The 72,089-nt window shown below is 32.2% G+C and overlaps 6 protein-coding genes and 1 long non-coding RNA gene across 9 annotated transcripts in view; 3 read left to right on the forward strand and 4 right to left on the reverse strand.

The window, feature by feature from the left end:
- The first annotated feature begins 9,731 nt into the window (after positions 1-9,731).
- Positions 9,732-21,809, forward strand: LOC139484577 (uncharacterized). The gene is made up of 5 exons (XM_071268349.1): positions 9,732-10,191; positions 12,228-12,374; positions 14,247-14,382; positions 14,890-15,087; positions 21,185-21,809. Exons 1-5 carry the CDS (start codon positions 9,752-9,754, stop codon positions 21,392-21,394), a joined length of 1,131 nt encoding a protein of 376 aa, XP_071124450.1. The 5' UTR covers positions 9,732-9,751; the 3' UTR covers positions 21,395-21,809.
- A 2,229-nt stretch (positions 21,810-24,038) lies between these two features.
- On the forward strand, positions 24,039-30,311 carry LOC139484578 (putative gastrointestinal growth factor xP4). 3 transcript variants are annotated; one of them, XM_071268352.1, is made up of 7 exons: positions 24,039-24,173; positions 25,714-25,851; positions 26,894-26,989; positions 27,583-27,729; positions 27,974-28,114; positions 29,068-29,217; positions 30,106-30,311. In XM_071268352.1, the coding sequence occupies exons 3-7, from the start codon at positions 26,941-26,943 to the stop codon at positions 30,246-30,248; spliced, it is 630 nt and encodes a 209-aa protein (XP_071124453.1). In that variant the 5' UTR covers positions 24,039-24,173; positions 25,714-25,851; positions 26,894-26,940; the 3' UTR covers positions 30,249-30,311. The 3 variants fall into 3 exon arrangements, with proteins under 3 accessions (XP_071124453.1, XP_071124451.1, XP_071124452.1); XM_071268350.1 differs by having other exon boundaries at positions 25,762-25,851; XM_071268351.1 differs by lacking the exon at positions 24,039-24,173 and adding an exon at positions 24,776-25,049 and having other exon boundaries at positions 25,249-25,851.
- Positions 30,312-31,752: 1,441 nt separating this feature from the next.
- LOC139486692 (ATP-dependent DNA helicase RecQ-like) lies at positions 31,753-32,666 on the reverse strand. The gene is made up of 2 exons (XM_071271613.1): positions 32,366-32,666; positions 31,753-31,793 (listed from the first exon to the last, which is right to left on the reverse strand). The coding sequence occupies exons 1-2, from the start codon at positions 32,664-32,666 to the stop codon at positions 31,753-31,755; spliced, it is 342 nt and encodes a 113-aa protein (XP_071127714.1).
- Positions 32,667-36,514: 3,848 nt separating this feature from the next.
- On the reverse strand, positions 36,515-41,124 carry LOC139486863 (uncharacterized). The gene is made up of 5 exons (XM_071271930.1): positions 40,991-41,124; positions 40,133-40,304; positions 39,678-39,820; positions 39,165-39,279; positions 36,515-36,831 (listed from the first exon to the last, which is right to left on the reverse strand). Exons 1-5 carry the CDS (start codon positions 41,025-41,027, stop codon positions 36,621-36,623), a joined length of 678 nt encoding a protein of 225 aa, XP_071128031.1. The 5' UTR covers positions 41,028-41,124; the 3' UTR covers positions 36,515-36,620.
- A 12,044-nt stretch (positions 41,125-53,168) lies between these two features.
- LOC139486864 (uncharacterized) lies at positions 53,169-57,120 on the forward strand. The gene is made up of 4 exons (XR_011655658.1): positions 53,169-53,265; positions 54,580-54,655; positions 56,286-56,389; positions 56,873-57,120. It is a non-coding gene; the product is annotated as an uncharacterized lncRNA (long non-coding RNA).
- A 3,044-nt stretch (positions 57,121-60,164) lies between these two features.
- On the reverse strand, positions 60,165-67,731 carry LOC139484579 (uncharacterized). Its single transcript, XM_071268353.1, has 5 exons — positions 67,633-67,731; positions 63,805-63,982; positions 62,769-62,911; positions 61,304-61,418; positions 60,165-60,474 (listed from the first exon to the last, which is right to left on the reverse strand). The coding sequence occupies exons 1-5, from the start codon at positions 67,718-67,720 to the stop codon at positions 60,264-60,266; spliced, it is 735 nt and encodes a 244-aa protein (XP_071124454.1). The 5' UTR covers positions 67,721-67,731; the 3' UTR covers positions 60,165-60,263.
- Positions 67,732-69,038: 1,307 nt separating this feature from the next.
- The window catches only part of LOC139484580 (uncharacterized), a 6,875-nt gene continuing 3,824 nt past the window's right edge, over positions 69,039-72,089 (reverse strand). The window contains exons 3-5 of the mRNA XM_071268354.1: positions 71,343-71,485; positions 70,620-70,734; positions 69,039-69,245 (exon numbers count right to left, since the gene is read on the reverse strand). Of these exons, the coding sequence (XP_071124455.1) occupies positions 69,044-69,245; positions 70,620-70,734; positions 71,343-71,485 (460 nt within the window). The 3' untranslated portion in view covers positions 69,039-69,043. The remainder of the gene's footprint in view (positions 69,246-70,619; positions 70,735-71,342; positions 71,486-72,089) is intronic.

Raw genomic sequence — 72,089 nt, forward strand, 5'->3', positions numbered from 1 at the left:
ATTTCTACATCTTCGGATGATGGAGTTACACCTCCAGATTTACCACTTCGTACCCAACATAGCTTAGATATTGAGGAAATAACGGAGGATGAGATTAAAGACATACTCAAATCTTTGGAAATTGGTAAAGCATCCGGTGAAGATTGTATTAGTCATCAAATGCTGAAATATACTGCTAATAGTGTGTGTGTACCTTTATTATTTATATTTAATTGTTCAATGAGAACCTCCAAATTTCCAAGTTGCTGGAAAGATGCTAATGTTTTAGCTTTTTTCAAAAAAGGGGATAAATCGATGGTTTCAAACTATCGTCCTATTGCATTGTTAAGTTGTGTGGGTAAAGTTTTTGAAAGAATAGTTTATAAACATATTTTTAATTTCATTTTTGAACATAAGCTATTGTATAAATTCCAGTCAGGTTTCGTTCCTGGTCATTCAACATTTCATCAAATGATTGAGATTTATCACAGAATTTGTTTAGCTATGGAAGATAAAGAAATTATGTGTATGATTTTTTGTGATATATCAAAGGCTTTTGACCGACTTTGGCATAAAGGTCTATTAGAAAAAATCAAAACTTATGGCATAAAAGGCAACTTATTGGGTTGGATTGAAAATTATTTGAGTAATAGGAGACAGAAAGTACTTCTAAAAAATTCAGACTCTGCATTTGGAACATTAAAAGCAGGTGTGCCCCAAGGCTCAGTACTTGGGCCTTTATTATTTCTGATGTTTATAAATGACATAGCAGATGAAATTCAGTGTTTAGTTAGACTTTTTGCCGATGATAGTTCACTTATGTATTCTTCAAACAATGCTTTAGATATAGAAAGGAGATTAAATGAGGATCTACAAACATTAAATGATTGGTCAAAACAATGGCTTGTAGATTTTAATCCTCAGAAAACAGAATATATGGTTTTTAATTTCCGTAAGGATGCACAGCCTATTTATTTGAAATTTAATGGAGAATTGATTAAAAAGGTTGATGACCATAAACATTTGGGTGTTACTTTTTCTGATAATTGTAAGTGGTCAGTACATATAGATAACATTTGCTGTAGTGCCACTAAACAAATTTTTGTTCTGAGAAAATTGAAATATATTCTTAACAGAAACAATCTTAATAAGATATATCTTGCATACATACTTCCACTTTTAGAATATGCATGTGAGCTATGGGATGGATGTTGTGTTAGAGATTCTGAAAAAATTGAGCGCTTGCAGTTTGAGGCAGCCAGAATTATTACTGGACTTCCGCAATTTGCAAGTATAGAATCCCTACTTTTTGAAACTGGATGGGAAACTTTGAGTTCTAGAAGAAATAGACGTAAATTATGTTTATTGCATAAAATACACAACAATAATGTTCCAGAATATCTTATGGATTGTATCTCGAATTATACAGATGATAATTATTATAATACTAGAAACCGTTCTCACTATAGAGTACCAAGATGTAGATTGGACATATTTTCTAAATCTTTTTTCCCTTCTTCAATTCGAACATGGAATTTATTACCATTAGATATTAGATCCATACAATCATCTCCAAATTTCAAAAACACTATCCGGAGAAATGATATTTCTTTTTTGGTACCTAAATATTATTTCATTGGAAACAGGATAGAAAATATACTACATACAAAATTACGACACAGATGTAGTCCTTTAAAAGCTGATTTATACAGAGTTAATTTAGTAAATGACCCCAGTTGTGAATGTGGGTGTCCATTAGAAGATTCGATTCATTTTTTCTTAGAATGTCCACTCTACATAAACTTTAGAAATCAGCTCTTTAAAAACATTCAACACTTAGCTGATATATCTATAGAACATATTTTATTTGGAACAGACGAAATTACTGTTGAACAAAACACAATCCTCTTCAGAAATGTACATAGTTATATACGCCATACAAAAAGATTCTTTGATTAATATTGCTGTATCTTAAAATGTACTCGTATCCAACTGTTATACTGTTTAAACATAATATAAAATTGTATATATTTTTCATATTGTATTGAAATATTTGATTGCTGTCATCTTGAAATTTTGTATATTGTACTTATATGGAGAGGATTTTCTTAAGTTGTTATAACTTGTATCCAATCCTATTGTATATTTAGACAATAAAATATGTTTAAACTATTGAAAATTTGAAAGAGTTTTATGATCATTATTACTCCATGTTTGTTGTACTATAAAATGATTCATATACTTGTCAATGGCATTTGTTAGCAAATACTAAACTATCACCACAAAAGTTCCCGTAAATTTCGACGTCGTCATAAAAAAATATCTGACATCACAATGGAAAAGTAAACAACCAATACCGGAAACACCAGAAGTAACTTGCACGAGATACACTTTTACGTAATTTGTACACGAGATGCACCTGATATGGGTTATCAGTCCGGGTTGGAAATTATGGCTTGTGTACTTCCGCTCATTACACATATGCAAAAGCTATCATATCAATGCTAAGTATATGATAAATAGACAATAACTGTTTAGTGTCTTTAAATTTGAAACAAAATGAACAAAAAAGTGATAAAATCACTAACATCTCGTTAACATTTTCTGCAAACGACATCTTTGGTCGAATCAAGGGAGCTAAGAAGGCTTGGTTTGAAAGCTAAACCCAGTCCGAATGCTGACTCAACTATTTCCGGATATTATAAATTCTTTACGCTTCCTAAAATTTTAAAAACCAAAAATTCACTAAATTTTTGTACAAAATTAAATCAATCCGACTCCATTTTGATTTCTTGAGATAGCATGAATAGAATAGGGTATCTAGATCTATGTAGCGGCTAGGCTAGCTATGCGTTCAATAGTTAAAATATACGTAGCGCTACGTAGCTGCTACGATATTGAACGCACCCCAGCTGTATTTGAATTGTACGAGGCTAGTAAACAAGGTGTATGCGAGCTTTTAGCAAGCTTCTACACCTGGGTTGAGTTCAATATCGTAGCAGCTACGTAGCCGCTACGTAGCTGCTATCTATATCTATGTAACAACTAGTATATAGCTACACGTTCAATAGTGAAAATCTACGTAGCGCTACGTAGCCGCTATGATATTGAACGCAGAATAACGTATTATAATGAAACATACGTCTAATGTAATTATATATATTTATACTGCACTCGTTCTATTTGAGCAGTCAAAATGCGTTGACTTTATATTTCTATGTCATATACAGTCACTGACCCGATATCACTTTTCCTCGTGAATGTTTAAATAGAAATTGCCGAAATAATATTGAATTATTCATACGACCTCTTCAACCTGTTCTTGTTTCAAATGCATACAACGATGCGTGGAACGACTCAACATTGTTTCTTTTGCAATTATCGGAAAAACATATTTAATCTGTTAATTTTTTTTGTTTGCAACCTATAAATCATTATGCTTTATGCTTATGGTTGATATTTAAGTCCATACTCAAACAATTTCGTTCACCATCGCGTGTTGGTCTCCGCGAGCATGATGTGAGGCCTTTTTAAAGGGTATTTCCCCTAATATTTAAATCAAATAAATAACCTTAACGCATTAAACAACAATTGAAAATGTTTTTTTTAGATTGCAGTATAAAGATTCGGCCCGAAACGGCGAAATAGCTCGGCACAGCCTCGCATTTCCCCGTTTCTAAGCCTCATCCTTATATCGTTAATATGTTAAGTCAATGCACTATTATTGTCTATATATATATGATTCATAAAAAAACATTTAGTGTTTTAAATCTCATCTTAAAATACATTAAATTTTGTACTTCTGTTTTCTTATTGTATTGATAACAACAGTTTTTATGGTTTTTGTAATTGCTCTTTTCCTTTATGAATTGCCTTAGAGAATTGTACATTGTTAGTGCAGATTTTAAGAGTTCACTTTCATTATTAATCTACATTGAAATTTCTAGATCCGCCAGTGTTCATGGATAATATTTTATAGTGCATGGAAAGTCATGATGTACTATAAAAATTAAAAGGCAAAATGAAGATTTTTCACTGGATGAGTATGTGTTGATCGTTTTTTTCACTTTTGTTTCACTTTCAATGTTGAGATTCTTTTCCTTTAATAACTTAACACGCATATTTTTTTTTATACAGATTAGACCGTTGGATTTCCTGTTTGAATGGTTTTACATTGCTAATTTTGGGGCCCTTTATAGCTTGCTGTTCGGTGTGAGCCAAGGCTCCGTGTTGAAGGTCGTACCTTGACCTATAATGGTTTACTTTTATAAACTGTTATTTGGATTGAGAGTTGTCTCATTGGCACTTATACCACATCTTTCTATATCTATATAATCAATCTCTATCTAAGGGGTTAGATTGAAAGTCACATGAAATACGGTTTCAATGAAGTCGAATTATTCACAAGCAGAAAAACGCACAGTAAAACGCATTTCAAAGAGGTCCGAGTCTGATGTTAGAATAGGCGACAGAAAAAAATAAATTACAGAAATACCGAATTCCAACATGTCAAAGGAAAATTCGAATTAAAAATCCTTTATCATCTGTCAAAATCAGGTCAAAGGTCAAACACATAAAACGAATGGAAAACAATTGTCATATTCCTGACTTGATACAGGCATTTCCTTGTGAATAAACAAAGTGGATTACACCTGACTTAATAACTTAGCTAAATCTCTCACTTGTATGAACATCGCATAAAATTCCATGACAATGTATATCGACAACAATATATGAACAAAACAAACAGACATAATAGGTAAATGTCAAAAATAGGGCTACAGCAGTCAACCTTCGGTTGTTATCTCAATCACTATACAACCGAAATAATTATGTGAACAGAGAAAAACAAAATGGCATATAGAAAAAAGGACATTAGCAAAAATGAAATACAAGAATACTATTAATAGGTAAAAGCAATTGCTGCCATGTAAATGTTTTGTTTTTTTGAATTTTTCATCCATATATATATATATATATAAGAATTTAACCTGACAGGAGTGTTGTCTAGTGAAAAGTAAGAAGGATTTTTAACTTTATATCAATAAAAGACTTTAGCAGAAAGTCATTTTTAATATATTTTATATATATATTTCACAAGGAGACAACACGTTTACCAGGCTAAAGTTGGGGTCAAATATACTTGTGTAGACTTGCTACATGTCCCTTCCTAATTATTATTATTTTTTCAATTTTGCCCCTTTAATAATTTTACTGCTATAACTAGGAGATTACAATTATACTGACATCTGCCGGAGGAAGCCTTTATCCAAGGGCAATCAGTAGGCTGGCACTTATCAGTAAACATATAAATTAGTAAGAGAGAAATATTAGAAAGGGAATTGTAGCAAGTTTAATACTTGTGCTGAAACATATAACTCAAAAGGAAATCATTATGGATTATCCCATGATAGTGTTTGTAACTGGGCAATAATTTCCTCTATTGATTTAATTTTTAAAACAATTTTCATAATTAATTTGAATTTAACCATTCAAAACATTTCAACTTTCCAAACGCAAATGTTGAAAGAAATAAGATATCTTTACAAGACATGTAAAAAATTGATTTATATATTTCAGCTTACTAAAAATATTTTCATAATGTAACTATGTCATCATTTCTTAAAACTAAGTCCCAAACATTATTGCTCAGTTGATATGTGTCATCCACATGCGGTACGAGATAACTATAATGTTCATGCAATCCCGAAAAGGGGGGTCATAACAGAAAACATGACATTAAATCGTCATTATACGAACAAGAACAAACAGCTCTACGTTGCTTTGATATCTATCAATTTATAGGAAACATTGCGAAAAATAATCTTCAATATTTCGCAAACATGATTGTAAAATAAAATTGCAAACACGGTGGCCGGACCGTCGAGTGTCAACAAACGTAGTAGGCTCGTCCACTGGAAAGACGAGGATAATGGTTTCATCATATGTCATGCATACCCAGTTTAGATTATGATATCCAAAAGGTCGTACTTTTTTTTTCAATCTATATATGCATCTAGTAAATTCCAAAACTGGCCTTGGCATCTATCACGTTTGGACGGGTCCATTTTATTTGTAAGGTAATCGATAAATTTTACGGAGTTTATGACAAAACAGGAAACAAACTTATTTGTATGTGTTATTAACAAGGGTTTCGTTCCGCTAAATTTTTTGGGCAAACAAATCAACAAAATATGTCTATTTTTAGATTACCGGTATCATTTGACACTATATATACGTATTTATATAAAATGTGGAGTGATTTTGATTTTACGATAAATTTATGAATGAACCATAATGTTATGAATGAACAACTTCAAGAGCACCTGACCTCTTTTTTAAAGAAACACAAATTTAACATATGAAACCGTATTTGATGAGACATAATTCAGTCAAATTTTTAATACTAAATCAACAACTGAAATGATTCCATATTTTGTTGAAACGTCATAGGTATAAATGCACTTTTTTCACTCGGACTCCAGACCTATGTTTTTTGATAGTCAAACGGTTATCCCCCTAAATACAAAAATACATCTACAAGAATAAGTGCTGAACATTTTTAAATCCACTTACGCTTTTCAAAAGTTTCAAGCTGTGTATTGCATTAGAAAACATACACAGGTGTTTAAGAATGACAGACCAGGATCCTGTTTAACAAAATACTATATGGCTTGATCTTGGCGGAGTCTCTGATCTGCGTCACAAAGATGGCATAAAAGTAATTGCTTTAAACAAATGACCACAGCACAACAACATATTAGCGGGATGCAAAAGTACCGAGCCATATCAAAAGGATATTACCCAAAATGGAATACACAGGATAAATAACAGAACACTACAAGAGGGACGAAAGATACCAAAGGGACAGTCAAAGTCATAAATCTAAAACAAACTGACAACGCCATGGCTAAAAATGAAAAAGACAAACAAACAACAGCACACATGACACAACATAGAAAGCCAAAGAATAAACAACACGAACCCCACCAAAAACCTAGGGGTGATCTCAGGTGCTCCGGAAAGGTTAGCAGATCCTGCTCCACATGTAAACAACAGTTAAGAAGAAACTTAGCAAATTAACGACAATAAGTATAAATTAACAATTAAAGGACTGCAAACAAATACTGACAAGCCAGCACCAGACTTCATTGATTAAGATCTCATGTCTTCATTATATATGAGCTTCATATATTTTATAGATATATATATGCTTATGATTGTTGTTATCCATTATATTAAGGTAATACATTGAAATCAAGATATTAAAAACATAATTTCGTAGAAATTTATTATCATTCGATTTTTTCTGACTAAATGAGATATTTTATTACATTATCAATGGTTTTTAATGTCAAATATCTCTAGTAAACTCTGCAAGACATAAAAATATTAAAAAATATAAATTTATATGTACTATGTTACATTGGTCAAGCATAGTACAACACCCACATATACTGAAAACAAATGGAAGCTGTTATTCAAGAATTAAAAAAATTCATCCGCTGTTTTATGACTATGTCTAAATACTAAACTCCACATGGATTCGCGCGACATTTGATATCATTTAAAATTCTACTGTTTGATGGTACACAGTATATACTGGTGTCTGTGTCTTCTTATTCTATACTAAGAATGACTAATATTTTTTTTATTATCTAAAAACCTACAATAATAAACAAAACACGCAACTACAAAAAAAGCGTAGAATAAAAAAAACAAAAAGAAACGAATGAAAAGAAATGAATAGAGTGCTAGTACATGTTTGCTATCTAGTATGTAAGCTCATTGAAACTTTCAATAAACTTATTCTTTAAGGATAACAATGTTGCATGTAAGTAGTTTTTTGGCCATTGTTTTATCGGTACTAAAATTGATTTTGTTTTTGATAAATTGAAATGTAACGAAATATGTAATGCTTTATATTTAAGATAGATATAGGAAGATGTGGTGTGAGTGCCAATGAGACAACTCTCCATACAAATAACAATTTAAAAAGTAAACCATTATAGGTTAAAGTACGGCCTTCAACACGGAGCCTTAGCTCACACCGAACAACAAGCTATAAAGGGCCCCAAAATTACTAGTGTAAAACCATTCAAACGGGAAAACCAACGGTCTAACACGTATATTGTACTACGTCTAGTCGGTGATGATATGCGCCTCTATATCATGCTTTTCTTTCGGAAACTGCGGGTATTCTTATTGTATTTTGTCTTTTTTATTTGTGATTGTATTGTCCTTGGTGCTTATCTGCCGAGTAAGTCATTTCGAGTTTGGTATTAATATTGAGCTGTTGAACAATTTTCGTTTGGTTCCTGTCATTAATAGTTGTCTTTCTCTTATGTTTTGTTACAAACCATTTCGTTTGGTTTTTCGTTTAAATTGTTTCACACTTGTTATGTTGGGGTCTTTTATATATGACTTTACGGTAAGGATTTTCTTCATGATTGGGAGCGAGAGGGAGAGAGAGAAAGGAGAAAGAGATTTAGTTATAACATATTTTATTAGCTGAATTAAAGCAAAATGGGAGTTAGACACAAATAAATCATACTTATGAAGTCTCCTCCGAAATACAACATAAGATTACAATAATAGTATAATATAGTGGACATGCATATAAAGTAAACAGTTTATAGAATATAATACTAGCTTTCAAAGGTAAAAAGAGGAGAGAGAGAGAAGAAAAAAGAGAAAAAGAAAGTTTGAAATGCCATACTAATTCTGCGAGGATGACCTGTGTGTTGATGATGACGATGATGTTCCGTGCCAGTAACAATAACTCTCTATCAAGGCATAAGAAATCTGTTTGACATTTTTAGGAAATTTCGAACATGTTGGAAAATTTGAAAGAGATAAATCGTTAGTGCTAATATTTTAATATCAGTTGTCTTTCATTACAGGCTTACGGAGAGTTTCACATACACAAACTAGCTCTACATCGAAAGATCATAAATCTAATTGCTCTAACAGTACTTCTGTGTACATTCGAAATATGAAAAAAAAAAAGCTGAAAAGAAGTGAATCGACGCCAGTGGTACTGCACATGGACCCTTAACGGGATTTTTTTATCTCCTAGACATCAACCCAATAAATTTTCCTTAACTCTGCATCTAGGGTAGAGTTCATCCTATGCTTTCGCTCTAGGACTTTTATAAAAGTTATGCCCATCTAGAATATTTCAAAGTTTTATTAGTTATAATAACAAAGGATCACAGATGTTAAGGGAAGTTTATTTCCAATACACATGATACAAAGGGGAGTAACACGAATTATTTTTTTTATCATAAGAACTTGATAAATTCCGACCAGGTACTTGTACAATGCGTTTTTAATTTAATCAGCTGTATATCCAGTGCAAGTATGATTTAATATTTAAATGATATTTAATAATAATACATAAGATATGAAAATCCCCTACCCGATCGACTGTGTGGTTTAAATTCTATCTGATGGTGTTCCTAGAATGGTAGATTTAGCAGATAACTTATAAATTTGCAATTGGAACGTGAATTTATCGTTTCTCTCCCCTCTTCCGAGTATATTCGATATATTTGATTGCATTGTATTTATGTTTTGGGAAGGTTAACTTTCTGGTAATAAGACCCGTCACGGCCTGGCTGGGGAATTGGGTAGGCAAATGCTCACATTAATCTGTACCGATACAGGCTCCAAATGTCCTCCTTTATACGCCATAACTATGGTGGTGCTCCTATTTAAAGGAGGCTCATACGGAGACAAGAAGAAGTATACCATTTTGCAGAAATCAAAAATGGGTGATAATTTGTTGATTGTACCTGAATCAAGTTTGCAGCAGCCTACAACGCCTATAAGACAACAATTGACATCTAAGGCTTCTTTTGACAATTTAGTGTCACACTGGGACCTAACTAATTTAGAGAGATTAGGTATTTTCTATGCAGTGCAGCCTGTTGACATCAACACACTTCTTGATAAATCGCTGTCTTACAATTCACAAATATCGCATTTGTCACCAAATTTGAAGACATTTATAACAATTCTAGAACGATTTCTGAATTTTAATGTCAGTTTACCAGATGATTATTCCGAAGGTGAACGAAGGGAAGATAGACAAGCCCGATGGACAAATGAAATGGAAGCATTAGCCAGGTGCAAAATAGAGGCAGATAAAGTGTATAAATATGAAGAAGTTATTGATAATGAAACGGAAACTGATAATGATTTATTATGGTAAACATTGTAATCTGTAATGTAATTTATGCAATAGTCATTAACAGAACTGACATAAGGCCAGAGACATATATAAAATGTATAATAATTTTGGTATTTACTAATTTAGCTAAATTTTGTCGCTGAATGACCTTAGATGTACTCTGATCTGTTCTGATGTCAAGCAACAACACAAACAATCACATTTTGTTAGGACTGGAAATGTATGAACATCATAAAAAATTGATTAGTCCAATTAAAATTAATTGATAGATTTTCATCCCCGCCTGCCCTCTGAAATCATCCCGCCCCGATTTTTTTTTTATTTTGAAAAATTTACGATTTCTGGATTTTGTTTATTTCCGTTACTGGAAACCATCACTAATTTTGTTTCATTCGAACTTCCTGTTCCAAATTTCGGTTTTCATAGTTCTTGTTTCGAGTACTTTAAAACGATTATGTTGACAAATTCTGCTGCTCAGTGATGACAATATCATCTACAGAGAATAGAGATCGATTACCAGAAGGGCATGAAATTTTCGGGTTAAGAGTAATACACTGTGTCCAAGAATGCAAATAGCGGTATGTCTCAAATTGGAAATTTCTGTCATTAGAAAACCGTGGATTTTATGCCCCACCTACGAAAGTAGAGGGGCATTATGTTTTCTGGTCTGTCCGTCTGTCGGTCTTTTCGTTCATCCGTCTGTGCGTCCGTTAGTCCGTTCATCCCACTTCAGGTTAAAGTTTTTGGTCAAGGTAGATTTTAATGAAGCTGAAGTCCAATCAACTTGAAACTTAGTACACTTGTTGCTTATGATATGACCTTTCTAATTTTAAAGCCAAATAAGACTTTTGATCCCAATTTCATGGTCCACTGAACATAGAAAATGAAAGTGGGAGTTTCAGGTTAAAGTTTTTGGTCAAGGTAGTTTTTGATGAAGTTGAAGTCCAATCATTTTGAAACTTTGTACACATGTTCCCTATGGTATAATCATTCCAATTTTAATGCCAAATTAGATTTTTTACCCAATTTCATGGTCCATTGCACATGGAAAATGATACTGCGAGTGGGGCATCTGTGTACTTAGGACACATTCTTGTTTTTAACATGTTTAATAAAACATTGACTTTGTGTCAGTAAATTTGGGCTCTGAAAGATTTCAAAAGCGCAAGAATCGTGGATCACATTGGTAGAAAAAAAACATAACTAGATTGAAGAAACTGACAAAAGCACGAACTTGTTAGATCTATGACCGTATATTGAGATCAAAAAGTCGACAAACATACATATTGTGTTATAGAAAGCCCTTAGATTTACCCATGTCTATTGTTTCTGTTTAAAAACATCAAATACCCTTAAAATAGTCATTAAACAACTTCATGTTTTACATTGTAATTATAATTGCTTCAGTCTTGCATAACGTGATAATCTTAAAACCACAACCCTATTATTACCAACACTGTTTGAGGTCTCATTTCATTCATAATACATTGCATACCATTGCATTTGCATAACTTTATGGAGACTACAAACCATCGCTTAAAAAGTAGTCCAACTGAATAGAGAATTTCTCCATGATTTTACTGTTTACTGGAGATGGGTTTCTAAAGTAGCAATTGCATGTAGAACAGTCGTTGGCAATCAGAGATATTTACAAAATGTATCTAAGAATTTTAAAAATTATGTACGATTCTTTATACATGTTTACACATGTATATCATGTACATGGTATAAGCAAATTATAACACTTGCATATATATGAAGTTCACGTAGCAAGAAGGTTTCATATTAAATAAAATTTTAAAAATAAAATAAAAAAATAAAATTATCCCACCCACCCCATTTTTTTCAAAACTTTGGATAAAATCTACTAATTAATTTTAGTTGGCCTTATTTTGATATTGTAAAAAAAAAATGTTATTGAAATGACAATTAAATCTTGTATATTATAAGTACTTTTCACATATTTTACAAATTATGGATATATATGAATATGAAATAAGTCATGAAAGTGACGTGGTAAGATTAAACAAAAATATTTTTTTTATATTTACAGTCTGTTTGATAGTATAATGGCATCCGTGAGAGAGTTTTATGTCGACCTGAAACAATTTATGGTAGACAGCAAACTGAATCGCTGTACAGAAGGGTCATACAGAGAACTCTGCAGAGCATTTTTAAAAACATGTGGACTTGGAACCAGGTAAGATATTGAACATGTAGTCTACTGGTATGAACAAAACTCATGTTTAGGCAATTAAAACAGATGTGAAAATTAGAAAAAATAAATGTTAAAACAGTATGAATGTTTAGTGTGATTATATGACAGGTCTAAGAGTGTTTTAAACATAATGTGGAGCACAATCAAATATGTGATATAACATTGTTCATAACCAAAATGAAATATGAAAGTTTGAAATGAAAATTTTTGTTGAGGGGCAAAGGATAGACATGGCCTTTAAATACAGAAACTAAGTCAATTAAATGAAAAATCATTCATATCTTAATTCATATCACGATGGATCAAATTGTATATAAAAAATTTCATCTGATATGAATTTCTTACAAATTGTTTTTTAATATTAAACCTTTTTTTCATGTTAAGCCGTTGATTATTTTGGATTGTCTCACTTTGATGGGGTTTAATTGGTTTATTCTCTAACATTGATTATAACCAAATGGGAAGGTTTGAAATGAACAGTTCTTTGGAGTGACGAAGGACAGGCATGGCCTTTTAATATAGAATTACAAAGACATTGAACAAAATAGATGTGATATAATCATGATAACAGAAATCTAAACAAAGAGCAGAACAGACCTCTCTCACATGCCATCATCATGATCATTTATAGTCTTGCTCATTCAAATTAAATCCCAGAGTTTATAAAGACATTGATTAAGAACTTAAACTCCTTTCCACAGTTTTTTATGTTAATTCCCATGTTTAAGATATCAACAATTTGACCATCTATTAGTTTTGTCCACTCTGTGACCAATATGACCATGGACAGATGGTCATGATTTAATCTCTCTTGACTGACTATTATATACATGATATATATATCTACTTTTATAGTTTAAAAAAATTATACAAACGTCAGAACAATTACGGAATTAATTTATTTCCTGTAAAAAAAATTAAAATTGCATAATTATAAAACAGCTATTAAGACCAATGACATTATTATATTTCATGCATGCATGCTTAATACATTTATTGTATTTTTGCATTATTTGTTTCAGAAAGAAGACACATTTGTATAATTATTTTCGTTACAAATCTATTAAAGGGAGACAATTCAAAGTAATCAATGATTTAACATGGAAAGATGAAAGACAAACTTTTGTACATGCATGGATATACAATACAATACTGAAGATAAATAATTTTAATTTTCATGATGAATGAAAGTCTTGGAAAGTTGGAGTTTGATCACAGGCAGTCTTAGAATTATTTCCCCTTATTTCAAACACGGGAGTTTTTTCTCCTAAACGGGAGGACGGGAGGAGACCCCTGAAAATGGGATTATTGTACTCCCTTCGGGAGGTTCACATGTACGCCCCTATATACATGGTATTCCATAATATAATACATGATGCATAAAAAGAAGAAAAAAATATGAAACAAAAAGTCTGTGAGTTTGATGTTGAAATAGTCCTTCATACAGGTGTGATAAATCAATTTATTACATTGGTTGCAATGAATTACATTGATTTCCCAGTTAAATAAAAAACTATAATTTCACATGTGAAATAAACATGTTTTTTTCACCCTCTGATGTCATACAATTATAGGCATTGTAAACAAAATGTGAATGCGTAGAAAAAAAAAAGCTATAGTTTCTAGCATTTTCTACATTAATTTCATAAAAAAACATTTGCCAATGTAATAAAAAGAATAACTAATCAAAGAATTAAAATATAGAAAAATATTCAACTCATGACCACACAACACTGATAATTAACTCATGCGCTATGCACATTTGTAAATTAATGTGTTGTTAGGTCACTCGTTTGAATGTTTTTTTCTCGATTTGAATTCTTCGATTAGTTATTTTATAATTATCTTTTACAGGGCTGGAAATGTATTGAATCAAACATTGGAGATTGGAGAGCTGACTGTAAAATCATCGCCAGACCTTAGATGTTATTCCCATAGTAACAGTTTAGTAGACAATTATCAAGAAGAAACTGTTCTTGTGATAGGAGAGGTAATTGAAATATTTTATTTTGTCAGTAAAGATATTCACTCACATTCAAATCACAGTGATTTTTCTAACAATTTAAATATGGTTATATTTGAAGATTATATTTGTGTGTTACCTCAAAATTAAAAATGACACTGCTGTCATTTATAGAGCATTTTTTAAATCTTTATTTAAAAGAAAAGGTTACTTATGGAAATGATTTATTCATTAAAACAGGATGCTTACAAAATTTGTAGTTAACATGATTAACTCCAATACTGTACTTTTCAACCATTATCTATTTTATAGACAATATACAAAAATTGTGGTATGCAGTTAATCATAAGGTTTTATATTAATTTTCCAAAAAATGTTGTACAAGCCATGAAGATGAGAAACATAATTCACCTTTTTTCATGTCTCCTTCTATACATTACATGCATCCTAAAAGATAAGGACATTTTTACCTTTTGATAGAAGAAAATGGTTGAAAACTGAAAAATTAAAGTCAGTTTTTATCTGAATTTACAGATAAAACAATGGAAGAGGAATTGGAAATTACTTCATTCCATGGATTTTAGATCACATCATCTCCAACCTTGTAATGTTCTTGGACCACATGGTGGTCAACTATTATTAGAGACTAACAGTACCTGTTTTAGAATAGGAGTAGATTCAGAACAGCAACGTTGTAGACTTGTTTATGGAGCCATTATTATTGGTACACAGGTAATTCTAAATTGAAATCAGAGGATCACTTTGTGCTAGACCAACACCCTCTAATTACCAGGCTTCTCACAAAAGAAATCAAAGTTACTCAATTTTATTACGGCACAATATATACACAAGAAACAAATAAATTTCACAGCACAGGACAAACACTCGACTATACCACTGACAGTCACATATAACATTTAAAGTTAATGTTAAAGAGCAAATATATTGTCTAGCCATTTGAAATGATAAATATATTCATCCAAACAGATCGAATAAACACATGAGCTAGCCACAGTATACACAATAGATATAGGAAGATGTGGTGTGAGTGCCAATGAGACAATTTAAAAAAAGTAAACCATTAAAGGTCAATGTACGGCCTTCAACATGGAGCCTTGGCTCACACCGAACAACAAGCTATAAAGGGCCCCAAAATTGCTAGTGTAAAACCATTCAAACGGGAAAACAAACGGTCTAATCTGTATAAAAAAAAGAGAAACGAGAAACACGTATAAATTACATAAACAAACGACAACTACTGTACATCAGATTCCTGACTTAGGACAGGTGCAAACATTTGCAGCGGGATTAAACGTTTTAATGGATCCAAACCTTCTCCCTTTTTAGCTCACCTGACCTGAAAGGTCAAGTGAGCTTTTCTCATCACTTGGCGTTCGTCGTCCGGCGTCCGGTATCCATAAACTTTTACAAAAATCTTCTCCTCTGAAACTACTGGGCCAAATTTAACCAAACTTAGACACAATCATCCTTGGGGTATCTAGTTTAAAAAATGTGTCCGATGACCTGGCCATCAAACCAAGATGGCCGCCATGGCTAAAAATAGAACACAGTGGTAAAATGTATATTTTGGCTTATATCTTTAAAACCAAAGCATTTAGAGCAAATCTGACATGGTGTAAAATTGTTGATCAGGTCAAGATCTATCTGCCCTGAAATTTTCAGACGAATCGGACAACCTGTTGTTGGGTTGCTGCCCCTGAATTGGTAATTTTAAGGAAATTTTGCAGTTTTGGGTTATTATCTTGAATACTATTATAGATAGAGATAAACTGTAAACAGCAATAATGTTCAGCAAAATAAGTCCTACAAATAAGTCAACATGACCAAAATTGTCAGTCAACCCCTTAAGGAGTTATTGCCCTTTATAGTCAATTTTAACAACTTTTTCGTAATTTTTTGTAACTTGTACAAAAATCTTCTTCTCTGAAACTACTGGGCCAAATTTAAACTAACTTGGCCACAATCATAATTGTGGTATTTAGTTTTAAAAATGTGTCTGATGACCCCACCTACCAAACAAAACTGCCGACATGGCTAAAATTAGAACAGTGGTAAAATGCAGTTTTTGCATTATATCTTTGAAACGAAGACATTTAGGGCTAGTCTTTCAAGATTTAAATGTCCATCAGAATAAGATCTATCCCCTCGCAAATTTTCAGATGAATCCTACAACTCGTTGTTGGGTTGCTGCCTTAAAATTGGTAATTTTAAGGAAATTTTGCAGTTTTGGTTATTATCTTGAATACTATTATAGATAGAGATAAACTGTAAACAGCAATAATGTTCAGCAAAGTAAGATCTACAAATAAGTCAACATGACCAAAATTGTCAGAGAACCTCTTAAGGAGTTATTGTTCTTTATAGTCAATATTAAACAACTTTTCGTCATTTTTGTAACTTGTACAAAAATCTTCTTTTCTAAAACTATGGGCCAAATTTAACCAAACTTGGCCAAAATCATTACTAGGGTATCTATTTCAAAAAAGTGTCTAATGACCCCGCCTTCCAACCAAGATGGCCGACATCAGTAAATACAGTAACAGGTGAGCGACACAGGCTCTTGAGAGCCTCTAGTTCTGAAACAATAGCATAACATCACAACATCGAAAAACACACGATAAAATATCAATTGGCAGGCCTAACTCAATAAAAAAACGTAAATTAATACACTATGAACGAATAAATTTGATCTGCGATATCTGAATGCAAATGTAGTTTATAAAATATTAGGGACAAACATTCAAGGCCAAAAAGCAAACAAACAAGTCCAAACAAAGCCATGGTAACCCACCACAGCGAAATATTTAACCCTTTGAAAATATTCACTTTAGAAAAAAAAACGGTTTTAATAATACAGGTAAATCTTGAAGTTTATACAAACTTAGTAAGAAGTGAAAATTTATATAAAAAAACAAAAAAGCATTATAAACAGTATCAACAAGCACATCTTATAAATAAGTACATAAAATACAATAAAATTCATAACTAACACAGTTGTATGTGGCGGGTGGGAGGGTAAATAATTTCAACGAAAAATTTCAAATGTACCGCGAATCCCGAAACAAAGAAATATATAAGAGCGTCCTGTATCCAGGTAACAAATTAACCAATCAAAATAAGGAATACTCGAAACAATTTCTTCCGAGTAAATGTAAACAGTGATTCACGTGGTAATTATCCATTTTAAATTTATGAAATCAAAAATTACACAATGCCTGCATAAAATATGGTACTTTCTGTGGTAACCTTGGCACTTTGATTTACTTTTGTGTCCATTGATCTTAGATCTCAGACACTCTTAAATGTAGAATGTGTGAAGCTGAAAAATTGAAACATAAACCAATTTTAAAGTATTGCAGTGTTCTCCCAGGCCTTTTTAGCGTCGGGGTACCACAACACTATATTTTTTTCCTGTGATGCTATAATAATTTTTGCGACGCTATAATTATTTTGAGGATGCTATTTTTCTTGTCTCTGTTGCAAAACCATGCCCTAAATTATAACTTTCATCTAATTACCGCTTGTGATCATAAAAAATATATTATGTTATCATTAATTGTAATCCATTCAAGTCCGACAATTGAGGCAAATTAGAGTGATTAAATAGATGTTTATTGCTCTTTGAGTGATAACTGTTTGGATATGAATACCCCGAGCTGACACTTGTAACATGATTAATACCACGTGGTCCAATGGCAAATTTCAACATGGAGAAAATATAATCAGAAAATCATAAAACATTTTAGAAATTTATGTTTGCAAAATGAAAATTCCAATATACAAACGATTTATCTTTTTAGGAAATGTTTGGTCGTATATTTTTACAACTTTCAAAAAAACTACCTTCTTTCACTTCCGGTACTTATGCAGTACTTTGAAAGCGTATATTAAACATGTAACCGGAGAGCATGATACTTCTTGCAAAATCGCATGTCTCCACCAGGACTCGAACCTGGGACCTCTGTGATATAAGGCAGCACGTTAACCAACTGAGCTAAAGAAGTACTTCCTTAGCTCAACTGCTTACGGCTGACGAAGTATCTACTAATATAAAAAAGAAGATGTGGTATGATTGCCAATGAGACAACTATCCACAAAAGACCAAAATGACACAGACATTAACAACTATAGGTCACCGTACGGCCTTTAACAATGAGCAAAGCCCATACCGCATAGTCAGCTATGATAGGCCCCGATAAGACAATGTCAAATAATTCAAACGAGAAAACTAACGGCCTTTTTTATGTAAAAAAATGAACGAAAAACAAACATGTAACATAAAAACAAACGATAACCACTGAATTTAAGTTTATTAAGGGAAGCAATCCCGTCACAAACATTTTAATTTTGAGCTAAATAAGTTTGATACTTCTTTTAAAAGTGATCATAATTGGCTTTAGTAAATGTTTCATCCTTTTAATGCATTAAACATGTTAAAAGCCTCATATTCTTCACAATCTCTTGTCAAACATTGTTTATTTTCGTAAATGATTCTTTGGTCAACAGTGAACTTTTTAGCATTTGGAAACTACAGATCGGACCGAACCAGTTATGACAAAAATCCATATTTTTACGATAATACCTACTAATGCCCAAAGGCACAGTAGACAGAAAAATTATCCCAAAAGAAAAAAATACACATTGCACACGCATTAACAGACTATTTGTTAGATCTCCTTGGTAATTTTTAGCTCACCTGGCCCGAAGGGCCAAGTGAGCTTTTCTCATCACTTGGCGTCCGTCGTCCGTCGTCGTCGTCTGTCGTCCGTCGTCGTCGTCCGTCGTCGTTAACTTTTACAAAAATCTTCTCCTCTGAAACTACTGGGCCAAATCAAACCAAACTTGGCCACAATCATCATTGGGGTATCTAGTTTAAAAAATGTGTGGCGTGACCCGGTCAACCAACCAAGATGGCCGCCACAGCTAAAAATAGAACATAGGGGTAAAATGCAGTTTTTGGCTTATAACTCAAAAACCAAAGCATTTAGAGCAAATCTGACATGGGGTAAAAATGTTTATCAGGTCAAGATCTATCTGCCCTGAAATTTTCAGATGAATCGGTCAATCGGTTGTTGGGTTGCTGCCCCTGAATTGGTAATTTTGAGGAAATTTTGCTGTTTTTGGTTATTATTTTGAATATTATTATAGATAGAGATAAACTGTAAACAGCAATAATATTCAGCAAAGTAAGATCTACAAATAAGTCAACATGACCAAAATGGTCAGTTGACCCGTTTAGGAGTTATTGCCCTTTATAGCCAATTTTTAACCATTTTTCGTAAATTAAAGTAATCTTTTACAAAAATCTTCTCCTCTGAAACTACTGATCCAAATTAATCCAAACTTGGACACAATCATCTTTGGGGTATTTAGTTTAAAAAATGTGTGGCGTGACCTGGTCAACCAACCAAGATGGCCGCCACCGCTAAAAATAGAACATAGGGGTAAAATGCAGTTTTTGGCTTATAACTCAAAAACCAAAGCATTTAGAGCAAATCTGACATGGGATAAAAATGTTTATCAGGTCAAGATCTATCTGCCCTGAAATTTTCAGATGAATCGGTCAATTGGTTGTTGGGTTGCTGCCCCTGAATTGGTAATTTTGAGGAAATTTTGCTGTTTTTGGTTATTATCTTGAATATTATTATAGATAGAGATAAATTGTAAACAGCAATAATGTTCAGCAAAGTAAGATCTACAAATAAGTCAACATGACCAAAATGGTCAGTTGACCCCTTTAGGAGTTATTGCCCTTTATAGTCAATCTTTAACCATTTTTCATAAATCTAAGTAATCTTTTACAAAATCTCCACTGAAACTACTAGGCCACAATCATCTTTGGGGTATCTAGTTTGAAAAATGTGTCCGATGACCTGGCCATTCAACCAAGATGGCCGCCACGGCTAAAAATAGAACATAGGGGTAAAATGCAGTTTTTGGCTTATAACTATGAAACCAAAGCATCTAGAGCAAATCTGACAAGAAGTTAAATTGTTAATCAAGTCAATATCTATCTGCCCTGAATTTTTCAGATGAATTGGACAACTGGTTGTTGGGTTGCTGCCCTCCAATTGGTAATTTTTAAAGAAATTTTGCCGTTTTTGGTTATCTTGAATACTATTATAGATAGCGATAAACTGTAAACAGCAATAATGTTCAGCAAAGTAAGATCTACAAATAAGTCAACATGACCTAAATGGTCAATTGACCCCTTAAGGAGTTATTGCCCTTTATAGTCAATTTTTAACAATTTTCATTAATTTGGTAAATTTATGTAAATTTTTACCAAATATAGTTCTCTGTTACTTATGGGCAAAGTTCATTATAGATATAATTGTAAGAAGCAAAATCGTTCAGTAAAGTAAGAACTTCAAACACATCACCATCACCAAAATACAATTTTGTCATGAATCCATTTGTGTCCTTTGTTTAATATGCACATAGACCAAGGTGAGCGACACAGGCTCTTTAGAGCCTCTAGTTTTTTAAATGCATTGTTTCAATATACGGATTAAAGTAGGTTTCTTTGTGTAAAATATATATCATTTTGATAACAAGAAACAACTAGATATTGAGTATATTTATTTTTTTATGCAAAATGTGATGGTATCCAAATTTTCTGGGGAGATCACTGTATGGTTGTCCAAAATTCAATCATTTTAATTAAATCCTGTATTTAAAGTCAATATACACAATTTTCTTAAGATCAACAAAAGGAACTGGTCATATTTAAAAGAATATGGTTTGATACTATTTTTTGTATTTTATTTCTTTATTCTGATGATTCAATGATTGTTTTGTATTTCAGGTTGTTTTTACTGCTCTAGAAATATCTGAACAGCACTTGACTGAAATTGAAAATGTGAAAACCTATAAAGGAAGAATAGAAAATGAGAATAGAATTGGCAATTCAATTATTTCATACACAAGACCTTATGACTATTTGAAAGCTTCTGAAAGATCCTTTATATATGAATCTCTATTGAGGTTTGCTTGTTACCAGAAAGGACTGACATGACAAATGTCTTAATCGAATGGATGCCATACTAACAATAGTCTTGACAATTACTTTAACATCTTATTTAAATAAAAGAGGATGTTGTCAGCTACATTGTACCTTAGTGAAGCTTGGTAGATTATTTTTATCAAGTTAGAAAATAGAAAATGTTCTGTTCAGCTATGTCCACTTACAGTCAGCAGAGTGATGGAAACAGTGGTCTTGATATCTGTATATAGGAATATTTGAAGTCAATGAATTGTTTGTTAAAATAAATTAAAAAAATATTTATTTTCCCATTGAGACTTTTCAGTGATATCTCTAAAGCACAGGCATATATATTATTTCCTAGAAATAGTTTAATTTTAAATGGATTGAATGAAGTAGTTGATGTCCACAATTTGGTATGTATAAATAGTAAAAATGCTCAAAATAACTAGTTCAACTTTATGTATAAAAGGTAATATGAAGTTTATATCAATGAAACAGCAATGTAGCAACAACCTCAAGAGAAAAAAAAAACTTCTATAGATGACTCTTTGTGAGTAAGTTTGAAATAAACTATCAAAAATATTGTCACAAACATATATTTGTTGAAAGGAAAAATGCATATAGAATCAGTAAAGACTTGCACTGAAAAAGACTGAACACACTTTTATACTAGCTCCAAGCTGACCACTTAGCCCTGTCTCACACAAGACGAAATTGTATGTTTGAGTTATTTTAGATATTGTACGGAAAAATCATGATAGGGTAAAATAAGTGGAAGAAAAAAAATCATCAAAGATACAATTTTGTATGCCAGGAGTGTAATTCTCCAATAAATTAATAAACTTTATTGATAATTTTTTTTAAAGAACTTTACCATTAAATTTTTCAAAATTGTTCTGTTAGTGCACTTAAATCAAACCTGACAAAAATCAGATACAGTGTGTGAAACATGGCTGTTACTATTGCTAAATATTAAAAAAAAATCCTGCTTGTTAGCAGTTCAGGTCCTTGAGATTTACCAAATCATTTTTTTTGCATTTGGTATTTGTAACACATTCTAACTTTGCATGTTTGTAAAAAGGTTGCATTTTATTAATAGTTTGAGTCACCCTGTGTTTGTATAATAATTTAAAAGTACATATTTGGTGTTTCAATTTGAATTCTGAGTATAAAATGAGAAATCCAGCTGGAAACCAACAAGTTGATTGATTGATTGATTGGTGGTTGCATTACGATAAGAAGTTAGCAATATCCTTTAACTCTACTTTCCACTACATAGATGATGTTCTCTCACTAAATAATTCAAAATGTGGTGACTATGTTGAATGCATCTATCCAATCGACAGTTAAGTTGGCCTCATATTTAACTTGCATCTACAAATTGACACTGAGGGTCGGTTGAAAACAAATCTTTTCGACAAAACAGATGATTTGAGCTTTCCAATTGTGAACTTTCCAATTCTAAGTAGCAATATTCCAGCAGCACCTGCATACGGGGTATATATCTCCCAATGGATACGATATTTCCGTGCTTGTATTTCCTATTATGATTTTTTTTTATAGAGAGTTGCTGCTCACAAAGAAGCTATTATTAATAAACCTATAGTTCCAAATGGTGAAGTTGAAATCATCCCTTCGTAAATTTAACGGACGGCATCACGAGTTGGTTGACAGTTTCACAGATGATATCGGATGTTTCTTACTTCGTAACTACAATCCCCTTCCCTTTCATTAATGTGACCTACCGAATTTAGACTATTTACCGGATTTGTTATAACATGAGCAACACGACGGGTGCCACATGTGGAGCAGGATCTGCTTACACTTATGGAGCACCTGAGATCACCCCTATAGTTTTTGGTGGGGTTCCTGTTGCTTATTCTTTAGTTTTCTATGTTGTGTCTTCTCTACTATAGTTTGTCTGTTTGTCTTTTTCATTTTTAGCCATGGCGTTGCCAGGTTATTTTCGATTTATGAGTTTGACTGTCCCTCTGGTACCTTTCGTTCCTCTTTTATGTCTAGTAGCAAATATGTCATGCATGTTCAGAACAATAAAAAAAAGCTTTTAGTACAATAAGTTGACCACATAATAAGGATTTGGGCTTTTAGACTTGCCCTTAAAAGTAATGGGTGCAACAGATAACCTATGAACCCTTAATGGAGTTGTTACAAGGGTTCTTAACATTCAGAGAGCATCAAGGGATTTGATTGATTAACTGATTTTATACATGTAATATTTTGCACGAGTAAGTAGTCTTGAACCAATAACATTTGATTTAAAATGATGCTCTCAGGTGCATATGTTGTCAAAATATAGTACTAGTAGAAAAAATATTCGATAAGATATTATTTAAAACGAAATGCATTAACTACGCCAAGAGAAACGATTTTTTTCAACTGATTTTAAAAGTTCGCTCTTGTGTTGTACTGTTTCACCACTGTCGAAGGTTAGGGGGAAGGTTGGGATTCCGTTAACAAGTTTAACTCCGCCAGATTATGTTTGTATGTGCCTTTTCCTAAAGTCAGGAGCCTATAAGTCAGTGTTTGTCGTTTTTGCTGTGTTGCGTATTTGTTTTTCTTTGATGATCATGTTTTTGCCCACATTCAACATGATGAATATTCTAGCAAGTTGCACATGATTATAAACTGGTAAAAACAAGTTGTTGATCGATTTAGTTTTGGCCACCTGAGACTTGAATACATCAAGCAACTTTGATATAGCGATATTTGGATGCAGTTTGGTCCAATCCTTGACGTTGTTTATGAAGAAGGGCCATTTCCTACAATCTTTTGTGGCTAGCTGTAAAAGGTAAGTATGATGTCTTGTCCGGTTCGAGCTTCTTTTTGGTTTTTGTAGGTAGTTACTCTTGTCTATGGCTACAAGGTCGTTTGCTATATGGTTGCGCATGATGAGTATAGCTTCTTTTCTTCTTGTTTGCAGACTTTTCCATCCTATTAACACATTATAGTCCCAGATTTACGCAACATTTATTTAAATTTGAAATTAGAAAAAAACTTATAAATGTGGTCACTGTTATTACATTGAATATGTACATATTATAAATTTATTTTTTCTAGAGTCACCTTTTATAATTTCCGTTATTCAGAGGAAGGGCGGCTTGTTAACGGATGTTTATCGTTTTAAGAAAGGGAAAATACGCATTTATAAATGTCTGACCTTCAATCAGTTAATCAGTGCATCAAATATAAGTACTTGTTAAATTAATTTATGATAGTTAGAAATATCACCGTCTTTGCCAAACTGAACATTTTTTTTAACATTTGAAAGTGTCTTAACCTGCACAAGTTAAGTCATAGTTGTGAACCTCACTCATTGTTTAATCCAGTGAAAGTTTTAAACAAAATTTGTAGAGTTAAGTTTTAGTATTCGTTAGCATGTTAAACAGTCCGTACTGCAGTCTGCCAATCAGTTTATACGTTTGTTGTCTACATTTTCCTGAACATAAAATTAGTTTATGTATTATGTATAAAGATAATTACAACTGCTGCAGTAGATTAAGTTTCACTTCGGTTCCACAATTGTTGCAGAAGTTATGGCCCTTTATTACAGAAAATTGCTTGAAATTATCGGTTGTAGCCGGTTTCAACACATATATTTGTGTACATATTACACGCGAATCAATGAATGTGTTTGTAGATAGAGGTTTTTGTGTTCTGTTAAATTGTGCCTTTTAAAATTGTTACACGATGATGACTGCTGTACCCATATTTTGACTATTTTATTTATTATGTCTGTTTACTTCACGCATCATTGTAAATATTACGGAATTTGACGAGACTGTCATCAAAGTGAGAGGGTTAGCGCTATAAAACCAGGTTTAATCCACCATTTTCTACATTTGAAAATGCCTGTACCAAGTCAGGAATATGAGTTCTTGTCCATTCGTTTTTGATGCGTTTTGTTATTTGATTTTGCCATGTGATTATGGACTTTCCGATTGGATTTTCCTCTGAGTTCAGTATTTTTGTGATTTTACTTTATATTAAATATCTTAAATATTTTCAAATTATACATAAACTTTGGTAATTTAACAAGAAGCCCAGCAAGTATTTACATTGCGTTTAAACGTTAATTCCTAGCTAATGTTTAGCGTCAACTAACGTACTTATGAATAAATTGAAGGTTTATTTGAAGCACATGTCGTTGACGTGTTTAGGGGTGGGGGCAGCAGAAGGCCCACCGCCGTATGGAGCTACATAAATTATTTTTATGGTTAATGTATTTATTGCATTTCCTACTCCAAAAGTTCCCTTTTATTCCCTTTCCCCTTTGCAAAATCCTGGATACATATCTGATTAACGAATGTTTCTTTACATGACATGCACAGGAAAGATGTATAATATAAAGTAAAGTTGTTTTAATTGGATGATTGCAGAATATATACACCCATTTAAAGATCAACTTAACGACATATACACTAGCCTCTTTGCTTGGATTGTGTATTTCAGAGGAGTTAACTTTGAAGGTATGTAATAACTATAGGAAATTAATATGATTTTAAGTGAAAGATAGGGTTATCATTTTCCTTCTACGTATTTTTTTACTGCTGTGTACTTGTGTAACCAACCATCTACAGTTTCCCACAATTTTTGTTACACCTGCTTTTTTATGTTTTCTACCTGTGTTCTTGTTTACCGTTCTTTTATGAATGGTTGTATTATATGCAACCTTATCCCATCTCATTTTTTTGTTTCATCTCGATGAAAGTGAAACATCGTCGTTCTTATTCTGGCGTCGTTGGCGTGGACGGCGACGTCAACAATTTGTAAAAAGATTGAGTTTATGTAAGTTTAAGGGAAACCTTCATCATGTTCATGGCTTATTTTAAGATAAGTCATTTTGTTGTTTGGAATGCAGTTGTATTAGCATTGCATTTATTATTCTATTTCATGACGCTTATTTAGCCCGCATCTCAGTTTGAATGGTCTAATACTAAAAAGTGTTTGCTGAGTTTAAATGAAAATGTTTGTGATAAGGTCGGTTTAGAATGAACATGACATTCAATGATGATAGATGCAGTTGTATTAGCATTGGAACATTTCATGAGCATCTAAGTCATGGTATATTGCCTTTAAATATTTTGCTCTGTTTAAATGATAACGTCTGTGATTAGTTCGGTTAATAATTAACCATTAATGGCCATGGTAGGTCAATGATATTAGAAATGCAGTTGTATTACTTTGAGTCATCTAATCTATAAGTAAAGTATCTGGCTCTACTCCTTCAGTCATCTTCTATTGACTTTGAAATGTTTGCTTTGTTTAGATGTTAGATTTTGTAAATAGGTCAGTTTTAGACAATCCATCAATGGTAAGGCAATGGAATTTGATATGCCGTTGTATTAGGATTAACATATCTTGTTTTCAAGGCTATCATGTGGCATTAAATCATAGTTCAATTGCACTCAACAATGACCATGACACACAGGCGATACATCTCTGTGTGAATAGAAAATACAATTTTATATATTTAAACATATGATTCACTTTTCTGGTTTATATTTTTAGGGGCATAAAGATATTTGAAGTTTCCTTTGAGCAATACACCATTAGAAATGAATATCTGCGCCATTCTTCTTGCAGTTGTTGCGAGTTTAGAGATTGGTGAGTGTTCTACATTACATTAATTATATAACGATTGGAAAGTATACATTGTGTTGTTTTGTATTAGAATTACGCCTCCACAACTAATAACAAGACCATAATTATCAAGACATGTTGAAATACACTTAGGGGTGTTGAAGTTGTTTTGACTACACAACTATGATTCGGAGATATTGATCCAATAACTCAATTTTCGTCGTCTTTTTACTTTGATTAGTGTTTTCAGGTTTATATTGTTTATTGTTTTTTAATATGAGTTACTAAGTGAAATCATATATCTTGTACATTTGGTATCAAGATTGAAGTGAGAAATTAAAAAAAAAAATAGGGCAAGGCGAATGTTGTTTTTAAAGATGACCTAATACTATTTTGATTGTTCTATGTTGTACAAACTTCTCCACTAAGGATTATACATAAGCCTGACAGCAAATACCATGATCTCTTAAACTGTTTGAAAAATGTTTGTAACTCATTGAGAAAACTTTAACTTTGGCTGCACAACCATTGGTTTTTAACTCTTTTTTTACATGTGAGAAAGAAAAAGCAATTTTAAGAATCAATTTCCTACTGTCAAATAATTTTACATTTTTAAGGATTAGCAGAGGATTGCCATGTAGCCCCTATATTCCGTGAGGACTGTGGATGGATTGGAATTACTCCAGAGAAATGTGAATCACGGGGTTGCTGTTATGATTCAAGTATTACTGGAGGAGCTAAATGGTGCTTTAAAAAAGCAAAAAGTAAGTATGAGTATTTATAGTGTCCTTTTCAAAATATATTCATTTTGATGGTTTACAAGCAACGTGTTTATCCAAAGCGTAAAGAAAACTACAATATTGTTTGTTTGGGTTTTCTTTTGTTATTTGGTGTTGTCATGTCACAAAGGGTAGAAACTTTTTTTTCGGCTGAGATTGATAAATTTATTGATAACCATAAAATGGAATTTCTCTAAATTTTGATCTTATTTATTCTTTTTTTACGCAGGTGAATGTGAGGTTTTGCCTAAATACCGCAACGAATGCGGATATTCCAACATAACAAAAGAAATTTGCGAGAGAAGGAAATGTTGTTTCAACTCGAACGCACGTGGTGAAAATGTGAAATGGTGTTTCAAAAAATCAGAAGGTACTTATTTGCTTGAATTAACATTAAATCATTTCTATATAACGAATCCTTAGTATTACATAAATGCATCGTTCACTAATGTGATCTATACGTTTTTCTCGTTTCTTTTTTTTTTTTATAGAATAGACTGTTTTCATTCTCCTGTTTTAATTGGTTTAAACTAGTACTTGTTTGGGGCCCTTTATATCTTGCTGTTTTGTGTGAGCCAAGTCTCCTTGTTGATGGCAGTTCTTTGATCCATTATGGTTTACCTTTACAAATTGTGACTTGGATGGAGAGTTGTCTCATTGAAACTCATACCACATGTTCTTATATCTTCCAGAAACAACGTTAACCGTTTACATTTAGAATATAAAGCGATCCCATATTCCTTTTTGGCAATGGTATGGTCTGATATCATTTGACATGCCTTATGATTGACTCGTGCTCAGATAGTATCTTCTTTCGTTCGATATATTATGACTAAATTTTATATCAGAACCTATCAAAGGAATAGTGTTTTGCCTTTTAATGTTCATCAGAAGACGACAAATATTGCCATGTTTAAAACAAAAAAAAGGCGACATATTGGAATACTTCTATTTGATAATAATAACCAATCAAATATTATCTTAGAAGTGTTAATAATATGTTTTGTAATTCAAGTACAAATTCAATCTTTTTGTAAGCTAACATATTTCAGTACTGATATTTCCTATGTAGTATCGAATCTGCTGTGAAAAACCGTACAGACATCGATTGTCAAAATAATTTTGTACTTGTTTAATATGTAATGAATACAAATATTTTCTGTTTGTAATTAGGTTTATATTAGGTTTTGTCAACTTCTTTATTTTGACTTAGATAATAAAACACTTACAGAAATCAATTGCTTTGAAAAATTTGCCACTTTCAATAGGAGTTGTTAAATATAATTTAGAACGTGTAATGATCTGATGAAAAATATTTGACAGAGGTATTAAACGAATGCCATGTAGCTCCTATATACAGAGAAGAGTGTGGATGGATTGGAATATCAGAAACGGAGTGTGTAAACAAGAGTTGCTGCTATGATTCAAGTATACAAGAGCCGGATGTCAAATGGTGCTTCAAAACGGCAATACGTAAGAATTTAACATGTAATTTGACATCGTAACAGCATGTATTCCTCAGTATCGAAGCCTTCATGTCACAAGGAATAAGAAAAATAGCATAAAATATCCATGTCATATTATTCAATAGTCTTATTCCATATTAAAAGCTTTTTAAGATTTCTTCGCAAATGAAAATATCACCCTCTTCTTCTCTTCTCTTTCAGTTTCCGCACTCCATCATAATATTGATGACTATGTGCCGTGCATGCTTGGGTAAAATTGACAATTATATTTATTTTATTTACATCAAAAATTAGATAAAGAAATAATAACTTGTTTTTAATTTTCACTGACATCACTTAAACGTAGGAGTAATTGTATTCCCATATTTAAACAAGTTTAACTAGCGTGGTGTATTGCACAGGTTGATTCGCGGAAGTAAACTTAATATCATATAATATTTCCTTTTGATTTGCAACAGTAGGAATACAAACTGTGTGTCCTGGTTTTTTTTTTACTTTTTAAAAAGTATAAGATGTTTTGTCAAAAAAATAATTAGGAAAATTCATATTTTTCACAAAATTTGGTCTTCATGTCTGTGTAAATATGTTCACTCATTTCAGCCATTTTATAATGATGTGAAGCGTGTTTTCTTGGTGTGTTTAAGTATTAACTAACTGGATTGAATAATAAATATCGATTGTAAGTTTAGATACAGTTGTTGCGTGTGTGATTTCAATATTACCTTAATATTAAAGCTAATTTATTCAGTATGTTCCCTAACTTTATTGTAAATGAATGTTGTTTAAATAGTTTGTCCTACTTCTAGGTACATGTAACCATTCTAGACACTCAGGTGATATCCTTAAAATGGAGTACAGTTTGATTACAAATGTAGTATTATTATACATTATTTAGGTGAATGTGAAGTCCTTCCAAACTACAGAATGGAGTGTGGATGGGAAGGTATAACAAAAGAAGCGTGTGAGACCAAAGGATGTTGTTGGAACTCCAATACATCTGGAGGAGCAAAATGGTGCTTCAAAAAGAAAAGCGCATAATCTAGTAGTTCTCAACAAATGAAAAATTCCTCTATGTTTATTAAATTAAAGATATGACAATTTTGTTTTGTTGAATGTCAGACATATGACAGTTGTTATCTATTCGTTTTATGTGTTTGAGCTTTTGATTTTGCTATTTGATTAGGGACTTTCCTTTTTGATTTTTCCTCGGAGTTCAGTGTTTTTGTGATTTTATTTTTTCAAAGAGTTGAAAGACGCATACTTGGTGTCAGGAACATGAATGGATATATTGTTGTGATTACAGGCTTGTGTCTAATTGTAATATATCACATCACTATGCATTTACAAACTGACAGAATATGTGTATGTCCAATGATTTTGTTGACGATAGAGTGAAAACGTAATATGTTTTTGTTTTATCATAACGATACATTGAATTATCTTTTACCAAATGCTCCATGATATCTTCCATCCAAATGATCTATGCAACATCTTTTAAAAATATTAACATCTTATTAGTCAATAGAACAAAGGCAAAAGTAGTTTTCAAGATTAAACTACATAAATACATTTTTGCCGAGCCTGCAACTTTTGTCGCAGAAAACTCCACACAGGAATAGTGATCCGGCAGCTAACATCTTAAAAGCTTTATATTTTAGAAGCTGGAAGACCTGGATGCTTCATACTTTTTATATGAATTTCTCATATTACGAAGTTTCCGTCATTCACGTGTCCAATGTCCTTGACCTCATTTTTATGGTTCAGTGCTACTTCAAAAAAGTTAATATTTTTTGTAATTTTAAATTCTCTCTTATTATTAAACGTCCTTATGCCCGTCAGACAGTTTTCACTTGACCTTGAAGTCGACCTAATTTTATGAATCAGTGAACAAGGTTAAGTTTTGGTGGTCAAGTCCATATCCCAGATACTATATGCAATAGGTCTAGTATATTGGGTGTATGGAAGGACTGTAAGGTGTACTTGTCCAACTGAAAGGTATCATCTGACCTTGACCTCATTTTCATGGTTCGGTGGTTATAGTTTGGTTTTTTTTTTGTTCTGTTTTTCTTATACCGTATGCAATAGGTCTACTATATTTGGTGAATGGAATGATTGTAAGGTGTACGTGTCTGGCTGGCAGGTGTCATCTGATCTTGACCTCATTTTCATGGTTCAGTGGTCAAAGTTAAGTTTTTAAGCTTTGGTCCTATTTTCTAATACTATATGTAATAGGTCAACTATATTTGGTGTATGTAAATATTTAATGATCTATATGTCGGTCGCACAGGTTTTATTTGACCTTATAAAAAAACGAGGAGCAAGTGATGAGAACTTATTTTAATAAGGTTGGTACATGTACAAAATGTACATGCGTATAGTTATAAGTTAACAGTAATATTGAAAAAGGGCATTGCCTGTACTTACCATATTGCTATTGTGTGAAACTCATCAATCACAATTACTTTTATGTTTAACTTCTGCAAACAATTTCTCCATTCTGGATCACCTACTAATGTTTCTGGGGATGCATAAATTATGTCTATCAACCGTCCTTGATATTGTCATCAATCTGGGAAGATGATCCTAAAATTAGAAAAAGATACATTAAATGTGTGTTGACAGTCAATATTCTGTTTTTATTAAACACAAGTAATAAAAATCAATTGCTTACACATAGTTGAAAGCAGATTAAGGGCTTTAACATGTTTAAGATAAATATTACTTTGTTTGCTGTTCAGCTACATGTACCTACCCTGAAATATTGATACTACCCAAGTAGTTTGATCAGAATTTAATATGCCATTTTAACACAAATAATCGTTATGCTTCTGTCTGTTTATTTTGTTTAACAGTCATCATGCTAAGCCACAGGCCCAGCAGCCCAGGCTTCTTAAATGTTTGGTGTGTACGAGATATACAAATCTAAGTCAATGGCTTCTTTTAATGAAAAATGCAATTAAATTCAGATTTTGTTTGCCTTATGATGTAAATGATGTAAATGTGAGACCTGTTAAAAAACACACTGTGTCATATTTCATTCCGAAACAGCTTACTTATTTATATTCAGCTTGTCACAGGAAAAATTATTTACTTTAAACAAAAATCTTGCCCCCAGATTGTTTAGCCTTGAGGCTTTCGTGTTATGAAACACTAACCTTTGTATGCAGCAGAAAGGTTGGCAATATGAGATAGTTTCTCAATTTGGTCCTGCATTAACGCCACAAGGGGACAGCAGACTAACACCTTCCAGTCGGAACTGTTTTCACTAATCTCTCGAACTACTGGGAGGTACAGTTGAAAAGGCAACGACTTGCCAAACCCAGTCGGGAGGACAGCAACACAGTTCTGTTTACTAACTAAACATTCCAATATTAGTTTTTGCTCCGTCTTTAGACGATCTATTCCGAAATTTGGTAACACATGAATCAAAACATCTTCTACACTGGGCGCTGCCATTTTTTTTTGTAATACCGATAACAATATGAGAGCCTGTTTTTGATTGGTTAATTGTGAATGCCTTTCAAGACGCTGATTGGTCGGTCAAAGTTCAGCAAATTTGACCTTAGACATGGTTATCAATCGGGTGTATTAAGATCTCACACGGCGACATATAAAAAATCGAGGAGCAAGTGATGAGAATTTATTTTAATAAGATTGTTTACATGTATAGTGATTAGCTGTTTGTTAAAGTCTTATAAAATTTAATTATTTTTTAATAGTTTTTGAGGACTTTAACTTGTCAATGATAAAGCTATGAAAAGTCAAAAGAGAACATTTTCCCGCTAAAACTTCAATGGCTAATATCTCGAAAACAAGCACGGTGACCTATAATTGTTTTTGCTCTTTTGATTCTTTTATTAATCCCCTATCAATATATGCTAGTTATATATGCTCCCCCAGGTTAGGGGAGGGTTGGAATCCCGCTAACATGTTTAACCCCGCCACATTATTTATGTATGTGCCTGTCCCAAGTCAGGAGCCTGTAATTCAGTGGTTGTCGTTTGTTTATGTGTTACTTATTTGTTTTTCGTTCATTTTTTATATAAATAAGGCCGTTAGTTTTCTCGTTTGAATTGTTTTACATTGTCTTATCGGGGCCTTTTATAGCTGACTATGCGGTATGGGCTTTGCTCATTGTTGAAGCCCGTACGGTGACCTATAGTTAGTTGTTAATGTCTGTGTCATTTTGGTCTCTTGTGGACAGTTGTCTCATTGGCAATCATACCACATCTTCGTTTTTATAGTGTTTTGAAAAGTTAATTATTTTGAAACTGAGAAGCCAACACCTTAAACATAGTATTGATACTCACAAGGAAGCTATAAACCCAAGAGTTCCAAGTAGTGAAGTTGATATCATTTCTTCGTAAAATTTATGGAAGCCATCACCAGTTGGTTGACATTATGGAATATCTGTTTCACAGATAACGACGAATATGTTCCAACTGTCGTAACTACAATCCAGTCCCCGTTTTCCCGAATATGACCTTCTGAATTAGACTTATTACTTACACGAACAACACGCCGGGGCCACATGTAGAACAGGATATGCTTACCCGTCCGGAGCACTGCGATCAGCCCAAGTTTGTGATGGGCTTCGTGATGCTCAGTCTTTAGTTTTCTATGTTTTGTATAATATTCTTCGGCTGTTTGTTTTTTTCATTTTAAGCAATGCTGTTGTCAGTTTATTTTCAACTTATTTTCAATGAGTTTGAAGTCCATTTCGCATCTTCCACCTTTCTCTTGTCATATATGACTTTGTCAAATCAATAAGAACATTTTTCAAGCAAGCTAGCATGATGTGTTGTTACTGTACGACAAAGTTTAATATATGAGTAATATTGATCATAATAATAACATGTGTACATTGTTCTTCCTTTCCATTGCTTGAGAGATAACGAAACAACTAGAAAACTCGTGAATAAAAATCTTTAATATAAAAATAAGAAGATGTGGTTGCTAATGAGACAACTATCCACCAAAAATGAAGTGGATTTCAGCAAATATTAGGACCTGTAAGTCCTTCAACAATGAGATAAAACCATACCGTATAGTCGGCTTTAAAAGGCCTCGACATGGAAAATATGAAACAATTCAAGGCCTAATTTAAAACAAAACAATTTACGAAAAACAAATATGACAGACAGGAATCAACGACAACCACTGAACTACAGGCTCCTGACTTAGGACAGGCACATAAAGAATGTGACGTGGTTAAACATGTTTGTGAGCGGTCAACCCTCCTCTAACCTGCCGGGATAGTGGTGCATAACAATGCTATTTAGTAGTGTTATAATTTACTGATAACACAACCAATATGTATACCAATCAAAAAAATATTCAAAGATCTAATTACAGTGTTGAATTGGTAACCTTTTGTAATAAGTTCATTTAAAATGTAAAATAGCAAACATACCGAACTCCAAGGAAAATTAAAATCGGAAAGTTCCTTATCAAATGGCAAAATCAAAAAGCTCAAACACATCAAACGAATGGAAAACAACTGTCATATTCCTGACTTGGTACAGGTATTTTCTTATGTAGAAAATGGTGAATAAAACCTGGTGTTATGGCTAGCTAAACATCTTACTTGTATGACATTCACATAAAATTCCATTATTTTGACAAAATGTGTCAACAAAACATGCAAAACAAACAGACATAATAGGTAAAAATGTCAAAAATAGGGGTACAGCAGTCAACATTGTGTTATAATCTTAATCACTATAAAACAAACTAATATGTCAACAAAGAAAAAGAAAATGGTATATAGACAAAACACATAAGCAAAAATGAAAGACAATAATTCAAGAAATTACCACAGCACAACAACACATTGACGTGATGCATAAATACCGAGCCACGCCAAAAGGAAATTACCAAACAGGGACTAAACAGAAAAGGTTAAAAATTTACAAAGACATATAAAAGAACACTATAACACGTAATTAAGATTAAAAACATTGATGATAAAGGATTGATAAATTTTCTCGGATCGTATCCAAACTTTCGGGCTCGCTTAACAACATCACCATAAAATCATCCCTTGTGTCGTAAATATTTGTGAAGAGTTTCTGGTATAACACTGAAATATCTAAATCTAGGAAAAGACGGCTGTTGCTGTAAATACTTGATTTTTTAAAGTCAGTTCTTTTCGGTAGATTTCAGCAGTATATTAAGAGAATTCTTGATTATTTAACGAAAAAATATCATCAATATACGCATACTGTAAGTGTTGTTGAATTTATCAATTAAATGAAATTAAGACGGTTCTTTACTACGTTTGGCCATAAACTGGGATTTATAACAGTATACGAACAAATCTGCTATTAAAGAGGCACAATTGGTGCCCATTTGAACACCTACAACCTGTCGATAAACTTTATTGCCGACACGTATATAAATGTTGTCAAGGAGAAAATTTAGGGCTTTTATCATCTCATCACACCTCCAGTAAGTATATCTAGCATATTTACCTTTCTCGTTTGAGAAAAAGGCTTTATATGTGTAGCAGCAAGTAAATTTGCAATCAGATTTATCAAACGACCATTTAATTAAATAGGAAAACTTTTGTTTTATACGATTGTGTAGAAGTGTAGTAGAAAGAGTGGAAAAGCCAAAACTATCAACCGAATCAAAAGGACCATCAAAACACGTGATTTATCTAAAACTTCCAAAGAATGTTTTACACTCCAAAAATGGTTAATTCCACTATTTCCAAATGTTTTATTACAAAAATTAATAATAAGTTCTTTGAATGTTAATGTTTTTTTTAAATGTTGGTAAATTAAACTTTTAATTTCTTAGGTCTGCGGAAGCGGTATAGATGTTTTTGTGTTCGTTTGAAAAAATCACGTCCAGTTTGCCCTACATATTGAATACTGCATTTCGGTTTAGTTGATGTAACAAGATATATGAGGCTTTGGGTTTCAAGTAATGTCATAATGAAAGGAGAGAGAAAACGTTCTTCCATTCATTGATATTTGAAGGTAATCTGGAGCAGGTTTGTCATTTTTTGGCATTGCACGGGAATTTTTTTTTTGGATATCCACGTGCGTTCTTGTTGAATAGTCTATCTGCAGAGGCACGATTGCCACCTTAACACAATTGTGAAATGTGCTAAGCATAGATTTGCTGCAAAAAAGCACACACGATGTAAACAGCAGAACCAATACAAATAAACGACAATTTTTAGCGGAAATTTTATATACAGAATTATCAAAGTCGTTTAAAGTAATTGTTGTGTATGTGATTTTGGTTTTTTTTTTTAAACCAAAATGGTAAAAATGAAAAACTTATCTACATCATGATGTGTAGAAGCACAGGTGCTACTTATTTTGTAACGTAATGTAAATAAAATACAACGAGTCACATAGTGAGGTCTGCTTTGCTTCAAACTAATCTTATTTATTGTCATATTTTCAAAGCTATCTTATTCCAGATGAGCATCAAACTGATGATTACAAGATACAACACATTACACATTTGAGCTGATGCATTGGTGCAAAATGGATTATTCTGTTTCTGTAATTTCATTGATTGTTCATAGTTTGTACCAATGATATCACTGCAGTTAGTAGTCTTTATCAGCGTAAGGACACATCGAGTATTTGTGTCTATGGTCCTGTAAGTAGAATAATGTATATTATAATAACAAACACTTACTTTGTAGATTAGTCGTTATATAAACTGACACTTACCTTGTAGATCGTGTTATTATATTGACACTTACTGACTTTGTACATCTTGTAACTATATTGACACTTATTTAGTAGATCATGTAATTATACTGACACTTACTTACTTTGTAGAAAATGTAATTATACTGACACTTACTTACTTTGTAGAAAATGTAATTATACTGACACGTACTGACTTTGTAGATCATGTAATTATTTTGACACTTATTTAGTAGGTCATGCAATTTTACTGACACTAACTTTGTAGATCATATAATTATACTGACACATACTGACTTTGTAGATCATGTTATTATCTGACACCTACTTACTTTGTTTATCATATAATTATACTGACACATACTGACTTTGTAGATCATGTAATTATACTGACACTTACTTACTTTGTTTATCATGTAATTATACTGACACTTACTTACTTTGTAGATCATGTAGTTATACTGACACTTACTTACTTTGTTTATCATGTAATTATACTGACACTTACTTATTTTGTAGATCAGGTAACTATATTGCCACTAACTTATTTAGTAGATCATGTAATTATACTGACACTTACTTACTTTGTTTATCATGTAATTATACTGACACTTACTTACTTTGTAGATCATGTAGTTATACTGACACTTACTTACTTTGTTTATCATGTAATTATACTGACACTTACTTATTTTGTAGATCAGGTAACTATATTGACACTAACTTATTTAGTAGATCATGTAATTATACTGACACTTACTTATTTTGTTTATCATGTAATTATACTGACACTTACTTAATTTGTTTATCATGTAATTATACTGACACTTACTTACTTTGTTTATCATGTAATTATACTGACACTTACTTACTTTGTAGATCATGTAGTTATACTGACACTTACTTACTTTGTTTATCATGTAATTATACTGACACTTACTTATTTTGTAGATCAGGTAACTATATTGACACTAACTTACTTTGTAGATCATGTAATTATACTGACACTTACTTACTTTGTTTATCATGTAATTATACTGACACTTACTTAATTTGTTTATCATGTAATTATACTGACACTTACTTACTTTGTAGATCATGTAATTATATTGATACTTACTTACTTTGTTTATACTTACTTACTTTGTTTATCATGTAATTATACTGACACTTACTTACTTTGTTTATCATGTAATTATACTGACACTTACTTACTTTGTTTATCATGTAATTATACTGACACTTACTTACTTTGTTTATCATGTAATTATATTGACACTTACTTACTTTGTTTATCATGTAATTATACTGACACTTACTTACTTTCTTTATTATGTAATTATATTGACACTTACTTTGTAGATCATATAATTATATGACACTTACTTACTTTGTAGACCATGTAGTTATATTGACACTTACTTACTTTGTTTATCATGTAATTATACTGACACTTACTTATTTTGTAGATCAGGTAACTATATTGACACTAACTTATTTAGTAGATCATGTAATTATACTGACACTTACTTGTTTTGTAGATCTTGTAATTATATTGACACTTTCTTATTTTGTAGATCAGGTAGTTATATTGACACTTACTTACTAGTACTTTGTAGATCAAATTATCTGTCGATTTAAAGATATTTTAAACTACTCTGGTTTGTAATTTTTGCATATACTTTTTGTTTGCCTACTTTTTTTGATACTCCATGAATTATTTAGTGGATACTGTAAACACACTTAAACGAAACTGGTTAACTATAACTGGTTAACTATAATAGGATTTTTTATGCTACCATGCGTTGGTTTGTCCATCTTTTTTTAATTGTTTTGGTTTAGCTAAATATGAATACTATTTCAGCTGTTTGTACACAAAGGTATATATTGATTTCATAGTTCAATTATTAATTCAAACGAGCAAACCTTCAATCATGATATTTGACAACACTCAAATAGAAATACAGGTGACAGATTTGTTCAGGTTACCTACAATCTACATAGTTTTGAGGCTACGTATACAAGACGTCTATTTTCGAAGATCTTTTGGTTACTGCATATCTTACTACGTGTAATGTATATTGTTCACATGCATTTGTATTGCCATTGATCCAACTTCTTCATTTACTCATTTGAAGCATTAAAATCTAAATTGAAACTGTCGATATCGTCTATGGTTAGTAATTTTAAAGACACAAAAGTATTTGCAGTGTTGAATATTCGAGGTATCAGGGGTTGTCTGTATGGACTGGTTTTATACAGGTATAAATGTACTTACTCGCAGACGTCGCTGTCTTTATCCTTCATACCATTCGTGTAAGGTACTGTACATCTGTGATACACATCTAATGCTATACCGCTGTTTACCAAACAAGAAGATAGAGCTTTCATTTCTGTAAACAAAAATCTATGTACTTAATTCATCTGCTTAACATAGTATAAATTTGTGTCCAAACGTGATCGATAACATTTAATGTTTTAAACATGTCATACATCTTTTAATGTAGGATCAATCATTGATCTCCAATCAGTTGTTGAATCATGTTATGTACTCCTACCTAATGATGCACGTTTGATTGGTATTCTCTTTTGTCGTTTTTATGCCATAGAACATTTCATGAGTCCTGCTTAACAGAAGCTGACAAGCTTGTGTTAATATTATTTTTAACATGAACAATGAACAATCGAATAACACACAATTTATCACTTACATTCTTGTAATTGGACAGACATTTAGTATTTTTAACAAATATTTGAAGATAGATAGAATGCCTATACTTTGTTTGCTCACCCTCCTTATGATTGCAGAATTGTGTGTATCCGTCTGCCATTTTATCAGCAGATGGTATTTTTGAAACCATTTTTTTCATGTACGAACAATGGTTTAGATTATGCTTTGTATAACAGGTTGGCATGATGGCAATGTTTGTCTTGCTGAAATGAAAATTTTAAGTATTCTAACTTTTCTCAAAATATTTGGTGGTACCTACAGAACAACTATGTAACAAAAGAACTTTATTTTGACAAGCATTTTCTTGAATTTATTGTTAAACATTGATAAATTTCAGCTGCTTGAATTAACTTCATTTTGACGCTGTTGGATAGTCGTCTCATTGACAATTCCCTTATTGTATATTAAGATAAATTTGTCAAAAAAAGCAATTCACAAATAAATAGATTTTATTATAATGCATTAGGTAAATCTATATTAAAGACGTTTTTTTTTCAATGAGATCCTGGTATTACCTGCACAACATGTCGGTGATGTCCGAAGCATTAGTACTTGTTTGTACATGGTCAAGTCCCATACACGACAGTAAATCACAACAGTCTGTACACTTATCATCCAGTGTAATTGGTGCCGTTGGCAATGAATGGGTTATGTCCACGATTGAGAATGATATGAGACATATGTTCACTGATCAAAACAAACATATAGAAATTACTAAACAAAAATTGAAGGTAATTAACTTCAGTGAAAGAGCAACTTAATACTACAGAAATACACATATGTTAGGTAAAAACATACATACTTTTTGATATGCTATGGTCTCTAATCAAAGGAGACATTTATAGGAATAAACAAAGAAATGCACGTAAGATACATAGAGTTTATCAGATGTTCTTTGACAAAACACAAGGTATATGCACATTAACAATTGGTTTTTAATCTCTATCAGTAGATTAACAAAGGTCAATAACTATCAGGTTTTTTAAAGCCTTTAATTCTACATCATCAGTCTAACAGACAACAAAAACAAAAACTCAAAGTTATAAATTTGCCTAATATAGAAATAATGTTTTTCTACGCTCTATTATCGACTGCTGTACTTGCAATCCTATTTTGTAATGCAGCATTATAATAAGTGCAAGACAATACGATCGCCTGCAGTGAAGAATATAATTGTGGTCAGAATTTAAAAATTAAACAAAAAACACTTATAAATGTATTTGCAAACTTTTTCTTTTGTTTATTTGTTTTAACATATTTTCTTCCGAATATTTTGAAAAACGGGAAACTTTTATCAGTTTTACCCTTTAAAACATTCACTGTTATTATTAATTTTTTAATAACTAGTCACAGAAAATTTAAAAACAAATTACCTGCATATAGAACGCTATCAGCCCAAAAGAAAACCATCTTCAATAAGTCGGTGAAAATAAATCTGCTGACCTGATATAAACTAATCAAATGATAAAGACAACATATAATGATAGTTTATGATGCCACTATTAATATTGGGTACTGATTTTTATCTTTAAGTTCATATCCGAATACCTAATTAGTCACGATATCAGAAATCAGGGTTATCCTGCCTTTATCATTTACTGGTAAAGTATTTCGCTTTGTACAACATAAATTTCGCAATGTAAATCATTTATCAGTGGGATATTCGACGTTAACACTTTTATTGACCTTTTGATAAAGAGCTTGGTTTTTGTTTTATCTTGATCATCCGAACTGTATGTTCAATCATTTAATCGTATACAGTAAACAAGGTCGCATCAACAGATTTTTATTCTCCTGGTCTGATTTTTAATATTTTGTTCAGTTCTGAACCACAACAATTCTGTTTCTTTTTTTTTTACCCAGTGTCCTTTTTGAAATATTTTGAAAGTCACTTTTAATTTAGATGATATTATTTTTACAAGGAAAGCTCTAATATTGTTATCATTTTATTTTTTTAAACGGATATCCTGATATTTTTACTATCAAAACTATTTAGGGTCTAGATTACTTAATCAAAGGTGTAAAAAGCATTGTATTTTACAAAGATTATAAGACCCTAAAGCGGGAAATCAAACGCCGTAAATAGAGAAAAAAAAACACGATTGAATGACCAAAAGAAAGCAGACAGACAAAGCCACGAACCAAAGCACAGATATAGACACATGAATTGCTCTAGCCTTCACATCCACCTTATACATTAAAGCTTCAATATTCGAGTGTTTATCTTATACAATATAACTAAATATGCTAGACCTGGCGCATAACTAACTCACTTAACGAAGGATCTTATACAATGTAACTATACATGCTAGACATGGCGCATAATTAACTCACTTAACGAAGGATCTTATACAATGTAACTATACATGCTAGACATGGCGCATAATTAACACACTTAACGAAGGATCTTATACAATGTAACTAAACATGCTAGACATGGCGCATAATTAACACACTTAACGAAGGATCTTATACAATGTAACTAAACATGCTAGACATGGCGCATAATTAACACACTTAACGATTATACAATGTAACTAAACATGCTAGACATGGCGCATAATTAAAACACTTAATGAAGGAAGGACAACAACTATGCCGTCTTCAAAAATCTAATGACCGTTTACTCTAACTAAATAAATGTAGATATTTAGAGTTAACCTTGTATATAAAAAGGGTAGGAAGTAACAAAAGGGAAGTAAAATATATTAAGTATAGGAACAGGTAGATATTATAATGTTGATAAAAATAATAGACTATGTACAAATTGTAATACTAGCTCTATTGAAGATGAATACCATTTTATACTTGAATGTAAAAAATATAGTCAGATTCGAGAAAAGTATATCGTCGTTGTAATGCAAAAACCTCGTATCTCAATTTTTTGCGGAAATCTTTTTATCGATTTTTTTGGATTAAATATGTATGTTCCACTGTATGCGAAAATATCTGATCTTATAACCAATCATTAATCCGAATTCTGACATGTGACGAAAAAGTGAAGTCGGATTGGTGAGATATTTGGTTGTGCGAAAATATCGTATCTCAAAAGAAAAACACTTTGCACGGCAGCTGTTATTACAACAGGTACAGTTTTATCAATTTTAGGTTCTCAAAGCTAATCAAATCTAATATATTAGCTTAAAAATAATGAAAAACTTTGAAAATACAATATAGGTGCAGAAATTTTTGCTCGTCTTGGTAATTGATTGGTTAGAAAATCAGATATTTTTGCATACAGTGGAACATACATATTTAATTCTAAATAATGATTGATAAAAAAAATTTCAGTTTTTACTGCCTGGTGTAAAATTATCAAAACCTTAGATACGAGGTTTTTGCATAACAGCGACGATATAAAAAAGTATTATTGGAGAAATCCTTCTACATTCAAACTTATCCAGTTGTTATCTGTCAGAAATATTAAAGAATTGAATAATTATATAACTTAGGTATATTTCTAAAATCTGCTGAAAAACTTAGAATTTAATTGCAGTAAATAATATTTTTGTTCTCACTTTATTTAAGTATCATATCATTCTCCGCTCGTATTTTGTATTATGTATTATGAATTATGTATTATGTATTATGTATTATATGTTCTTTCATGCACACCTTATATTTATATTTACTATATATCTCTTGTGAAATTATTATATTGGTGTAAAATTGTGTATATGTATCCTATAAGCTGTATTGCTTTCGGAATAAAGTATTATATTATATACAATGTAACTATACATACTAGACATGGCGCATAATTAACACACTTAACGAAGGATCTTATACAATGTAACTAAACATGCTAGACATGGCGCATAATTAACACACTTAACGAAGGATCTTATACAATGTAACTAAACATGCTAGACATGGCGCATAATTAACACACTTAACGAAGGATCTTATACAATGTAACTAAACATGCTAGACATGGCGCATAATTAACACACTTAACGATTATACAATGTAACTAAACATGCTAGACATGGCGCATAATTAAAACACTTAATGAAGGAAGGACAACAACTATGCCGTCTTCAAAAATCTAATGATCGTTTACTCTAACTAAATAAATGTAGATATTTAGAGTTAACCTTGTATATAAAAAGGGTAGGAAGTAACAAAAGGGAAGTAAAATATATACGTCAATATAACTACCGACAGTCAAAAAGGCAAATATAGATATACAAAACACCACACTGAAAACTGAATGGCGGGGGTTAGCTTATATCTCGAGGAGGTTAACCCCAGTGACGACTGTCAAATTGGAAATTATATTGTAGGGTCGAGTGCTTTTTTACTGGATTTAAGCTAAGGTTGCAATTTTTAACACACAAGGCTTCATAAAGTGCTTATCGACTTAATGATAAGTAGCATCAAATTTGCGAAAAGAAAAAAAGAAGGAATTAAAACCAAAAAATAAAAAAACTATGTTTTTATAACACAAGTGTTACTTACTCTAACATATAACATTGTTAACATCTTTAACAATGGATCACGTCATAATGCCTGAAAACACTTTATTCATGCAATAACATGTTAGAATCTATGACAGTGTTATTAACCTAGCGCAATAATACTAGCGTTAAGGGCATCCGATACAATATCATTTTATAATTTTGAAATATGTTGTAGGCCTTGGCGAGTAATAAAAAAAACACAAAATAAAACATACGTCACCGTGCTTGTTTTCGATAAAATTGAGGCTGAAAATTGGGGAATTGTGCAATTTTGTAAAAAACATTAGGCAATGTTATAAAAATTTTGAAGTAAATTAAGAAGAATGGGTTCAAGCTGAAGTTGTGGTAAGTGACAATAAGGGGGAAATAAAACCCTACAAAGATGACTATATATTTATTCAAGCCTTGCTTGACATTGCGGACAAAGGGCTCAAAGTGGCATATTTTTTTGAAAAGCTACAAAAGTGACTATACACTTCATCAGTTGATAATAAATAAACTCTTCATAGATACCAGGACTAAATTTAGTATATACACCAGACGCGCGTTTCGTCTACAAAAGACTCATCAGTGACGCTCGAATCCAAAAAAGTTAAAAAGGCCAAATAAAGTACGAAGTTGAAGAGCATTGAGAACCAAAATTCCTAAACGTTTTGCCAAATACAGCTAAGGTGATCTATGCCTGAGGTAGACAAGTGATACATACCTGGTATTAGAAATGATGTTGATGTATGGCTGTTTTATGTCCAGTGGCAAATCAAATGCATTCGTAGAAGGCCGTATGGTAATATATGCGTGGTTGTTAATTTATGTGTCCTTTTGTTTCTTCTGTTGAGTTGTCTCATTGGTAATCATACCACATGTTCTAATTTTTTTAATCAGAACGAGGAAATGTTACCGCAATATGAGTGTTAACCATGCTTTGTACTTTAACAGACATGCACTATGGGCCGTTCTAGTTTAAAGTTAAACGTTCTGCTGTTGTCTTCTCCATGGTCAGGTTGTTGTCTCTTTGACACTTTTCCCATTTCCATTCTCAATCTTCTGTCATCATAGCCTGACATTTTAACCTATATCCAAGTTTACCAGTCTTTGATCTTACTCCTTGCCACGTGCTTAGCGGAGAAGCAGTACATACCAATATTAAAGTCTTTAGTTTGATCCGGCCAGGTGTCTGTAATCAATATGAACTAATGGGTTTGTATGGGTTTTTTTTATATTTTCTTTCCAAACAGATACAAAACTAATATAATTATGCTGCCACAAACACAAGACCAAGCAATCCACGAGAAATATTATCACCAAAATGAGATTAAAATTCTTTTTTCATGTAAGGATAGCTATACACCATATGCATATTAGTAAACTCTTCTTCAGTCACTGTTTTTTTTTCAAACGTACACCTTTTGATTTTGTATGAATATTTCTCTTAATCGATTTATGACTTTCGAACAGCGGTAAAAAGTAAAATCACAAAAATACTGAACTCAGAGGAAAATCAATTCGGAAAGTCCATAATCACATGGCAAAATCAAATAACAAAACGCATCAAAAACGAATGGACAAGAACTGTCATATTCCTGACTTGGTACAGGCATTTTCAAATGTAGAAAATGGTGGATTGAACCTGGTTTTATAGCTAGCTAAACCTCTCACTTGTATGACAGTCGCATCGAATTCCATTATATAGTCACCGATGCGTGAACAAAACAAACAGACATAATAGGTAAAAATGTCAAAAATAGGGGTACAGCAGTCAACATTGTGTTATCATCTTAATCACTATAAAAACAACAAATGTAACGAAGAAGCACAAAAAGGCATACATCAAATTAACATCCTCATTTTGATTATATTATACGATTATATTTGTCTATGTAAAATGCACCCATCAAGGAAGGAGGGTATGGGTACTGGTGTAAAATTGCGCGTTTGAAATTCGCACAGGTAGACATGAAATAATTTTGTCGTTCAAAGTATGACGGGATGCATAAATACAGTCACGCAAAATAGATATAACAAACACTGACTTAGCAGTTAAAGTAATAATAATAAATATAAAATAATAGTGTGGTTCAAAGTATGACGTGATACATAATTACAGAGTCACGTAAAATGTATATCACAAAAAAAGTTGGTTAACAGTAAAAGTAATATTAATGAATAAAATAATTTTGTCATTCAAAGTATGACAAGATACATAGGTACAGATTCACATCATAAAATAATTTTGTCATTCAAAGTATGACAAGATACATAGGTACAGAGTCACATCATAAAATAATTTTGTCGTTCAAAGTATGATGGGATGCATAAGCACAGAGTTACGTCAAAAGGATATCTCAAAAAAACAGACAACAGTAAAAGTAATATTAATAAAGACAAAAACAAAAAAAAACAAAAAAAAAGGGAATAATATAACACGTAATTAAGATGATAAACAACGTCAGTACGCAAAATCTATACTTCAAGACCATCGTGTATTAATTGTGAAGTTGATACGGAATATTTATCAACAAGTTCTGGGTACCTTCCGATGAACTTTTTTAGAAAAAGGACGAGACGTTCTTTGACATACCCCTGGTTCATCAACTTTCTGCTCAGACACTGGTGACGTTTTACAAAGTCTGAGTAGAAGCTGCAAGCTCTTGAATACCGAATAAGTTGGGAAATGTATATTCCATATGCAGGTGAAGCTGGTATGTTGCTACTAAGGTGGGGGAAATTGATAATTTCAAAATCAAAATCGTCTCGTTTGTCATAGATTCTGGTACTAAGATGACTGTGTATGTCAAATTCGAGGTATAAGTCTAAAAATGAGGCGGATGAAGCCGTGTCTGTTGTCTCTTTAATTTCTAGTTCAGGTGGATATATTAATGAAACCCAATCAGAAAAGTTAGGATTGTTAATGGAAAGAACATCATCAATATATCTGAAAGTGATATTAAATAACCTGGCTTCTTTGATCTTCTTGTTTTTGACAAGTGTCTGAAGGAACTCCGATTCATATGAAAACAAGAAGAGGTCAGCAAGGAGAGGCGCGCAGTTCGTTCCCATAGGAATGCCGACAGTTTGTTGAAAAAGTCTACCTCCAAACTCAACAAATATGTTGTCGATAAGAAACTCCAGCATACTGACCACTTGTTCTTTTGTGTAGCAGGTTTTACCTTTTTGTTTGTCACTATTAACGAAATATGCCTTATGAAATCCCAAAGTAATAAATTTATAGCGTATGCTACCATTTTTATGTTGAAAGGCATTGTGGATTATTTCTTTTAGGCGATTTTTCAATTTCACATGGGGAATGGTGGTATACAGGGTTGAAAAATCAAAAGTTTTGATAGAACTAATTTCAGAAATAGACCGAGATTTAAAATTGTCTAGAAGTTCTTTAGAATTTTTAAGAATCCACATATGGTTAATACCACTACGCGAGTAAACAGTTTCACAGTATTTCTGAAGACCCTCTTTCACTGCGGATAAAATTTTAGTCAATCTAATGGACAATTCTTTAGTGGAACATGAAGATGAGCCAGCAATATACCGTTGTTTGTACGGAATTTTATGAAGCTTTGGTATCCAATACAAACAAGGTAAGTCCTCCGATTTGGTGTTCAATGTAATGTTTATGGAAGTCATGAAGGACTTATGATTTGCTAAAATCTCATCCTTGTCAAATGATATGTCTGTGTATGTGGGATTACCTGAGTGCTCCTTTATACCCAATTCTTTTACAAGACATTCTTAGTAATACGATTTACATACAAAGACAATATTATTTGAAGCTTTGTCCGCAGGAACAACAACATACGTATCATGAAGAGATGATAGACATTTCATGGCCTCTTTGTCTCTGAAAATGGACTTTGGTCGATCGTTAACACAGTTTTTCAACTTGTGAATGCGACGTTTTATCAGAGTTCTGATAGTTTTAACCCATTCTGACAAAGTGTCCAGTTCAACTTCTTCTCGTTTAGCCCATGCTCTGGCGTAGTCCTCAATGGAATCCATAATTATTTTGAAGTTATGGTTCCAATTGATGTGTTGGGGTTCTCTAAACTTAGGACCATGAGAAATCACCTTTCGGAGATTTTCATGTTGAATTATGTTTAGATCTCCAGTTATAACATGACCAGAGGGGCTGTAATTATAAGGCGAGTGGGAACAGTTACATGTCGGAGGGCTTTTTAAGTATTGTTCTAAGTCAAGGTCCTGCAATGCTTGTTTATAGTTAAATATTTTAGGTGCAATGGTTTTGGTGTAACTGTAGGATACAATAGGAACAGATTGATTTTGAAAATAAATAGGAATTTTAGATGTTACCTCCTTGTGATGTAGAACGTTGCCGAGATTGATAGCATCAATTCCTCTATTGGCAAAATCAACAGGAAGGAATTTCCTCTTTTCCTCATGTAAAGGTTCCGATCTTACTGGTTTGAAAAGTCGGAAAAGAGCTACATCACAAATAATACTGACTAGTCTGTATATTGCAGAAAATGTATTGGTGCCTCCTTTGTCAAGTGCATAATCTCTCAAACGTTTTAGAAAATTAACTGGCAGTGAAAAGAGAATAGTTCTTATGTAATGTAACCCTAGTGGATGATGAAGATGTGAAAGAAGGTCATCAAAGCTCCCAGAGAGTGATCTAGATTTGGAAGACTTTTTAACATTAGGCCGATGGTAATGTTTTTGCCCATGACTACGTTGTTGTCGTAAGGTAGTATTAAATAAACCCATTACATTAATATCACTGCAGGCAGGACTTGACAAATTTCCTACTCCTTTAATATTGTCATTGCAACCATATGGCATTGCAGTCCCTAACTCCCTTATCCAGAAATTTTCTCTATCTTTGCGGAAAGGAGTACTTAGTACAGGGCTATTTGTGTGGTGATAAATTTTCTCAATGATGCGTACTTTCATAGATAAAGAAGGATCATGGTCCGGTTGATTAAAATGGTTATAAAGAACTCTAAATTGAGGATCTTTATTATCCGACCGGTGTTGATTCATTCTTTTACGCAAAGTTTGACGAGTTTCACCAACATAAAGTAGTCCACACAAAGTACATTCGATTCCGTACACGACATTGTCCGTGGAACAGTCCAGAGGCTCGAAAGATTTAGTATAATAAGTTTTAGATGTTAAATTACTAGTGAAATCAGGAGTCGTGATTAACATATCACATGTCTTACATGTGCTCCTTTTTCCTTTTTTATGTTTACAAGAAGAAATAATAGGTGTTGATTCACTTGTAGCAGGTGTCTTTAAACAGTCAAAAATATTGACACAACATGATTTATGAAAGGTATCTGAATTTTTGAAATAGTAATTACCTTCTGGCTGAACATATGCCAAATCAGGGGTATCCCGGAGGATATTTCGTGGAACACACAAATCAAATGCTACAGTGTTCCGTGCAGCAAAAGAGGACCTTGGTAACCCGGGCGACGTCCCAGCCGGTTTGTTCTTCGTATTATTTGTATTCATCATGCATAAAGCTACCAAGTTAATGATGCCCTCGGTGAATAATCCACCAGCAGTAAAGTTTCTTCTGTGAAGAAACTTGACATCGACTTGGTTGTAGTAAAAAGTAAAATCACAAAAATACTGAACTCAGAGGAAAATCAATTCGGAAAGTCCATAATCACATGGCAAAATCAAATAACAAAACGCATCAAAAACGAATGGACAAGAACTGTCATATTCCTGACTTGGTACAGGCGACGAAAGATACCAAAGGGACAGTCAAACTCATAAATCTAAAACAAACCGACAACGCCATGGCTATAATGGCTAAATGACACAACATAGAAAACTAAAGAATAAACAACACGAACCCCACCAAAAAACTAGGGGTGATCTTAGGTGCTCCCGACGGGTAAGCAGATCCTGCTCCACATGTGGCACCAGTCGTGTTGCTTATGTGATAACAAATACGGTAAATAGTCTAATTCGGTAGGTCACATTCATGAAAGGGAAGGAGCTTATAGTTACGACGTAAGGAACATATTCGATATCATTTGTAAAACGGTTATTCCATAACGGTCAACCAACTCGTGATGGCGTCCGTAAAATTTACGATAATTTCAACTTTACCATTTGGAACTCTTGTTTAAAAGCTTCTTTGTGAACAGCAACCCTCTATCAAGAAAATCATGATAGGAAATGCAAGCACGGGAATATCGTATCAATTGGGAGATATATACCCCGTATGTAGCTGCTGCTGGAATATTGCTACTTAGAAATGGAAAGTTCACAATTGGAAAGCTGAAGTCGTCTCTTTTGTCGTAAAGTTTTGTTTTCAACCGACCTTCGATGTCAATTTCTAGATGTAAGTGAAGATATGAGGCCGACTTAACTGTATCTGTAGTATCCTTTATCTCTAACTCGATGGGATAGATGCGTTCCACATAGTCACCAAATTTTGAATTATTTAGTGAAAGAACATCATCTATATAGCGGAAAGTAGAGTTAAAGGATATTGCTAACTTTCTAAGAAGTTCCTGCATGAAGTCAGCCTCATAAAAATAAAGAAACAAGTCGGCAAGTAGAGGGGCACAGTTTGTTCCCATTGGAATGCCGACAGTCTGTTGAAAAACACGTCCTCCGAACGTAACACATATGTTGTCAATCAAGAAATCAAGCATCTTGATAATATCAGTTTCAGAGAATTTTTTTGTTTGAATCAGAGTGATCCTTTACAAGAGGGACGAAAGATACCAAAGGGACAGTCAAAGTAGGATTTATCCCTCCCCAAGACAAGATACTTGTATCTACGTTGACCATTCTTTTTTATGAAGCAAAGCAATACCAACTCTTTCAATTTGTCTCTTAGTTTGAAATGTGGAATACTTGTGTAAAGAGTAGAAAAGTCAAATGTTTTAATACTGTTTCAAGATGAAAGAGAGTTAGATTGTATGTACTCTAAAAGATCTTTGGAATTTTTAAGTATCCACATCTGATTCACGCCCCCTCTAGAATAGGCAGGTTCACCATAACTTTGAAGCCTGTCTTTGATTGCTGAGAAAATAGATGTTAATATTTTAGAAAAAGGTTTCGTGGAGCACTTGGAAGACCCAGATATATACCGCTGTTTGTAAGGAGACTTATGTAGTTTAGGTATCCAATACCTTCATTGAAGATCCAGTTCTTCATCTGTGGTTGAAATTCCAAAGGAACACAGAACAGACCTATGATTATCCAGGCTTTCCTCTTTGGTAAGTGTCGTGAGGGTATATGCTGATACTGTTACCTTTATTTAAATTTATATTTTAACGTTGTTTTCTATCAGTTTCGTTAGAATGGAAATAACAATACTGTATTATAAGCTCAGACGGCATCAAATCACAAGTTGATGCTGTCGAAGCGTAATATAATACAACAAAGTTATCCCCTACATGGTTTTTTTAACAGGATCAAACGGATAACACATTCATTTATCGGGCACGTTCTTGTAACTGGACAAACATTTAGAATGTTAATCAACACTTTGTAGAAAATTAGATTGTTTTATGCTCACCCTCCTTATGGTTGCAGAATTGTATGTATCTGTCGGCCATTTTATCCGAAGAAGGTATTTTGGAAACCAAGTTTTTCATGTAAGAACAGTGGTTTAAGTTATACTCTGTAAAGCAGGTTGGCTTAATGGCAATGCTTGTCTTGCTGAAAGAAGATAGGTTGAAGTTTTCCTAATACTATGCTCACAATATCTGACGGTGCCTATAGATCAACGATGATTTGACAAGCAGTTTATAAGATTTAAAGTATCAAACTTTGATAAACCTAAGATACCTAAATTCGATTCATTTTAACTTGGTTGAAATGTTGTCTCATTAACAAGTTTCCTATTGCATACATAAATAATTATAAAACGAGCAATTTCCTAATCAGATAAATGATCTTTTTGTATATTATGTGAATCTGAATAAAAGACGCTATTTGAACGAGATCTTGACATTACCTGCACAGTTTGTCCGTGATGTACGAAGCATATTAGTACTGGGTAGTATAACGTCAAGACCTATACACGACAGTAAATCACAACAGTCTGTACAAGTCAAATTCATTGTAGATGACGTCGTAGGCAAGGGCTGGGTTCTCTCTAATATTGTAGATGACGTCGTAGGCAAGGACAGGGTTCTGTCTAATATTGTTAATGCTATGAGACATATGTTCACTGATCAAAACAAAAATATAGAAATCAATTAACAAAATGTGAGGTAATACATATTTCAGTGAGAAAGCACCTTATTATATCAGCATTACACATAATACATCTATAAGCGTACAAAATTATCTTTTCCAGCAGTAACAGGTAAGCTCATGCAAAGAGATACTTGGTATCTGATCAAAGCGGACACTTAATGATCAGGAATGTTAGATTCATGACAAAAATTCATCGACAAAACACAAGGGACATGCACACTACAACTGATTTCAAATCTCTATTAGTAGATAAACAGAGGTTACTAACAATTAATGTAAACATTTTAACAACAGGCACTTAATTCTACATCATCAATACAACAGACGACAAAAACACAGGTACAATTTAAGCCTGCTGCTTGTCGCTACTCAAAGAAAATTCAAAGTTAAGAATTTGCATATGATTGATGTGTATTGCTATATTTTCGGCCGCAGTACATGCAAACAGATTTTGTATGCAACACTATAATACGCTTAAGACATATGGTAGTCTACAATGAAGGATTCAATTGAGGTCAGCATGGTTAAATTGAATAAAAGCACATATGAAAGTATTTGTACCAAGTCAGAAATATGACATTTGTTATTGCTATTTGTAGGCACTCTGTCCGCTAAAGTAACGTCGTAATTTTACGATCTGCCGTCATACAATATTTAGTTTTGTATTGCCACTTGTTATCGTAATTGCAAATAGAATTACTGGGTTGAGTTAGAAAAAAATTAGATGCAAAAGTAAATGAATATTTAAAGAATTTTTACATGGTTTTATATTTATTGATATACAGTGAATGAAATTTGCGTCCTGTCAAACAAAACGTTAATTTTTAGACGACGTTACACTTTTCGTTTATTTTATCGGAACAGACTTTATTTTGTTAAGCTGGCGCGCCATCTATAAACAACGGATATTTATAGCAGATGACTCATTGTGATGGAAAAGTTTCCGAGATTGTACTGTCTGATGCTCCTATCGTTCGGTAGGCCTGTACGTTTAAAATGTAAAATGTTATCTTTCTCTTGAAAACGTACGTAAATAAATTGGAGCTTTTCAGAGAACATACTTGAGAACTTTGTTGAAATGATCCCAAATTTTTAGCTTGATCTGGCTTTCAAGTGCAAAGCGCGAACCAGGCAAACTATATATGCTGATGCGTTTTACGGAATTAGTCTACAACGTCACGTTGTGCTTTGTAACGTTTCCTCATTTGACGATTTGTGTAATTCCGTGAAAATGAAAGCCATTTGTGTTGGCCAAAATGTAAACAATCATCGCAAAAAGTATGGCAGCCCGGAACCAAAGAAGCCGTGAATGTTTGATATTTATTACTTGGATTGTAAAAAGTAATATAGAAATATCTAGGCCAAATTAAAACAGCATACTCTATGTAATATCTGATTGAAACGGAGACGGCCGAGTTGTTTGTCAGACTGTCTATTTAGGGTCTGTCTATTTATATCCCGAGAAACTATAGTCTATTTCTTATTTAACTTTCACTTTACGAGTCTATCGGGGATGTGTGTTATTTTAATGAGAATCACCAAAGAGTTGAGGCAGTGAATGTTGGACCTCACACTACAACACACTGCAGTTAAATATGCCACCTTCAATTTTTTGCTATATTCAGGGGCGGATCCAGACATTTTAAAGGGGGGGGGGGGGGTGTTCAAACTATATGCTCCCATTCAAATGCATTGATCGTCAAAAACGGGGGTTCCAACCCCTGGATGCACCACTGATAATACAGAAAAAACTACCAACAAAAAATAAATATAAAAAAAATATTTTGAAGGCGTTTTTTTTTTTTTTGCTTCAAGAAAACATCATCGACTCAGATTTAAAACAGCTGTATTTGTTTAATAAATTCGTTTTCATGAAGTGTTCTCCTTTCTGATAAAATAAACAAGTATTTGTTTATCCTTATAGATATTAGATGAATTGCTAAGATTAAAGAATATATTTTAAAAACATGTGCACTTTTAAAAAGAGACTTCAAAAACAACTAAATTCAAAAAATGACCAAATAAACAAGGATACTGCTACAGAAAAAAATACTTCATTTAATGTATAATGATACACTAATGATTTGCCAATAAGCCAGTAGATAATGGTAGTATGATTATTAGACATGAACAGCAACCCAACAAATATATGTAGCTCTTAGCAAGTGAAAAACAAAGGCCAAGTTTTAATATGTTATAACAAGAAAATGTGGGCTTTTAGATTTTAAATTTTTTATTACATATGAGTATCAATCTAATCTTGAGATAAAATTATTATAATTTCTGTTTAGATTTAATACCAGCCGCTGTACAAAACGCACAAGAATTAAGAAAATATGATGATGCTATTTGATTTTTTAATTATATGTAAGTAATACTATGCTTTATATAAATATTTTTGTCAATACATGTATCAAATATATATTTTATTAAAAGCAAGTCCCCGAGTGCAAAAAACACAAGAAGGTGTCAAATTTTTAATTATTCTGTCACATGTGTGATTTGTGTCAATGGTTAATTGGTGTTTAATGCCACTTTCAGCAATATTTCTATATTTTGTAGTAGTTGGTTTTTATTGGTTGAGTGAGAAAATAATGCTTGAAGAGAACCAATATCCAAGATAGTAAAACTGACAGGCTAGGCTAACTAAGTCAATTAAGATTATAGTCAAACTAAAAGGCTTTGAAATTCACAACCTTTGTGTTGACAGATAGTGATAGAGAAGTTATTTACTGAAGACCATTTGGCTACTGAAACCAATTGCAATAAAACAGTTACACAACAATGTGTCATAGAAAAACATACAGTCTTTATCTATAGCACAAGTTAAATAAAAAAAATGCTGAGTTTCCGTTTTCTTACTTTAGTTTGCCGTAAACAAATGTTATAAAACGAATAGATATACAATGCTTATTACCACAAAAACCAGATCATGTTTAAAATTGGGTGGCGTCACTTTTACCATTCATGACTTATGTTCCTTTTTAAATGAAGCAATTACTTAATCTGTTGGTTTAATTCTCTTCCTCTTGTTTGCTTCAACTAAATGTTATGAAATTTATACACAATGCTTATAATTACATAAGGGCCTTAATGAAATTAATCCTGCGTCTGTATAAATTGGAAGTTGACTGCCTCTGGTGCATATTGTTACAGGCAAGGTATTTGCGGCCTAAAAACAAATTCTCTAGTTAATTAAACCATGTTCATTTACAAGAATAGCCTAGTACAAAATAAATGTATAGAAAAACCTCTGAAATCGCCTTCAATATATTTTTCTAAATCAACTTTGAATTAATTTGAACAATTGACTTAATTGAAGAAAGCGGGGTGTTATGTTTACAATGTATACTGATCCCCAATTTGAAAAAAAGATATTCTCAATGCTCAGATTTTTTCTTTTTTCCCCCATTTCAATTACAATAAAGTAGTGTTATAGAGAATAATGTTTGTGCTTTGCACGTACAATATTTTTGACTAAGAAAAAAAAATTATATGCCCCACTCACGATAGTAGAGGGGTATTATGTTTTCTTATCTGATCATCCACTTGTAAGATTGTCCGTCTGTCCCTTTTCATGTTTAAGTTTTTGGTCAAGGTAGTTTTTGATGAAATTGAGGTCCAATCAATTTGAAATATATATAGTTCAAATGTTCCCTATGATATGACCTTTCTAATTTTAATGCGAAATTAGGTGTTTGACCCAAATTTTACGGTCCACAGTCACTGAACATACATGTAGAAAATGATAGTGTGAGTGAGACATCCATGTACTTATTGACACATTCTTGTTAGATTTGTATTGCTTAATTACCGGTGTATTATATCATTTAACCCATCATTGGTTATTTTTCTTCTATTTTTATATGGTTATGTTTGTGACCTGTATATGAGAACACACACAATCATGCACATAAAAAAACCTCATATACATTTTTGAAAGTCATTTGATACATATGAATTATTTCAATTGAGTATTTATTTTTTATTTTTGAAGTAGAAATGGAGAATTATCCTTACCTAGTTGACTAGGCTCTACTGATATGATAGATATGCCAATGTCTAACTTGGAGATCTTCATTAAGTTGGGAAATGTATCAGGTAGGTGGTTATTCAAATATGTCATCAAGAAAAAATTGAAATTAGTCATATGTTGTCGAGACAGTAACCAAACAACATGATCATATAATCAAAATTAAAAACAATTTGATAGTAATATTTAAAAAAAATGCTTTAAATGGCCTTAACAATTACTAAGTAGATGTATTCATGTATGTTGTAGAGTTAAGCTGAAAGTATTTACTAGTTCATTTGACTGGAAAAAAACTGATCAATAATTCAGGTTTTACAAAACAGACTGGACAAATTGCAAGATAGCAATTATGGAAGAGTCACAGTTGAAAACACATAAAATCTATGAGAACAGCTAGCAACTACTCATAACATTTTTTTTTTTAATCCATTTGATATTTGTTGTCTTGATTCTAAACTTCCAGTAAACTTTAGATATTTAAATATGGAAACCACCCAACAGCACACACTAATTTCAACAATTTTATTTTTTGGTATTGTGTGTTTTTTCAGATCATGCCGATGTAGAAGTAGAAGAAACAGCAGTGAAAAAAGAATGGGCCTCAGAGTCATCATTTTAATAAACATTTCGCTTGAAATTGAAATAAATCTATTTTTTTCTTCATTATGTATTACAAATATGAGCATATGGATAAACTTCAATGAGACAGCAAGCCAGCAGCACAATCCCAATAGCTATTTGGAGGTCTACTCAAACTTCATGCAAAAATGAAATTTGTGGTTTTTCAATATAAATTAAATTGAAAGTTTGCAACTCTTTGAGGCATTGGTGCAACTTGCACGGTTTCAGAATTATAGCTTCAGAACTTGTTTATGAATGATTTATTTATTCCATATTTAAGATGAATATGTCAGTATACAAAGAAGGAGATGTGGTATAATTGCCAATATGACAACTGATTTTATATGTTTTGAAATATCTTGTATCGTTATGTCTTTCATCCCACTTCATATTGACTTCTTCTCTCTTTTTTATTATATTGGTTTCGATGGTAACTGAGTGATATTACATTATGTAAGTCATTTTTCTTTAATTTCTTGTATGTTTTTATTAAAAAGTATTCTTTTAAAGAGTCATTGCATTTAAAGTGATATGCATTGATCAGAAGTTTCCTTGGTATGAAATATTGTTATTTTCTGAACTTCATGTTTTGCTGATATATGATGTTGGGCTACTGCCACAAACTTGTTCATGTTCTTTACTGTCCTGAAATAATCTAACAATTATTCAACAGTGATTACTTATATGTAATAGAAATTACTTACTAGGTATATCAAAAGGGCAATATGCCAATTATTTAGTCTTATTGCCATATGACCGAAAAGAGCAGATTCCTCCAGGGAAGAAAACGCGCCAAAGGGGGAGATAATGCCCTTAAAAAAAATCTGCCGTACCGATGACAAAAAAATAATGTCATTTTTTTACCAGGCAATAAGTATGCTTCAAATTGGTGTACACAAATAATCATTTTCTGTTAGATTAGCAAAAGCTGCAGAGTCACTACTGTTTGATTAGAGACTTTCCGTTTTGAATTTTCCTCGTTTTTTTGCGTTATTTAACTTTTTGCAAATATTTTTATTATTAGTGGTATTATTTGTTTCAACATATTTTGTTTTCGAAATGTATGAACAAACTTTTTTTTTATCAGTTTTATCTTTTCAATTCATAATTGTTTTGCTCCCATGGTTTAATAACTAGGAACAGTAAGTTTATACAAATATTACCTGCATAAAGAACGCTATTTGTCCAACAGAATACTATCTTTAATACGTAGGTGAAACAAATCTGATCACGTGATCAAAACTTCTTCACTGACCGCAGAAGATACACTATAGTTTCTAATGCCCCTATTTATATTGGGTACTGTTTTTATTTTTTATCTCATATATGAATACCTTATTAATCACATTATCAGAAATCTGATGTATCTTACATTTATCATATAACTAATATTTCGAAATAATGCATATTTAAATTTTACTACAAAAGTATGTATTGGTAAATATTTCGCCTACGTACAAGATTCATTTCGAAATGTAAATCATGTGTTAGTGTGATATCTTACGTCAACACTTTTATTGTTGATAAAACGCTATCTTTTTATTTAGCTTAATCATCCTAACGCCTATGTATTCTCTCATTAAATTGTATACAATAAACAAGGTCGCACCAACAGCTGTTTATTCTTCTGACCAAATTGTCAACATTTGTTTGACAACCACACCAATTATGTTTATGTACAGACTTGGTTGTCGTTGGTTCGTGCCACTTGTTTCGTTATAAATTAGCCTGAACGTTTTCGCAATTGAAATGTTTGACACTTTTTCATGTCGGGGTCTTTCCAAGCTGACTTTACGGTATGGGTTTTTTGCCGTACGCTTGCCTATAATTGCTTACATACACTTCATTGATGTTTGGTTGATAGTAGTCTCATTGACAATCATACCAAATTACCTTACCGTTTTAGCCATGGCGTTGTCAGTTTTTTTTTCTAAATATGAGTTTGACTGACCCTCTGGTATCTATTATATTGAATATTTGAAGATTCGTTATATTATACAAATAACAAGCAAAAATATCAATTGTCACATACGTTTCCTGCCTCAATATAATTACCAGAACAATTCATAATTTACTAATTACTTCAGATATGTTTTATACGTATTGACTAAGTATGAGTTGAATAGTAAGTTTATCGTCCCCGAGATGCAACTATTGCCCTGTTGGGACAATTAACCTAAAATTCGTACAACTATCGATACTTTGTTTGATGTTAAAGGTGTCCTTTTTTTCACATGTTTTAATGTTATTTCTGTGAGTTATACCGAAGGCAAAGTACATATCCAATTATCAACCAAAAAAGGAGAATTTCTCTGAAAGCACCGTCTGTAGTGACAGAAATGCGAATGGACTAGTGTTGACAATGCTGGGTATGCACTGATTTGAAACGACCTCATTTGTTAAATTATATCGAACTGACAGTAGAAATTGTTTGGATCCCAGACTTTGAAAAAAGAAATCTAGTATAATTTGATCAAACAACATCATTCCAATTTATCTATTTTTATTTAAATTGAAATATCAAAGCTGCATGGATGAGTTGATTCCAGATCTTTGATTATTTCTATTTATGTATTCCCAAGTGTTATAGACATATAAATCATAAGTTAGAGATATTGTGTAAACAATGGGCTATTGTTGTATCATTGACGCTAACGCACGATATCATCTCATTTTATGCATAAGAACATTAAATTTAATCATAGGCAAACATCAGGGATATCCAAATCTAGCACGTTGCCTTCGTGTATTCGGTTTGCCAGTGCTTGTGTTTGAAGCATATGGAAATATGAAGCCTCTGTGAAGACTGTTGTCATATATTACTGTGTAAAATCATTAAGTAAATAATATTAACAAGCTAGCATGGTGTGTAGTTACTACACGACCAAGTATTATATATAAGTAATAGGATTGATCTTAATCTTGATCACAATGATAACATGTGTACAGCGTTCGTCTCTTCCATTGATGGAGAGATACAAAAACAAAAAACATTTGCTTAGCAACTCGAAAACTCGTACATAAAAACATTTAGAAAAAAAGCATACGAATGCGAGCTTAAAACATCACAACCAATACAAAATACAAATAAACTACAATTATTGGAGGATATTCACACAACCTTATCAAAGTCGTTTCAAGTAATTGTTGTTTTTTGGGGTTTTTTTGGTATTTTTTAAAAACCAAAATGTTTAAAATGAAAAATTTATTTACAACATAAGATTTAGCACCAAATGTATTTATTTTTTGACGTTATTGAAATATATAACAAATAAATCACATCGAGAAGTCCGCTTTGCATCACACTAATGTTATTTAATGTCATATGTTCAAAGCTATTGTATTCCATATGAGCATCACACTGATGATTACAATATACAAGACATTATACATTTGAGCTGATGCATTGGCACAAAACGAATATTTCTCCTTTTGTAATTCCATTGATTGTTCATAGTTTATACCAATGTTGTGACTGCAGTTTGTAGTCTTTAACAGCGATAGTACACATTGAGACATTGTACTAATTGTCCTGTAACCAGAAAATTAATGAAAAATTACAAAAACGGACACTTAATTGTCGCTTTATAGATTGATAACAAATTTTTCTGTGTTGAGCTTACATAACGTTTTTGTTTGCTCATCTTTTTTTTTTATTTCATGTTTGTCGAGCCTTCGACGTTAGCCGTAAATGCGATACATAGCAATCCTACATACCGTCGGCGTCGGCGTCGGCGTCGTCGTCGTCGTCAGCGGCGGCGGCGGCCACAAATATTCACTATGTGATTAAAGTTTTTGAAATTTTAATAACTTTCTTAAACTATACTGAATTTCTACTAAATATGAACAAAAGCTTTATGATCATAAGATAGTATCCAGAAGTAAACTTTGTAAAAATAAATTCTAATTTTGTGTAAATTTACACATTTATATTGATTTATAAACTATTCTGGATTTTTACCAAACTTGTACAGAAGCGTCTTACAATCAACAGATAGTATCAAAAGGATAAATTATTTTGATTTTTTTCCTCATTTTTGTTGAGCTTGTGATTAACAGCAAAAGTAGGCGACACACTGGGTCTGCGGAACGCTTACGTTTTTTTTTTATGTAGATTATGAATTCGTTTTAGCTTCTGTGATAACACAAAAACAAAACTGGTAAATACTACTTTGGTTGTTTATGAGTTTTATGTGTTGCCTTAGCGGCGGAACCACAGCTCTTAATATAAATGTCCTTCATCCAAAAAATAAAAGATAAATACATATCTGTTTCTTTAATTTGAAACTTTTGACAAAATTAAAAACAAATAATGATAATTTGTAGTTATACCTGCTATGCTTAGGGTATAATGTACTTACTCGCATACGTTACTGTTTGTATCTCTCATAGCATTCATGTAAGGAATCTGACATCTGTTAAGATCTTCTGATCCTATACTACTGTTTGTCAAACAAGAAGATACAGCTTTCATCCCTGTAATCATAAATCTATACATAAAAAGTAAATTAACAAAAATACCGAACTCCAAGAAAAGTTCAGAAAGGAAAGTCCGTTATCAAATGTCAAAATCAAATACATCAAACGAATGGAAAACAACTGTCCTATTCCTGATAGGCAATTTCTTATAAAGAAAATGAAGGATGAACCTTAATGATAGTCAAGGTATTAGATTGATTTGTTTAATGAGTATAAAGTTGCTTCTAAACGTGAAAAAAGAGACGATAAATTTAATAATGTGAACCTTATAAGATATCTCATTTTGAATGGTGAACCATTGAATGATTGATGAATTTGTGTTTTAATTGACAATCCTATTTAATTTAGATCGGAGTCGAATGTGCATGTCAAGTGCATTTGTTTGAAATATACATCAATTCTTACCCCTACCTATTTTCAATGATGCGGTATTGCTATATATTATTGGTGATATAATATGTTATAATTTATATTATAACATAAACTAACAAGCATGGTAAACGAGATAAACAAAAAAAAATAAAGTATATTTATTTTAATCATTTATGGTTCAATTGTGTCAAAATCCGCTTAGAAATTTCGCTGTTGAATTTTCTACTTGCAAGTGAATAATTCGATTTCATTGAATCCGTTTTTATGTATCCTTTCATTTAACTCTTAGTTATAGATGAATAACGTATGCACTATGGGTGTTGAGGTATAAAAAGGAAACAGAATGTTCACGTAGAAGTGAAACGATGGTAAATTAGTCGATTGACTGATTTGATCTACAAAAAATCATTGTTATCAATATTCATGTTTATAAAGCTGATATGACCGTCCACAATCTTCGAAGGTCATCTCAATGATTTATTAGATGGCGTCTAGAATACACACGACGCTATGATACATATTATCGACTTCATGTCACGTAAATTGTTTATTTTAGAATTGTTATAATTTGGATATACGTTTTAGTATGTTATAAATGAAATGTAAGAATTTGAGTCAAATCGGTAAAATATAAATGTGTCAGCCCATTTTTATACTCTATACACATGCACACTCATAATGTACCCGTCTTGAGCACCTGAGATCACACCAGTTTTTGGTAGGGTTCTTCTTTGCTCAGATTTGGTGCTCTGTGTTATGTTTTGTGTATTGTTGTCTGTCTGCTAGTCTCTTCCTTTTTAGCCATTGCATTTTCAGTTTATTTCAATTTATGAGTTTGAATATCCTTGTGGTATCATTGCCTCTCTTCTAAAACAAACATGTATCACCTGCATTCTTGCAGTTGAACATATATTCAGGATTTTGAACAAACCTTAAAATAAATAGAATGCTGATCATTGCTAAATACATTCTCACCTTCTTTTTGTTTGCAGAGTTCTACAAAGCCTTCCGCCATCTTATCAGAAGAGGGTATTACGGAGACAAGTTTTTTCATGTAGGAACAGTTTTTTAAGTTGTGCTTTGTAAAACAAGTTGGCATAATGGCAATGTTTGTCTTGCTGAAAGAAAAAGTTAAAGTTTTTAAACTTTGATCTAATTTTACTGACCGACTTTAGAAATGCAACACTATATTTATATTTTGAATTCCCACTTTTAAATATGCAATTTTTATTAAAACACACATGTGAACAGAAACTTCTGTCGATACTTCATTGATTTAAGATATTGGCAGTTCAAGGTTGAATTGATTACGTCATTTTTAATTTTCAAATCATGTGGTATACATTGATCCCCTATTATCCCCCTTACCAATAAATGTGTCACCAACAAAAACAATGACTGCCTGTAACCAACACCAAAATGATTGTCAAAAAGGTCAACCAATTCTAGTCGCGGCATGTTTTTGGTTCTTTTCTATACCTTCTGATTTTGCCTGTGTTCCACCCATAACAATGGGTTTTCACAATTATGCGGTTGAAACTTTAAGGTTTTTAATATTTTTTCTGCAGTTAATTTTTTGGCAGTTCAGTTTATAGGAAACATTTATGGCATGAATCTGTGCGCAATGACATTCTGTAATTTGATTAGCAGTTGACGTTGCGGCTGTAAATGTGTCTCGCAAGTAACGTCGTGTAATAAGATTCCATTGACGTGGCATTGTCACTACATGTTGATCTGATTATTGATGGTCGCATCAACAAATCCCGTCTACCTTTATCGTTGTCGGAATTGGACAGTAAGACGAGTTTCTGGCGTCAAATTGTTAGGTTGCAGCACGTTCGCTTTAAGACATTTGGTATGTTCAATCACGTTCAATAATTTTTGGATAAAGTTGGCAACTAATTTTGTATTAATGTAAATTTGCAAGTGATTAATTAAATAATTATATGTTTATATAGTTTTGGTGAATCTGAATTAAAAATGTTTTTTGTCAACGAGATACTGCTATTACCTGCACAACTTATCGGTAAAGTCCCCAGTACTGGTACTCAGTGGCCCACTGTCGAGTCCCATACATAACTGTAAATCACAGCAGTCTGTACAGGTCAATGGATCTGGTCTTGGAGATGACGTCGTAGGCAATGAGTTGGTCATATCTACGATTGAGAATGCTATGAAACATATTCTCCCTGAGTAAAAGAAAAGAAAATTACTTGAATTTGTATAATCTCCAAGATTTCATTATCGATCAGTAGAATAGCAAAGGTCAATAACAATCAGTTCAATGCAAATATTTTACTTTATGTCATCGGTATTACAGGCGGCAAAAACACAGGTACAATTAAAACAATAGTTTATCAGTTTATCATGCCATTCGTATGTGCCTTTTCACCACTTCGTATGTGACGTCATTGTTATGACTTTTTGCGTTCAGGCCTGGTTTGTCACTGAGTCGGGTGTGTCTATTTTCTGTGTTGGTCTTCAATGTATTATGTATTCGGGTTTTGTTTTCTGTAATTAGTTAAGGTGAGAGGTACGTAAATGAACGCCTCTAGCGGAAAACGGGAAAATCGGCGTTTGTTGCTATGGGAGTTATCTCCCGTACACCAGAACAAATATTTTCAAGATGTCGGAATATATTCCGCTTCGTCTGAATAATGGTCAATTTGTTGGAAGAGTACTAAATGTATCTCATCAAAATATAGCTAAATTGAAAAATGTAAAATGAAATATCTTGTAAAATTTAAACAGTGCTTTCCTCCCATGAAAATGAAAGAAACTTGGCATGTCGTGATGGCCGAAGAGCGACTGAATTGGGTTTACTGTCCTTTACTAATACTAGCTGACCAACTTAAAGCTTGCATAAAAATTATGTTTCTACAAAACTGTATAAAGTACAAAGAATGGATCTCGGAACTAATTTGTTATAAATACCTTAGGGTAACTGTCCTTACATGCACTTACTATACTCCGGTAATCGGCAAAGATCAGAGACTTAAAAAATCGGGAATGTTGATACGTGACGTGAAAACGAAATGTAGTATATATTGATAAGAATATCATAAACACGTACATGCATTACACACGTAAACTCCCACAATAACAAATTAAAGCTTACACTATATATTGTCATTTTATTTATTGAAATTCCATAGCAAACTTTGTCACGGACTTGCCGCATTCAGTCATTTGCATTCAAAGAAATAAATTTTCCCAAAACAACTGTCAACGTGAGTGAAAACGGCTAGGACGTATTCAATCCTCGACACACAAAAAGAGGTTAATTCTTATATTTTTTAATTTGATATTCCTGTTATAACTGTTATATATATAACCATAAAAATGATTTTCTCATATAAATATAAACTGTCTTTCAAAATGAACGAACATTTAAAAGAAATGAATACGCGTTGCTTTTCCGTCAATTTGAATTGAATGAAACATTTTGAATTACAAGCTCCCAGCGGCAGGGAAAAACACAGATCCGCTGATTGAAAATTACGGCTTTACCGCCACTTCAAAAATAAAATAATTAGCAAAGTATATATATATATTATACTGAAGATATAGAAATGTCTGCCTGCATCAATCAATTCATTTCAAATTGCGCAAAATTTCGGAATTACAGTTATTTCGATTTCAGTTGATACTGTTTATATATTTATACATGTGCAAATGCTGCTATAAAAAAATAGAATAAGAGGGATTTTTTTTGCTTTAACCCCATGAAAATTATATATCAAAAGAAAGGAAAATAATACCTTAAAAACATTTCATTTTTATAGAAAAATCGTAGGATTGGTTTAAACTGCAGAATAAATAAAGCTTGGAATTTCTTATTTTTGGTTCAAATTTGACGTTATGTCTATGTACTTTATGTTGTTTCATTACCATTTTCAAATGCCTGGAACTCGGAAATTAGATCGGTGACCAACTTAAATTTTTCGATTTTTCATTATCTTTCAATAAGTTCTACGTGCATACAATTCCTTTTAAAAATCGCAGGACAAGCCATTTACGTACCTGTTACCTTAAGACGTCAGTTTTATCATGTAAATCTTTTATATTCATTTGATAAAATTTACTGTTTGCAATAGCATAAATTGTTCTATATAATACGGATGTTCTTATCACAAGCAGAAAGCCCTAGCCGTATTTGGCACAACCTTTTTCAACTTTTGATCATCAGAGCTGTACAACTTTGTACCCCCTTTTTTGACTTTTGAACTTTTATATCTGGGCGTGACTGGTAAGTCTTGTTTGGACGAAGCGCGTTTTTGACGTAATGAATTTTAAACCTGATGCCTTTTGTTATCTATTATTCATGTGTTTCTTTGCCTAATGCGTTCTCCTATTTATTTGTATTGTAGTCCTGTGTTATTATGTTATTATGTTGTCATTTTAATGTTTTATTTAACAATGCCATCAAAGTGCGAGGTTTGGCATGCCACAAAACCAGGTTCAACCCATCATTTTTTCTTTTAAAATGTCCTGTACCAAGTCAGGAAAATGGCCAGTGTTATATCATAATTTGTTTCTGTGTGTGTAACATTTAACGTTGCGTTTCCGTTGTGTCGTTTGTTTTCTCCTATATTTGAGTGTGAATTCACATTACTATAAGACGTGTCACGGTACCTTTCTATCCCAAATTCATGTATTTGGTTTTGATGTTATATTGGTTATTCTCATCCGATTTTGTCTAATGCTTACTTCAGGTTAAAGTTTTAGGCGAGGTAGTTTTTGATGAAGTTGAAGTCCAATCAACCTAAAACTTAGTATACATGTTCGCTACAGTATGATCTTTCTAATTTTAATGCCAAATTAGAGACTTCCTCCTTTTTTATGGTCCACTGGACAAAGAAAATGAAAGTGCGGATGGAACATGGAGCATACTTGTAATGCGGACACATTCTTCTTTTTCATTTTTTGTATTTTTGCATTTTTTTTTATTTATTCGTCATTACGTTTTAGAGGTGGCTTATGGTTTGTTATTCTCATATGATTTCCCCCTTATGTATCTCGCTTTTCGGCATTGTTATGTTTTTCCTTTCTTTATTTGATATTTGGTTACCTAAGTTACTTTGATCTATGTGAAAATATCATGTTGTTCTATCATAATGCATTATAAATTGTTTTTCCACAGCGCAGTAGCTAATAAAATTTATTCATATATACTCAATAGACCCTGGGAAAGAGAACTAAGCATTCATAGCGTAACATTTCGTATATTGACCTGCAAATATCTATTTCCAGTGACCTCAGGTTCTGTTTAATTGTTGTTATCCGGCTTTTTTCGTTTTATTTATATAGTGTTTAAAGACATGTTAAAAGCGGTCAATTGGGTTAAGAAAGGCAACATCTATAATTAAATTTAAGGGAATTCAGAGTGGAAATTATATAATTACTTTCACATAAATCAACTGCGCTAGTAAATGTCTTGAAACCGATCATAATTAAATCTTAGCTAGTTATCGACTGAATATTAAACTTTGTTTGAGCAAAGCGTTAGATACAAGCAGATATCAGTTTAAGTTAGATCATATAACATAGTTTTTAGCAAAACGAACTCTTCCCGTTTGAGTCATCCAAAAACACTAATTATATTAGAATCAATGTAGTTCATATCATTATCAATAGCATCAGATTCTTCGAAGAGGCAACATATGAAACTTTCAAAATTTAAAAAAGAGAGACTCAAATATATGTATGCATGTAAGTTATGCCTGCAAGTGTTTTTAATTAATTTTAAGACTAAAAAGTAGAATAAAGAACTCTGTATTGATGTAAAATTATTTGAAAAACAAAATACGACGACTATCAAAATTGGGAAAAATATTACCTGCATAAAAAACACTATTAGCCCAAGAGAATACCATCATTATAAAGTAGGTGTCAAAATAATTCTGATCACCTAATATAAACGTCATCAAATGATAAAGAAAAGTTATCACTATTATAATATCTTACCCTATGTTTAAAGGTTGCTGATATAAATCTTTCAGTTCATAACCGAATTCTTCATCAGTAACAAAGCAGAGGAATAAATATAAAATAGCGAATTGAAAAAAAAAATTCAAAACGGAAAATCCCTTATCAAATTGGACAACCAACAGCTCAGACAAATCCAAAGAATGGAAAACAACTTTCGTATGTATAAATGTCACAAGTCTTGGATATCTTGCATTTATCATTTAACCTGATAACACCAAATAGGTTATACTATTATTATATAACTATTATTATAACTTGTTTCAAGTTAACACACTACTTACTGGTATAGTTTTTAGATTTAAAGGATAAATATTTCTATAGGTTATTCATTTAATTTACTAGTGTGGTATTTAACGTTAACACTTTTATTGACATTGTGTCAGACTTTTGTAATGCCATGAATTATCATTGATATGGTCATATTTATAAATAAATTAAAACGTAAATAAACTAATGATTTTCTACCTCAGGGATAGATTACTTCAGCTGTACTTGGCCAAATTTTTAGGAATTTTGGCCCTCAATGCTCTTCAACTTCGTACTCTATTTGGCCTTTTTGACTTCTTGGATTAGATCGTCACTGATGAGTCTTTTGTAGACGAGACGCGCATCTGGCGCAAATACAAAATTTACATCCTGGTATCTATAATGATGAGTTTATTAGATAAAGATTTTTTTTTTAAATAATCATCACCACGCGGATATATATCTTTGTTTGTTTTCAAATTCCTCATCTCAGTTCTCCCATCCTTTCAGTCCATTCATCCACCCCTGTATCCTCCCGATCAGTTTTTCATTTATCTGTTGCTTGTGTCACGCTGTCTACATTTTTAAGTGAAAGAAGGAAATTCGTATTAAAATGTCATTTTTTGTAAATTGTACAAATTAATGGTGGCCTTAGCCGTGAGATTTTAAATCGTTTTAATTATTTTATTTTTTTTTCATTTTTCAAATATCCATACATTAAAACATTCAGAATGGGTTTGCTAACAAAATCACACAGACGCTTATAGAAAAACAGCAACACTAATAAATAGAAAAATATTCAGACGATACACAGCATTATCAAAGTTGTTCATGTTATTGGTTATACTGTTGATTTGCCTCCTTTTTTTTACAAAAACCAAGATAATCAAAATTAACAACCTACAAAATAAGACTTACGATTACCTGTTATTTACTTTAACGAAATATAGATCAAGTGAACTACATAATGATATCTACTTTACTTCAAACTAATATTATCTATTGTCATAATTTCAAAGCATTTTATTCCACATTAGCATTAAACTGACGATAACAATATACAACACTGTACACATTTCAGCTGATGCATTGGCGCACAATGGATTATACTGTTTCTGTAATTTCATTGATTGTTCATAGTTTTTACCAATCATATCACTGCAGTTCGTTATCTTTAACACCGCTAGTACACATTGAGTCATTATGTCCGTTGTCCTGTAAGTAGAAATTTATTGATAACATTACGGAAAACATAACTTATTTTGTTTGTCGCTGTTTAGATATGCAACAACTATTTCATTGTGTGGTTTTCTATAACAGTTTTGTTTGTCTCTTTTCTAAGTTTATAATCCATGAATCATGTACTAGTTACTGTAAATACACTTGAACGTGTGCTGCATTAGCTCTGGGACAGTATCAACACATTTAATAGGGATATAAAACTAAGTGTTCGTAACTAGTGTTGTCTGGTACATTTTCAAATCGTTGATTTAGCTGATAACGAATACTATATCCGTTGTTTTTACCACAGATAAAATTGACCACATTATCTCATTATCATTGAACAAGCCGGGTAACATCTTAATATTTTGTACACACTCAAATGGAATTGACCTACAATCTAATAGCTTGTAAAGATTGATAGTAAAGATAATAATGGATGCCATTTAATTTAACACTATGGAATAGATAATTTGCGTCATTTAAATATATATATGCACTAAATCTCTATTCATGTTCGTTACATCATTTAATACAAATAAACTCATCATAGATACATGGATTCAAGTTTTATATATACGCCAGACGCGCGTTTCGTCTGCAAAAGACTCAGTGACGCTCGAATCAAAAATGTTTAAAGGCCAAATAAAGTAAGAAGAGCATTGAGGACTGAACATTTTTTTTTAAATTTTGCCTAATACAGCTAACTTAGGTAATCTAATCCTGAGGTAGAAAAGCCTTAGTATTTCAAAAATTTAAAGTTTTGTTAACAGTTAATTATAACTATTAACATATCAATGATAACTCAAGTCAACACAGAAGTGCTGACAACTGGGCTGGCGACACCTTCGGGGAAATAAATCTCCACCATCAGTGGCATCGACCCAGTGGTTGCAAATTAACTCATCATAGATTAATGGAATCAAATTTTATATATACGTCAGACGCGCGTTTCGTCTACAAAGACTCATCAGTGACGCTCGAATCAAAAATGTTTAAAAGGCCAAATAAAGTACGAATCTGAAGAGCATTGAGGGCCAAAAATTCCTAAAAGTTTTGCCAAATACAGCTAAGGTAATCTAATCCTGAGGTATTGTTTTTTATTTAATTTTTTCTCTGATTGAGCAAAAAGAGCTGTCATCTCTCGTAACATCAAATTTATATAAAATTAAGGATTAAGGATGTACTTGGGTAAAATTAAATAAATAAAAAATTTTGAATTTGTACAATAAGTCGAAAAAACATGAGTTAAGGAACAGAATTAGCTAAAAATATTGATTATATTCTCAAGATATTTGATTTTTTTTTAAATATGGTGGGCAAAGACTGACTGACTTTTACCTTATATGTGCATTGTTATATACTTACTCGCAGACGGTGCTGTTGATATCCTTCAACCCATTCATATAAGGTGTGGTACATCTGTCAAGTACATCTACTCCTACGGTACTGTTTGTCAAACAGGATTGTATAGCTTTCATATCTGTAATCATAAATCTTACGTAGTATTATTATTAAATAATTTGACTAAAATATGCCGAAAGTAGTATAGATATGACAAGAGGTATGACAAAATACCGAACTCAAGGCAAATAAAAAAAAGTTAAAACTTACAAAACTAAACGCTATCCATTAATAGGATCATTTTCAGATAAGTGAAAAACATTTATATAATTCAAGATTTGGAACGTGAATTTTGAAAAAAAGAATTACTTTAGAAAAACCCTTGGTTTATAGCAAGTTAAGTCTCCCAATTGTATGACAATTGATTACATTTTAACATGTGAATAAAATTTTAACAACTTATATATCTTTATTGCGGAATATAATCTTTTATCTGTTTTCCACAATAAGTATCTTGTTATTTTCTTTTACTTCTTCGTATGCTACATTTTCGTTTGTCCTTGTTCCGTGACTTTTAAAAAACTTCTTGTAAGGCCTATTCAAAAGAATCTAACGAACATCTTAAAATACTGTTTATAAAACTGACAACCGGATAAAACACACATGTATCACGTACATTCTTGCAGCTGGATAGACATTTTAAACTTACATAAAGATATAAAGGATGCTTATAATATTGATGCTCACCCTCCTTTTGTTTGCAGAATTGTGGAAATTCTTCTGCAATCTTATCAGTAGATGGCAACAAGGGGACCAGTCTTTTCATGTTGGTGCAATGGTTCAAGTTATGCTTCGTAAAACATGTTGGCGAAATGGCAATACTTGTCTCGCTAAAAAAATATTTAAAGGGACACAAGCTAAAAGATATGAAAAAATATGATTTCGTTTGGTTTAATCATTAACAAAAGTGAAATAATGAAATAAATATTTGTTTTTTGCAGTTAATTGGGTTGAATTTTGAAAAATAGGCAAATATATATCACTGATGAACTATTGAATTGCAAGTGAATAATCTGACCTAATTAAATTCGTATGAATGTCACCTTCAATTTAAACCATTAACGATAGATTCATTACGCTTGCATAAGTAGTGTTCAGTCATAAAAGAGAAAAAATGACATCATTGAAATTGAAAAAAAATGTGAACCATTTAGTTGACTGATCGGATCCACAAAATAAAACATTGATTAACTAATCTATTAACCCTATAACATGAAATCAAACAGACCTATGCGATCCAATTGCAAATAATTTAATATACTTATATTTATTTTTATGTTTATATCGCGTTATGTGATCTTCGGTTGTATTTGGAGGTCATCTTGATAGTTTATTAGATAGCGTCTATAGTAAAATACACACTTAATTGCTATATATATATATATATTATCGAATACATGCTCTGTTAACTGAATATTGAAGACTTAAATTACT

This window comes from Mytilus edulis, chromosome 8 (genome assembly GCF_963676685.1).
Source record: "Mytilus edulis chromosome 8, xbMytEdul2.2, whole genome shotgun sequence".
NCBI lineage: Eukaryota > Metazoa > Mollusca > Bivalvia > Mytilida > Mytilidae > Mytilus > Mytilus edulis.

Excerpts from the sequence above, each read along its gene's own strand:
- LOC139484577 (XM_071268349.1), top strand. The coding sequence starts at position 9,752 with ATGGGTGATAATTTGTTGATTGTACCTGAATCAAGTTTGCAGCAGCCT. Across the intron at positions 14,383-14,889 it reads CTGTTCTTGTGATAGGAGAG|ATAAAACAATGGAAGAGGAA; the intron begins GTAATTGAAATA and ends CTGAATTTACAG. Across the intron at positions 15,088-21,184 it reads CCATTATTATTGGTACACAG|GTTGTTTTTACTGCTCTAGA; the intron begins GTAATTCTAAAT and ends TTTGTATTTCAG.
- LOC139484578 (XM_071268352.1), top strand. The coding sequence starts at position 26,941 with ATGAATATCTGCGCCATTCTTCTTGCAGTTGTTGCGAGTTTAGAGATT. Across the intron at positions 28,115-29,067 it reads GTGTTTCAAAAAATCAGAAG|AGGTATTAAACGAATGCCAT; the intron begins GTACTTATTTGC and ends AATATTTGACAG. Across the intron at positions 29,218-30,105 it reads GTGCTTCAAAACGGCAATAC|GTGAATGTGAAGTCCTTCCA; the intron begins GTAAGAATTTAA and ends TACATTATTTAG.
- LOC139486692 (XM_071271613.1), bottom strand. The coding sequence starts at position 32,666 with ATGGCAGCGCCCAGTGTAGAAGATGTTTTGATTCATGTGTTACCAAAT. Across the intron at positions 31,794-32,365 it reads CCTTTCTGCTGCATACAAAG|GATCATCTTCCCAGATTGAT; the intron begins GTTAGTGTTTCA and ends TTCTAATTTTAG.
- LOC139486863 (XM_071271930.1), bottom strand. The coding sequence starts at position 41,027 with ATGGTTTTCTTTTGGGCTGATAGCGTTCTATATGCAG. Across the intron at positions 40,305-40,990 it reads TGATAGCGTTCTATATGCAG|TGAACATATGTCTCATATCA; the intron begins GTAATTTGTTTT and ends TGTTTTGATCAG. Across the intron at positions 39,280-39,677 it reads ATTCTGCAATCATAAGGAGG|AAATGAAAGCTCTATCTTCT; the intron begins GTGAGCAAACAA and ends TTTTGTTTACAG.
- LOC139484579 (XM_071268353.1), bottom strand. The coding sequence starts at position 67,720 with ATGACGTTTATATTAGGTGATCAGAATTATTTTGACACCTACTTTATA. Across the intron at positions 63,983-67,632 it reads TAATAGTGTTTTTTATGCAG|GGAGAATATGTTTCATAGCA; the intron begins GTAATATTTTTC and ends TCTTTTACTCAG. Across the intron at positions 60,475-61,303 it reads ACAAACAGTAACGTATGCGA|GACAATTAGTACAATGTCTC; the intron begins GTAAGTACATTA and ends TTCTGGTTACAG.